A 72,089-nucleotide genomic window follows, 5' to 3' on the forward strand; every position below is an offset into this window, starting at 1 on the left:
CGTTATGGAACAGTGAGGTACACTTAGCTGATGCGTACCTGCTCCTGCCCACATCAGGCCTAAAAAAATGAAAAATGCCCCTTCCTTGCAGGGCTGGCAAAAATATTAGCTCCATAACAATAAAAATATTCCCCAGCTTTGACTATGTGTGACAACTTCTCATTCATGCAGTGATACAGCAGTGCAGTGATTTTACCAGTCTAGTAGTCGATCCACTAGCTCTCAGATACATTCTGTTAGCTACAAAATGCATGGAATTATGATACTTAGTGCAGTTCTTCCTCCTGCTGTAACTACCCCATGGTAGTATATACCTCAGTGGTATATCTATACCAACAGCTTTATTACTGACTGATTTGCAATCCTTCTAGCTGAAAATCCTAGCACAATTGTAATATTAATGGAGCAGTAATTCTCATCCAGTGGGAAGTTTTATGGAATACAGTTTCCAAGTTCCATGCATGCACAATGGCAACATTGTAGAAGAGGAGACCACACAGATGCAGAGATTGACAAGCATTGCCATAGCCAATTGGTCTCGCCTATGCAAGAGCTATTGGCCAAGCCAATATGTTTTAGCCATTTTGTACAACAGCATGGCTGCTGTTCAGGATGACTAAAAGTAAGTGGGGTAATGGAGAGTAGTGTGGATTGTTGTAAAGTCAAGTAAAGTGGAGTGTTGTAGAGTTGAGTGGACTGCCATGGACTGTCATGGAGTGGCGTGGTGTAGAGTGTTGTAGGGTGTTGTGGAGGGAGTAGAGTGTCACTGAGTAAAAGGGCCTAGAGTTGAGTAGAGTGTTAGAGTGAAGTGGCACATAGTGGAGTGGCATAGAGGGTGTTGTGTAGAATGTTGTAGAGTATAGTTGTATAGAGCGGAGTACATTGTGCTATTCCACTCTCTACACTACTCCACTCTATGCCACTCCATGACAGAGTGGAGAAAAGTGTTGTGGTGTTGAGTGGTCTGGAGTGGCATAGAGTGACATTGAGTGGAGTAGTATACATGGGAGCGGCATTGAGTGGCATAAAAGGAGTTTTGTAGAGTGTTGTAGAGTGGAGTAGTGTTGCGGAGTAGAATGTTGTACAGTGGAGTGGCATAGCGTTGGAGCAGAGTATCAGAGTGGAGCAGAGATTAATGGTGTTGAGCTTCATATCGTTGAGTATATTAGAGTGTAGTGTTTTAGAGAAGACTAGTGAGAAGTGGTGTAAAGTACAGCAATGCAACATAGATTGGCATAGAGTGCATTGGTTTTGAGTAAAGTGGCGTAGAGTGCATTGGCGTAGAGTTCAGTGGCATAGACTAGAGTGCAGTGGCGTAGAGTGCAGTGGCGAAGAGTTCATTGTAGTTGAGTACTCTAGACCCCATCAACTCAGTACACTTCTGGGCCTGAGGATACTTTGCCAGGAGGAAGAACTGCTGTGCTGCTGAAGGACTCCTACTCTTCTGGACTCCTGCTCTGCTGACCTGCGGCCTGCTGCCTTCCTTACCTGGGTATGAATGACTGGAGCTATACCACTTGAACCCAGAGTGACTCCAAGGGCTTGTCACTTCCTTCTTGTTCTGAAGTCTTGAGAACATCAAAGACTTCCACCAACCCTGCTACAGCACCTGTACTCTGCCACCTGTGAGTCCTGCCCTGCCAAGTGGTGCCAATCCAGTCCTGGGCCCCTAGAAGCAGGTAGAAAGTGCTGATCCAGCAGAAGTCCATGCCTCTACACTGTTACACCGCTCGGAACTGGCATATCTCCATCAACACTGATGCATTGCCACTTTTGCAAGGACCGAAGACATCACATCGCTGACTGTGCGGCACATTGCCTCCAGTCCTTGACACATCCTAGACTTGTGGTGCTCGACGACGACGCATCCCCTACATCTTGGGGTTTGATGGCTACACATCTCTAACTTGCCTGCATTGCAACCGACCCATCGCCTAGATTCGAAGAGATTGACTGACGCATTGCCTCCTCTGCTACTTGGATTTCCTCTTTGACAAAACCGTGAAGCAAGTTCTGTTTCAGTGGGCTAAGGCTGGTCCCTGTATCTGACCTATGTTCCATCGCAGTCAGCCTGGACTTCTGAATTTGACCTGGTCTAACACGACCAGATGGCCCCAGTTGGGGCTTTATGCTTTTAAGCACTGTATTTCAAGATGTTCTTTAAACATTCATATCTTCAGTTATACATATTGTATCTTTTATTTTTGTCTTGTTTTTTTGAATAAATTAAGCTCTATTTTGTAAGCAGATGTAAGGGTGTGTGAGTTCAAGGATATTTTAGAAAAACACTTTGGCAACTAAAGTGATTTTGGTGTCTTAATTCCATTATAGACATGCCCAGGGTCTGATAGGTATAGTGTGTGAATATAGTGGGTTTTTAGGCACTGACAATGTCAATGTCATGTTTGACATGACGTAAAATGTTGATCGTTCTTTCAAAATTGTTTAACTAAGAATAGTGTAATAACATGGAAAAACACTAAATTTTTAGGAAGTGTGGACCTTTCTGGATGAGCACAGTTTAAATCAGTTATTGCAACATTTGAAGTGGGACCATTAGATCAATGGGATAATCGCAGTCTCACAACTATGGTGACTTGAGTACCAATATTATCACATAACATGACATCACATCTGGCTGTCTCATGTGTATATATAAAGTGCTCAAACACCCTTGGAGATATATTTATGCTGAATTACAGAAATGTATTGTTATCCAAGTAAATGGTACTCATTGCATCAGCCATGGAAGGATGAAAGGCTGAGTGAAAGAACCAGGATTCATATGTGAGTGGGAGGTCAAACACATACCCCTCAAGTGGATACATTAGTTTATTAAGCCACCAGACTAATACAATCTGTTTGAGGAGACACTGTGTAGACTTGAATATGATTATAATCACACACTATCACTGTGGGGACTTGAACATCACTGTAAACACACAGTATCTCTATGGGCACCTGGGCATCATTTTCATCACACACTACCTCTGTAAGGACTTGGGCATAAATATAACCAACCTCACTATCTTACAGGAAATTGAACATGATTATCAGCATACACTACCTCTTTGGAGACAGCGGTAATTCTAAATTCACACACCATCTCTGTGAGGACCTGGACATACCTATAATCACACATCATCTCTGTGGGGAGCAGGGCAATGATATAATCAATCACACATTATCTTTGCATAGAATTGAACATGAGTAGCCTCATACACTTTCTATGTGTGGGACCTGGGCATGTCTATAATCACACACTATCTCTATCAGGCCTTGGGCATGTCAATAATCACATATTATCTCTGTGAGGACCTGGGCATGCCTATAATCACACACTATCTCTGTGGGGATCTGGGCATGTCTATAATTAAACACTTTCTCTGTGGGGACACAGGCATGCCTATAATCACACACTATCTCTGTGGGGATCTGGGCATGTCTATAATTAAACACTTTCTCTGTGGGGACACAGGCATCTCTATAATCACACACTATCTCTGTGGGGACCTGGCCATTCCTATAATCACACACTATCTCTGTGGGGACCTGGACATCAATATAACCAATCACACACCACCTTTGTGGGTTTTTAACATGAGTATCATCACACGCTATCTCCTTTGGGACCCAGCCATGCCGATAATCACACGCTATCTCTGTGGGGATCTGGGTATGTCTATAATAAAGTATTATCTCTGTGGGACCTGGCCATCAGTATAATCAATCACACACTACCTTTGGGGGGTATTAAACATGATTATTTTCACACACTATCTCTGTGGGGACCTGGACATTCCTATAATCACAAACTATCTCTGTGGGGACCTAGGCATTTCTATAATCACACACTATATCTGTGGGGGTCTGGGCATTAATATAATCAATCACACACTACCTTTGCTGGAAATTGAACATGATTATAAGCATACACTACCTCTTTGGGGACAGTGGTAATACGATAATCACACACCATCTTGGTGAGGACCTGGACATACCTATAATCACACATTATCTCTGTGGGGACCTGGGCAACAATATAATCAATTACACACTACCTTTGCCAGGTATTGAACATGAGTATTATCACACACTATCTATGTGGGGACCTGAGTATGTCTATAATCAAACCCTATCTCTGTGGGGATCTGGGCATGCTTATCATCAGACCTGGACATCAATATAATCAGTCACACACTACCTTTGGTGGGTATTGGACATGAGTATCATCACACACTATCTCTGTGGGAGACCTGGCCACTCCTATAATCACACACTATCTCTGTGGGGACCTGGACATCAATATAACCAATCACACACCACCTTTGTTGGGGTTTGAACATGAGAATCATCACACACTATCTCCGTGGAGAGTATGTGAAATGCAGATGTAGGGCCCTTTCCTGTAGATTAGTGTATGAAAGTGAATACAGGTAGGGTAGTGCATGTTTAAGTAGTCTTCTAAACTAAATGTTTTAATGGGTGAGTCTATTTTAGTCTAATTGTCTGGTTAATAATGTGGTGGCTATCACCAGACGCAATGATCTAAGATAGCTTATAAAAAGGTCAACATGTTTCTTGCCATGGGTTAGTCATAGATGATCATTTGGCAATTCACCAGGACCAAAGTTATCCTAATCTACACAATGGTTGAAATCTTAGGTTACTGAGTATTGGATACCAATTGACATACTAAGTATAGTATAGCTACGTTAACTTTGTTTCATTTGAAAGGAAAATCCAACCCAATTAGGGCAATAATTCTGTCTACTCGACGACCTACTCAAACACTGCTATAGAAGCTGGTATTCCTTTCAAATGAAACAAGGTTAAGGTCATTGATGAAGTAGCAGGCTCATGCAAGTAATGCACTCAGGTAAATCATTTTAGGCTGGTAACCACAGATATGTCTGGCATTGTGAAGCCATCTGCACCAACAGTGCTTTAGTAATATGCACATCACTTGCCATTGGATGGTTATTCTGGCACACATATTCCCTAAATCAAAACTCTATGGAGTTGGTTTGAGGAATGGCAGGCAGTTGTGGCAGAGTCTTGAGACATGTGAGGCAGGACACAAAAATTAGTATGATGCAGCTTAGTGTAGAGAATAAGTGCATGAGCTGATGAAATATCTCAGAATTTGGACATTTGTGTGTGGTGCCTGGTTCCTTATATAAGCAGCAATTACTCTCTGCAGAACGTATACCCCACCCTCCAAATCTTGTGCAAATATTTGCCCGCTGCACACACATATTGTTCATTAATATCTGTTTTTGAAATTCTTAGAGCTGCTTCAAAGTTCCTCACACCAAGATTCCTACACACAGGTGTCAGCACAGCTCTCCTAACGCCAACATAAACTGGCAAATAAAACATGAAATGAGCTACTGTTTCCCAGGGGAAAGCATAAGCTGGACAAATGAATAATACTTGTGTGAGGGAACACCTGCAACTGCAGAGTTTGTTGACAGGAAGAATATCATATAAAAATGTCAAATATAAAGCTCTTGCTTCAGACGGCTCAATCTTACCAAGAAACTGGTCAAAAAGTGGTAAGCAGTTTACATCAAGAAATGTTACTGTCAAACTATCCTCACAGGACTCCATGTAACACTTTTCGCTGATATACGCTCAGCACCTGGTCTTCAGTTGTTAATTCGTCCACTTGCTACTTGAAAGTGGATTGTCCCACAAACTATGCTTACATATGTTTGAACCAGGGAAATTTACAACCTGCATCAAAGTCTTTTAATTCGGTGAGGCCTTCTTAGAATTATGTACTTCTTTACTGGACCATAACCTTATCCAGTACAAAAGGCTTTGAGATGTGCAATATATTGCAATGTGTTCTGTGCAACATCTAATCGTAGTGAAGTCAAGGGTACATTTTGTGGGAGACTCATGCAAGATCGAATATGTCTATTTTTTTTTTTTTACAAATGGGATAAATTACCAAGGGCCTAAACCTTTAGAGCCACAAAGTATTGCGCTAACCACTTTAGCTTGATAAATCTCCAAGGCAGATGACAGTGGACAATAATACAAAGATTTTAAAGCCCTCAATACAATGCCAGCTCTGTGGTGAAAGAGTTCCTTGCTTTTCATAATCTGCGCTGACCAAGTGATGTATCAAATACAGTTTAGTTGGGATGTCTCTAGTCACCTGTATAACAAAATTACATAGCTTCTCAACTATAATAAAGTATTACAGTTGAGTTGTAATGTCACTATGTCTGTTACAAGAGTCGGCAATCAAGGTGAAAGGAGGGTCACAGAGCATAGTTACACTTGTAGTTTTTACAACAAAAACTGGCTTTTCATGTTTTAAATGCAAAGGATATTTTTTTCTGGCAACATGGATATTTGTTGCACTCTTACAGGGAAAGATAGAATCTCTCTGTATGTTTCTTCAGATTCTGAGCCACAGAATTTTATTTTATTTGTATACATTAAACTGATACTAATATCTCTATTGCAAAAAATGACTAAATGCCTTTTTGTGTGTTTAGTTTCACTCTAGAGACTCTGCTTACTATCTCTTTCACACGAAGGAGCAAGACTCCAAGGATTTAAGAACATTTTGGGAATGGTGGTGTGGTGTGACTAGAGGTGGGTGAGCCAGAGAGAACCTAGGGAGAGCCGAGCCAGAGCTGAGCCAAGGGTGGGCTCTGGCTCTTAGAGCCAATGCACAAGCCAAACCTTGAAAATAGCTGGCATGTAAATCATGCAGACCCTCCAGGATATCGCGATTTCGCGATTTCGCAGCAATCCGCGAAATCGGCACTTTTGCAAAAATGCAGCGATTTTTACTACAGTGCCCGCGAAATCGGCACTTTTGTAAAAAAAATGCACGATTTTTACAAAAGTGCCCTCCAAATCCAATTTGCGATATCTCACTCTACCCCGAGATTGCCTTGACCCACCCCCGACATCTCCAGACCCCCTTCTATTGGCGGGGGGGCTCTCGCCACGGGTCCAACCAATAGAAGGAGGGTCCTCACAGCAGAGCAGGCGAGGGGGTGTATATTTACATTCCTCACCTGCCCTGCTGGCCCTGCTGTGCTGTTCCCGTCATAAGGACTGCAGCTGCTGCTCACCTCACCGTCAGCCCAGGTAAGGATGCTGTGTTGTGGGGGCCCTGCCGCCTGTTCAGCGAGCAGGTGGCCCAGAGGGCATAATGTTTTTGGGGCCCGCCGCGCACTGGTCACGCGGCGGGCCCTTCCTGGCATTTTTTTTTTTTTTTAAAATGGTTGTGGGCACCAAAAACATTAGGCCTCTGGGGCCCGCCGCACACTGGGCACGCGGCGGGCCCCTCCTGGCATTTTTTTTTTTTGGGTTGTTGGCCCGCCGCGGGCCCAGTGTGCGGTGGGCCGAGAGGCATAATGTTTTGGGGCCCGCCGCACACTGGGCGCGCGGCAGGCCCCTATTGGCATTTTTTTTTCTTAAAATGGTTGTGGACCCGCCGCGTGCCCGGTGTGCGGCGGGCCCAGGGGGGGCATTCTTTTTGGGCCCGCCGCACACGGGGCATGCGGCGGGCCCTGAGGAGCATATTTTTTTTTTTAAACAAATGTTGGGCCCGCAACATGCCCGGTGTGCGGCGGGCCCAGGTGGCATTCTTTTTGGGCCCGCCACACACGGGGCACGTGGCGGGGCCTCAGGGGCGTAATTTTGTTTTTAAACACATATATGTAGCCTTTAAACCAAACAAAGTGTCTACATTGTAAATACACCAAATATACATAGCTTTAGCTTGTTAAATACTTTAAAAAACGAAGATATCTGTGTTTGTTGTAGGAAAAACTGCAAACTAAAATGCCGCAAAATTGCCGCTAAATTTCCCTATTTGTGCCGCTAAATTTCCATATTTGTGCCGCTAAATTTGCTAATCCATGCCGCTATATCCTGGGGGGTCTCATGCCACAAACATGATGTTAGAATATGATAAAGTGTCTTCCAAACTGCCGATAGCGTAAACATGCACTGAGAAATATACCTGACCTGGTGATAACGCTGTTTTTGAACTAAGAGGTAAGTCAGTTGTCAAATACCTTATTTGTGAACTTGATTTTTATTATAGCTGGAGCAACATTGTAGGCTTTTAAATGAAACACCTGAGGGTTTTTTGTACAGCACACACCTTGAACTCTCATATTTGAAGGTGCTCACCTATGTGATAATGACCAAAAATTTGTTTTAGTGAAATGAAGTATTTGTCTGAGATTGCACAATTTGGTCAAACAGAGAAGCTGTGATTGAGCCCACATTTTACAGTTTAATCGACCACTAGATTGGAATCCCTTCATGAAGTCAAACTTCAATGCTTTTCATTCGTGGAGTGTGAGAGTAGAGCGTGGGTTACAAGCAAAATACACATTTTCAAACATTCATAATTCTTAGAATGGGAATCAACGTCGGTCTGACACCTTTTGAATTAACTACCTGTATGTTCAAATAGTGTAAGAAGGGGAAATAGTCCTCACCTATGTAATGTGCTGTACTTCAGAGTAGTCAGTGTAAATCAGTGGTCCAAGTCAATTTATAATGCATTGTTAAAGTGAAGGGTAGACAATACTGATCCTGCAAGAGAGCAGCTGAAAAATGTCTATCACTGCCTACTTTTCAGATAAAAATGAAGTGCTATGACTACAGATAAAACTGCAAGAGAGGTACGTTGAAACTGTAGAATGCTTAGACATGGCTTTCACACCCTGAGACTAATATACGCTGTAAGTAATGCAAATCATCTTGAAGGTCACCCTCTCTTTTATAGACAGCTATTGTAAGGTATGAAGAGCAGGAGTGATGGGGACAGGGGATAGTCCACCTATCCTTTAGAATTGTGTTTTTTATGTCATTGAGGCAACTTTGCTTCCCCTTATCGAATCCCGAACATAGGTGAGGTATGGAGACCTAATTTTTTTTTTTTTACACTTCTTGTTTGCACACTACAAATCGATTGTCTCTGGATGAAAGGATCCATTAGACAACTAAATAGTATAAGGCATCATGTAAGTGCCTTAGAAACAAAATACTGAAAGCATGCATTTGCCTGGGAGACACACACAACCCACACTCTCAAATCAGGATTTAATTCAACACCAACATATAATTAGAAATAATATCCTGACCATCAGGACCATAACCTGACCTATTGCTAATGCATGTAGTCTCCTATCACATTCTCTGAAGCACACGTACAAAAAAGAATAAACCTCTAAGAATTGTTTTGGTGCACAAAGGTATCCCTTTCTGCACAAAAATAATTCTTCCTACATTGCACCATGGCATAAGGTTGCCTGCATTGGTGCTAAGCAGCCACAAGTGTACCAGCGCAAAGAGACAGCCCAACAGTGCTATATTTTTGTACATGTGATGCAGTTCAGCTCTCTCCCCTTCACGCAACGCAGTGCAGCAACTTGACTTGCTGTATTCTGTTGAATAAAATAATTGTAAATCTGGGCCTTTGTCTTCATAATTTGGTGAGCATTCATTCATCTTTTTTTAAGTTCTTTTTATAAAATGTTGCCTCAAGAGATTTCTATATTATTTGGAAATGTAAATGGGATTGTAACATGTCTGTTAACTTGTAACTCTTTTGACCAATCTGCATCCATAATGTGACAAGCGCCTAACTATTTTCTCTGATTTCCCCTACACCACCACCAATTTGTTGCTGATCACGCTACTTTCACATTTTCTCCTACTCGTCAAAGAAGTAAAAATACACTCAATTTGGGTTGGGAAGTTGCCAGCAAACATTTAGCGGCTTATTTATGAGAGGCTTACCCTGCCAGAGCGTCACTTTTTTGACGTGGCGGCAGTGCAAGCTTCTCAATCATATCTATGAGGAGACGCAAAGCCACCCTGTGTGGCTTTGCATGGCCTCATAGATATGGAGTAAAACAAAGCAATTCGCTGCATTGCCTTACTCTTCATCAAGGAAATGATCCATGGAAGTTGCAGTGGGTGTTCCCATGGAACACCCATGCTTTTTGACGCTGCCCCAGATTTACTTAATCACGTTAACCTGGGGCAGCACCAACACCTTACACCTCCCCAGAGCAGGCGTAACGAGGAGGAATATGTTTTCCTCTTTCCATGTGTGCAACATTCTGAAAATTTAAAATGCCTCTTGGGTGACCCTTCCTGTACATAAACAATCCTGCCTGCAATGGAGGCACTCTTGCCCCATGGTGCAAGGGTGCCTACGTTGGCGCTAGGCAGCAAATTGTGCACCTGCACAGGGGGAAAGCATAGGAATGCACCGTATTTCATAAATACTGTGCATTCCTGCCCTTTCACATTGGGGGTAGGGAAATGCAGCAAGAAGACTTGCGGTGCTGCCCTACGCCAATTCCCCGTAAATGAGGGTTTTTGTTAATAACCACACACCTAGGCAATAGTACACCCTGTGAGTAACTTTAATCACAAATCAACAAGTGCTGTCTCTCGTGAGAGGTGCGTCCCCAAGTTGCACTCAAAATGATAAGTTCATTAATTTTCATACGAACGCGTAATTTGATGTGTTTCAAACATCCAGTTTATTTGAATTTTTTCTTTTAAATTCTTTTCTTCATGATACACAATTCTTCAATTCATTTTTTCAACAAAACGTAATTTCTTCTGCTCAATGCATTTCGGGATTAACCCTTCATCAGGGGACAAGTTTATAGCTCGGAGAACTTTTGAGCTGTTTGGTGCTTATGTCGGCGTAAATATATTCAAGGTGCAAAATTGTCTCTGGATTATCGCGTCTTAAAACGATTCAAAAGTGGTGTAACCTAAAGTGTACGAACGCGGGTTCTCATGTCCGTCTCTGCTAGCGTGAACAGCTGTTTTCCAGCACTACATCCAGTCTCAATTAGGCAGTACTAACTCTTTTTAAGTTACTGAACTCTCCAGTCTCTGCATCTATTGCACAACTAAATATTTTATTGTGTACTGACACATTTAGCAAGATAATAAAAACAAGTGCTGCATAAGGTATAAGGGGAATGCCACTCTTCTAGGTGCATCAACTTAAACAGTTGGGAAATAAAGTGTTTAATATAAGAATATTAAATAAAGCTGAGTTTAAGAGCCTGCTGTAAGCAAGGGAAAACAATGTTAAGTATGCTTTTAAAAGTAGAAAAATATATAGTTGATCCACGTCTGCATAATTAGGGATGTGCAGGCTAAAACGCAGATAGACTACCTATCAGACTTTGTGGGCAATACCATTGACAGGGCTTCTGAAAAACATTCTTCACTATTGACATTCAGGATGGTCCCACTCAAATGTGGATTGTTGGGCTCCTTTCTGGCTGTGGCAGTCTGTGTCTGGGGGTGGGTTAGGGTTCCTTGATATATCAGCTGCACTCTAGCCAAAGGTGTGTGTCACTAGCGAGAAAGATGGAAACAAATGATAACGATTTTTACATATTAACATGCTGATTGCTTAGTTACAAGCTGCAGCTTCTAACGTTTTGAGATGTTAAATCTGCACCCCCTTCTCTGTGCGCTGAGAGCAGGCTTTTCTTTTCTTATTTAGTAACTCCTTTGAAGTTCAAGGGCACTCAAAGCCAATAGGTTTTTGATATGATAGGGAAAACATGGGTCTACAATAGTATTTCAAGGCCTTCCTATTGTTGCAGGACAAAAATAAAAAAGAGTTTAAATGCAGTACGACCCAGCTCTCCTGTATTTTTATACTTTTAACCGCAGATATATGAAATATGCTCAGATCTGTATATTAGTTCTCCAGATTACCCTCGTTTGCAGGACATCCTGAATTTCTGTGCTTTTAACTTCAATTTTTATTCTTACAAATGCATTTAGTTAAACATTGACAGACGCATTTCTTTATTTTTAAAGAGTGGCGTTGGCGAGGTCCGGAGTAGAGGTAGTAATTTAACAGAAGCACATGAGTTCTACTCACCTATTTAAGGAACAACGTTTAATAAGCTATAACCATAATCAAATATCAAAAAATGTGCTCTGCCAAAAAAGTGAAAGTCCGAGCTGGCCTGTTATGGATTCAAAACTATGATCTGCAGGGTAGACACATATTTCACAAGTAATATGTTACTGTTACTGTGACTGGAACTTCCTGTCTGCGGGATAAATATAGGTACCAAACCACTAGGGGTATATTTACTAACATTTTGCGCTGGTTTTAAGTCACAAAAGTGGTGCAAATCAATGTAAAACATTTAGTTGAAATATAATTTCCAGTGCAAAAGTTACCAGAAATTAACGCAGAGCTGCACCTAGCTCTGTCGGTTCTTTACTTAGTATCAAGGAGGCATTCTTTGGGTGGTATATGGTTTTTCCCATGAAAGAATCAATTTTTATGCAAAACCTTACCTACTACAAAAAGTGCACAGGGTTTTGCATAAATAAATAACACTGTTTTGACATTAGCATTATCAAGGACAAATGCTTTATTTGCTCCAATCTATCCAGCTTTTCATGTGTGCTCCATTGTGTAGGACACATACAAATTAAAACTTCTTTAAAAGTCGCCTAAGCATTGTATTTGGTCATGGAAGGGTACCTTTCCAGTACAAATTGTATGCAAGACCTTGTGCATACACCCTTGGACTAAGGTGCAAAGGTATGTGCGTGGTACTGGTCTGAGGACTGCCAAACACATGGTGGTGCAGCGGTGGCAGTCTGGCCACTGCTGCACCAGCAGTCCAACCGCTGGATTACGTCTTGGGCGGTCGGACCACTATTGCACTCCTACAACCACCAGGGAACAGAGATCCATGTTGTTGGCAGAGCGGTCTGAGAGCAGCAATATGCTTGGTGGTGCCCCGTGGCACCGCTAAGTATATTACAACTTTCCTCAGCACCAGCGGGCTCTCATGGCTGTTCTTATTCCATGAAACTGCTGGTGATGCATGCAGAGGGGCACATGTTGCATGCATGCACTCCAGTTCAAGGGCACCGCCATGGGACTGCAATCTAGCAGTTAGATCGATGCCCTCGATTTTTGTGCTATTTTATCATTCAAGTAGCGTCCTATGGACCTATTTTCTTATTTGCATTAGGGCCCATGTCACATTGGCTACATTACTGCCGGCATCATAACACATGGCAAGAGATAAGGCATTTTGTGTAAAATATGCACTGTGAAAGTGAATGACTCTAACCACTTTTATCAATTGGAAGTTGTTGAATGGAATCAAAGCAGTCACAATGAATGCCCTAAGGCTTGAGGGGATGGAGAACTTGGGGTGTTACACTACAAACATTGCACATAAAAACTGTTCTGAAAGGACACAGTGACATCAGGTTGTCTCTCATTCACTTCTAGGATTTCTACTGAGATAGACAGGTGTTCCAGTGTGGGGTGGTTCTTAATAAGGGTGCTGGGACGAGAAGGCCCCTTGAATCATGCACAGCTGATATCCCCTGCCCTGATTGCGAATTTCCAGAAGAAACTGGCATCCTGACTTGTCTTCTTTTCCTGGTGTCACGGCAGAGGCTTAGGCCTGTCCCTGATAATGTGAGGAACATAATCTGCCCTCTGAAGAGGCTCACCAAGCATGGTCTCAAACAGCGGACTACTGTCCCTGTCATGGGTGCATCACATATAAAGCAGTGGTGGTACATGCCATATTTTTTGACTATAGAGTAACCAGACCTTTTTTTGTTTCAGAGAGAGCTCCGTTTACTCATCCCTATCATGTAAAGTTCCACTGTAAAGTCCAGTACATGGTACTGGTGTTGAGTATGCATGCGGTTTTCAGTCAACAATAGGACTTTTTGAGTGAATGAGTCTGAATAAGGTGACTGACAAGACTGAGTAGGTTGGTGCATGACTTCTAGAAATTTGAAGGTGGTGCATAAGTATAAATGTGAGTTATAACTGTGACTTATAGTAATTTGAAAGTGGTGCGCAAATTATAAATTGAAGTTATAACTCTAACTTAAGCATTTCTAATGTTTGTGTATTTTATGTTTGGTTTGTGTACAAAGAAGAAATACAGTTTTCCTAACTATATCTTATCCTTAACCTTAGTTTTTTTTCGTGGGAGTTCAATTGGTTTTAAAATTGTAATAAAATGTTTTTTTTTAAAATGCAGTTTACTGTTGTCAAGTGGAGTATCATTAAATGGAGTGTGGTAAAAAACAGTGGAGGATAGTGTTGTAATATATACTGTCATACAGTATAGTGTCATAGATTGGTGTTGAGTAGAGTGGAATGAGGTACACTTGAGTGGCATAGAGCGGAGGGGCGTAGAGCGGAGGGGCGTAGAGCGGAGGGGCATAGAGCAGAGGGGCTTAGAGAAGAGTGGCAAACAGTGAAGTGGGATAGAGTAGAGTGGCATACAGCAGAGTGGCATACAGTGGAGTGATGTACAAAGGAACAGCGTATAGTAGAGTGGCATACAGTGGAGTGGCGTACGGTGGAGTGGTATGGGGTGGGATATCATACAGTGGAGAATGGTACAGTGGAGTTGCATACAGTGGAATAGTGCAGAGTGGGTTTGCGTACAGTGTAGTGGCATACAGTGGGGTGCCATAGATTGGAGTGCTGTACAGTGTAGTGGCATACATTGGAATAACGTAAACTGGAATACCATACAGTGCAGTAGCTTGCAGTGAAGTATGGTTGAGTAGACCGGCATGCAGTGCAGTGGCGTAGACTGGAATAGCATAGAGTAGAGTGGCATAGAGTGGCAAGGCGTATAGTGGAGTAGTGTAGAGTGAACTTGCATAGAGTGGGGTGAGGTATGGTGTAGTGGCATAAAGTCGAGTGGCGAGCAGAGGAATAGCATACACTATAGTTGAGTACAGTGGAGTAGCATAGAGTGGAGTGCCGTACAGTGAAGTAGTGTTGAGTTTAGTGGCATTAAGTCCAGTGATGTACAGAGGAGTGGCTTATAGTGGATAAGCATAGAGTACAGGGTCATACAGTGGAATAGCTTAGACTGTAGAAGCGTAGAGTGTAGTGACATCAGGGCTCGAGTCGGGGTACCACGCGGGTGGACGGCGTCCCCCACTTATTTTACCGGGAGCTCGATAACTGGAGCAAATGGAGCCACACATTCACTTTTTGGCCTCTCTGGGGCGAGATCGGAGCTCATTCAGAACGCTGCTCACGCGCTGGCTTTTCGATGCAATCGCGTTTAAGGGGTGAGCGAAGGGAGGCAATGAGTCTGATGGTGCAAGCCACCTTTCGTGACGTCACTTCCTGTTGTGGCGTCAGCATCCCCCCAGCTCTTTTTTTAGGACTTGTGCCCTGAGTGACATACAGTGATGTGGCGTACAATGTAGTGTTGTAAAGTGTAGTAGCATACAGTGGATTGTGGCAGAGTGAAGTGGGGTATACTGATGTTGAGTATAGTAGAGTGCCGTTGAGTGGAGTGGCATCTAGTGGAATAGTGTAGAGTGTAGTGATGTACCATGAAGTAGCACAGAGTGTGATGGCATAGAGTAGCATAGAGTGTTATGTCAGAGTGGAGTAGCATACAGGGGAATAGTGTACTGTGGGGAGTTGTACAGTGGAGGGGCATACAGTAAAGTGACATGGAGTGGAGTATAAATAGAATAGAGTGGTGTATAGTATAATTTCATAAAGTAGAGCAGTGTAGCATAGAGTGGCCTAGAGTGGAGTGAGGTGGAGTACAGAGGAGTGGAATATAGTGGATTAGCATCCAGTGCAGTGGTGTATAATGGACTGCCGTAAAGTGGAATGGTGGAGAGTGGAATAGCGTGGAGTGATGTAAAGTGAGATGTCAGAGTGGAGTGTGTTAATTGAAACAGACGTAGCGTGAAAGTGTGTGAATGAATATAAATGTCTTTTGACAGGAATATACATTATGATGTGTAAATGTTCATTTTTGGTTGTGGCCTAGAGAGGAGTGAGGTGGAGTACAGTGGAGTGGCGTAGAGTGGATTAGCGTACAGTGTAGTGGTGTAAAATGGACTGACGTAAAATGGAATAGTGTAGTATCTTTAAATAGTGTAAGTAGTGCTAAACTTATAACTTTAAAAAAATGTACTTATACATTGTGCCTCGTTGTACCGTGGTATGTTCATGGTATACAACAGTACATGGGGCTTTGAAGTGAATATGTGATTTGCTAATTGCTCTGCTTACTAAAGGTAAAAGGCAGTCATGTAGCTTTTTTCATAGTTTTGCTGGTTTCTGTAGTCTGTGTTTCACAGCATTTTGGTTTAGGATGTTACTTATAGGTTAGTATCAGGTTTTATTGTTGTTCATTATCTATTACCACTTTATTTAAGTGGCAATAGGTGGAGATTTTTACAAAATTTCTATATATTTTATAGGGGTTTATGGTGAACTGCACTTTTTTTTAAATAACACAATAATTTGCATCTAAATTAATAATATTAACATTGATGAAAATAATTGAAGAAAATATATATTAAAAACATATAACACAATTGGGTGAATAAATACAAATAATATAAAAATATACATTTTATAATAAAAATAGATTTTTTTAAACAATAATAAACATAAAAAGATATATAATTTAAAACATATAACAGCAAGTAAAAGAAACAGCAAAAATAAACGAGCAAACTCTAATTACATGAAAAGTATGAAAAGCGTTACACTTCAAAGGTGTTACATTTTCTATTCCTACTCAACATAAACAAACTCATTGAACATATTGGACTTCGGACTCCGATCGAAGCAACAGTACAGAACGGTTTGGATTTTGGAGAGGTTAGATTTACTATTCCCACTCTTATTTAAGCAACCCAGGAAAATATTTTGGACTTCAGAGAGGCTACATTTACTATTCCACTCCAATCTAAGCAAAAGTACAGAAAGTATATGACTTCAGAGGGGTTGGAATTACTATTCCCACTCTGATCTAAGCAACAGTATGGAAGGTTTTGGGTTTAGGAGGGATTAGAGTTACCATTTCCACTCCAGTCTAAGCAACAGTAACTAAAGTGTTGGACTATCGACAGGTTACATTTGCTACTCTCACTCCAATCTAAGTAACAGTAGGGAAAGTGCTGGGCTTCGGAGGAGTTTAATTTCTATTTCCACTCCAGTCTAAGCAACAGTAGGGAAGGTGTTGAACTTCTGAGCTGTCAAATATACTGTTCCTTTTCTACCCTAAGCAAAAGCATGAAATCTGCTTTATTTTAAAGAGGTTAGATTTGCTATTCCCACTGCAATGTACGCTAAGCTTGGAAAGTATTGGACTTCAGAGGGATTAGATTTACTATTTTCACCCCAATATATGCAACAGTGGGGAAAGCTTTGGACTTTGAAAGGGTTAGATTTACTATCCCCACTCCAATTAAGCAACAATAAGGAATGCATTGGATTTGGATGAGCTAGATTTACTAGTCCCACTCCAATCTAAGCAACATTGGGGGGGGGGGGGGGGTGTTGGACTACAGAAAGGTTCCATATACCATTCTTACACAGCAATTCAAATATTTAAATATCTAAGAAGATAACATGATTAACCATATTTAAACTAAAAACTATATCTTATATGAATTTAAATAGGATGCAAATTGTATTATAAGTATAGAAAATAAATGTATAAACAAATGAAATATTGAAATAAACATACATAGAATTGATTTCACTCGGTACTACTGCACAAAAAACACAAACACCATAAAGATAAATTGAAATATAAATAAAACAAGAATAAAATTAAAATAAAGGAAACATAAAAATAATAAATGGTAATATAATTTGCACTTGTTTAGAAATATTATCAATTATTTTATTTCTTTCACAGTCTAGGTAAAACGATTGTACATATTAAATAATCAAGGAAATAATTATACAATTATTTATAAATTAAATATTTAAATAGCTTACAACAAAGAAAACTATTTTAATTCAAATATCTTACCCTAGTCCCCTACAAACCGTACAACATGACACTAAATTATAGATGACTAATTATACTATACAAAATATAAATTGAAAATGCAAAATGAAACCTAAATAAATGAAAGAACAATTAACACATTTACATAAGAATACATGTAATATTTAATTTACCATATATCACTTAATATTAAAAAACTACTATTTAAAATGTATTTAACTTACCACCATATTCCCCTACAAACAAAATGACCGCTACTAAATTATAAATTACTAATTACATTTTAAAAATTAATTTACTCAATGAAAATTACAAACTATATTTAAAAAAAGACAATTATACTAATATTATTAATATAGATATATTTAATTACAATCAATGTTTATTACAACTATATTAAAGTACAGAATATTGACAACAATTTTCTTGATATAGATATTGTTTAATCGTATAATAAAACCTATATTCTTACTTTTGATAATCTGTTACACAATATTTTTGCGTAGGTAATATTTTTGACAACATGCTTATGTCACATGATATTTTGGAATCAATATGTGTTTCATTGCCCATATTTAACAAGTGCCCAGTTTGAAAATGTCCCTTTTCACATGAAGTGTAGTTACACAACTATAAGTGAATTTCTCTACTCCGGCACAAAGGTACCACAAACCTAATTGAAAAATTAGTGTTTACTCTATGTACAAAAGGTCCACTGCTGAAAACATGTATTTCAACTTTGACATGGGCACATTTTAAGGATTCTTTTTGCACATAAACAGCTAGTGCATGACTATCAAATGATGTTTCTCTATTCCTGAACAAAGGATTCACCAGCCCCTTTTAGGAAGTGTAGTTGTCTACCCCACACACACCGATCTACAACAATTAGCCTCACGCCTCAAAAATGTTTTTGTTAACATTGGAAAAGTCTCCTATATTTACAGTGGGAACAGTCGGAGATTTTTATTCCCATGAAAAAGACAGCTGTACATCAGCCAAAGTACCTTTCTCTACTTTTACACAATGAGCATGCCAGTTCAGTTCAGGAATACAAATGGTAAGACTCTTGTATATGATTTGGCCTTCAAATAAGACCTTACACACTGAGAAAGTCTCTTGTAGTTGACATTGGCACTTCTGAGAAGGTACCTTTTTCCATGAAGAAGGCTGTTGCACCACGTGGCCAAACTACCTTTTTCTACTCTTGTACAAAAAAAACACAAGCCTGGCTTAAGAATTTCTATCCTATACTTCAAACATAAAATGTTGGTTCTCAAGGCACATTTTGAGAATGTGTCTTATCCCATAAAAAGGATGTAACACTGCCAACTTGACTTTTTCTACTTTTGCACAAAGGACAGCTAGCCCCATTCCGGAAACCCACTTACAGAATTTGTGCTTCCAAACACAAGAAATGTTTTAAGTTTGTTAAACAAGGTTTACGTACATATATACATATTTATTGAGTGTGAGCCTGGGTGGCTAGAAAGAGCCCCAGGTAGAAGAAATACTTTGAAAAAAATAAGTGCTTTATGAGGCGAAGACAATTACATTCTCGAATTATAAGAGACAAAAATTATAATGATGTGCCAGTTCCTAAGTCTATTTCTCTATTGTAAGAATCCTAAAGGGTCAGGAAAAATCAGCATGGGGAGTTTGTTGAAATTAGAAATACAGTTTTATCTTCCTGATGGAGACTAGATTTCATAAGACGGCGGCTAGAAGAGAGAATGAGAACTCAGATACTTTTAAGGAAGTGTGGAACTTCCTGGAGGGACACAGTTTAAACCAGTTAATGCTGCATTTGGAGTGAGATTATTAGATATGGCATAATTCTAGTCTATCTCTGGTGGTGGATTAAGTACCACTATTATCATATCACATCACATCATCTCATGTGTGTATATAAAGTACACATTCACACCTAGGGGTGTCTTGGTGCTGACTTCCATATTTTTATTGTTATCCAAGTAAATGGTACTTATTGTATTGACTGTATTGATCTCGAAAGGCTGAGTGGAAACACGAGGATTCAACATGTGAGAGAAAGGTGAAACACATATCCCTCAAGTGGATTAATTTCTTTAATAACCACCAGACTAATATGATCCGTATGGGCTCTTCAACATCCCTATAATCACACACATCGCTCTGGAGACTTGAGCATAACTATAATCGCACACATATCTCTGTGCAACCTCCCTGTGCATACCTATAATCGCACACTATCTGTGGGGACCTGGGGATATCTATAATAACACACTATCTCTATGGGGACATTGGCATGTCTATAATTGCACACTAGCTCTGTGAGGGATTGTACATCCCTATAATCACACACTATCTCTGTGGGAACCTGGGCATGTGTATAATCACACACTATCTCTGTGGGAATCTGGGCATTGCTATAATCACACACTATCTCTGTGGGGACCTATAATCACACACTATCTCTGTGAGGACCTGGGCATATCTTTAATCACACACTATCTATGTGGAGACCTGGGCATGTGAATAATCACACACTATCTCTGTGGGGACCAGGGCATGTCCATAATCACACACTATCTCTGTGGGGAACTATAATCACACACTGTCTCTGTGAGGACCTGGGCTTATCTTTAATCACACACTATCTATGTGGAAACCTTGGCATGTGTATCATCACACACTATCTCCGTGGGGACCAGAGCATGTCTATAATCACACACTATCTCAGTGGGGACCTGGACATCCCTATTATCACACACTATCTCTGTGAGGACCTGAGTATGTATTTAATCACATACTATCTCCGTGGGGACTTGGGCATGTCTTTTTTCACACACAATCTCTCCGAGAACCTGGGCATGCCTATAATCACACACATTCTCTTTGACAACCATGGGAATACTATAGTCACACACCATCTCTGTGGGGACCTGGGCATGTGTATAATCACACACTGTCTCTCCTGGAACTTGGGCATGTCTATAATCACACACATTCTCTTTGATGACCATGGTAATACTATAGTCACTGTCACACACCATCTCTGTGGGGACCTGGGCATGTGTATAATCACACACTATCTCTGTGGGGACCTGGGGTTATCTATAATCACACACTATCTCTGTGGGGACCTGGAAATCCCTATAATCACACACTATCTCTGTGAGGACCTGGGCATATCTTTAGTCATACACAATCTCCATGGGGACATGAGCATCTCTATAATCATACACATTCTCTTTGGTGACCATGGTAAAAATATAGTCACACCATCAGCATGGGGAACTGGACATCTCTATATTCACACATTATCTGTGTGGGGACTTGGGCATGTCTATTATCACACAGTATAGTATCTCTGTGGGGACCTGAGCATGTCTATAATCACATACTATCTCTTTAGGGATAGTGGTAATGCTATAATCACACACTATCTCTGTGGGGACCGGGACATCAATATAATCCATCGCACACTATGTTTGTGGGAAATTAAACATGAGTGCTATCACACACTATCTCTGTGGGGACCTGTGGTTCACACACTACCTGTGACTCCACCTCAGCATCACTATAATTGCAGATCATTTTTGCAGTTATCTGAACATGACTAATATAATACACAATTTCTCCAGGAACCTGAATTTTTCTATCATAATCCTCTTTATATAGCGAGTTGAACATGACTATCATAACACTTTTTATAGGGGGACTTGAATATGATTGTGACCACACACTCTCTCTGTGAGGACTTGAACATAACTACAATTTTACACCATCACTGAGGGGAACTTGATTATGAAGAAAATTACACTCTTTCACTATGGGGACTTGAGACTGATTATAATTAAATGCTATATCTGTGGGGACCAGGGCACAATTGAAATGACATACTATTTATGCATGAACGTCAGCATAAGTATCATCGTACACAATGGAGGGACTTGAACATGACTATCATAACATTCTCTATGTGGGGACTTGAACATGACTGTAATCACACACTGTCTCTGTAGAGACCTGGTAATTACTGTAGTGACACCTTGTTTCTGCATGAACAGCAGCATGACAATCATTGTACACTATCTCTAGGGGTACTTGAATATGACTATGACCAAACACTATATCTCTAGGGACCTGGGCATGACTATAATAATCAGACACTATCTTTTTGATGATTTGAGCATGACTATGATGACATGCTACCTGTGTGGCAACTTGGGCATCCCTCTAATGATACACTATCTCATGTGGCTTCAACAGAACTGTCACCACACACCAGCTCTACAGAGAATTGAGTATTATTATTATCACTCACCATCTCTGCAGGGGCTTTAACATAAATATAATCACACTCTAATTATAGTCACTCTGAAGTCCCCATAGACAAACACTATGGTGCCGATCACGATCCGGTAAAAAATTCCCCCGTGCGACTCGTATCGGGTCTTTTTACCGTACGAATCGTACAAGTGCCGTACGAACTGGCAATCACGATTCGCATGGTAAAAAGTCCATACGAACCGCACTGGGAATCATTCCCCACACGTCCTCGGGTCGGAAAATGTGTCCGACACGTCCTCGGACGATTTACCTTACAAACGTGAAAATCCAAGTCCGACCGAGGAATCACGATCCATCCCGTGCGTCTGAGGTTACAACCGTATGGAAAAAACACCGTCCGCACCGAACTCCTACAGCAACCATGGAGACATGTGCCCGCATACGCGCCCAACACTCCCCCCAGCCCCCGTACGTCCGACACGTACCCCCCGTATATGTATACCCCCACCCGTCTAGGTACACCCCAGTACGTTCCAGTCGAACCCCCACCCCAGTACGTGTCATAGCCCCGTCTACCTACACCCCAGTACGTTCCGGTCGTACCCCCACCCCAGTACGTGTCGTACCCCCACCCCAGTACGTGTCGTACCCCCGTGTACCTACACCCCAGTACGTTCGAGCCACACCCCCACCCCAGTACGTGTCATAGCCCCGTCTACCCACACCCCAGTACGTTCCAGTCGTACCCCCACCCCTGGACGTGTCGTACCACCGTGAACCTACACCCCAGTACGTTCGAGTCGTACCCCCACCCCAGTACGTGTCGTACCACCGTCAATGTACACCCCAGTACGTTCCAGTCGTACCCCCACCCCAGTACGTGTCGTACCACCGTCAATGTACACCCCCCCACCCCAGTACGTGTCGTACCACCGTCCATGTACACCCCAGTACGTTCCAGTCGTACCCCCACCCCAGTACGTGTCGTACCACCGTGAACCTACACCCCAGTACGTTCGAGCCCCACCCCCACACGTGTCATAGCCCCGTCTACCCACACCCCAGTACGTTCCAGTCGTACCCCCACCCCAGTACGTGTCGTACCACCGTCAATGTACACCCCCCCACCCCTGTACGTGTCGTACCACCGTCTATGTACACCCCAGTACGTTCCAGTCGTACCCCCACCCCAGTACGTGTCGTACCACCGTGAACCTACACCCCAGTACGTTCGAGCCCCACCCCCACCCCAGTACGTGTCATACCCCCCATGTACCTACACCCCAGTACGTTCGAGCCACACCCCCACCCCAGTACGTGTCATAGCCCCGTCTACCCACACCCCAGTACGTTCCAGTCGTACCCCCACCCCTGGACGTGTCGTACCACCGTGAACCTACACCCCAGTACGTTCGAGTCGTACCCCCACCCCAGTACGTGTCGTACCACCATCAATGTACACCCCCCCACCCCAGTACGTGTCGTACCACCGTCAATGTACACTCCCCACCCCTGTACGTGTCGTACCACCGTCCATGTACACCCCAGTACGTTCCAGTCGTACCCCCACCCCAGTACGTGTCGTACCACCGTCAATGTACACCCCCCCACCCCTGTACGTGTCGTACCACCGTCTATGTACACCCCAGTACGTTCCGGTCGTACCCCCACCCCAGTACGTGTCGTACCACCGTGAACCTACACCCCAGTACGTTCGAGCCCCACCCCCACCCCAGTACGTGTCATAGCCCCGTCTACCCACACCCCAGTACGTTCCAGTCGTACCCCCACCCCTGGACGTGTCGTACCACCGTGAACCTACACCCCAGTACGTTCGAGTCCTACCCCCACCCCAGTACGTGTCATACCCCCCGTGTACCTACACCCCAGTACGTTCGAGTCCTACCCCCACCCCTGGACGTGTCGTACCACCGTGAACCTACACCCCAGTACGTTCGAGCCCCACCCCCACCCCAGTACGTGTCATAGCCCCGTCTACCCACACCCCAGTACGTTCCAGTCGTACCCCCACCCCTGGACGTGTCGTACCACCGTGAACCTACACCCCAGTACGTTCGAGCCCCACCCCAGTACGTGTCATAGCCCCGTCTACTCACACCCCAGTACGTTCCAGTCGTACCCCCACCCCTGGACGTGTCGTACCACCGTGAACCTACACCCCAGTACGTTCGAGCCCCACCCCCACCCCAGTACGTGTCATACCCCCCGTGTACCTACACCCCAGTACGTTCGAGCCACACCCCCACCCCAGTACGTGTCATAGCCCCGTCTACCCACACCCCAGTACGTTCCAGTCGTACCCCCTCCCCTGGACGTGTCGTACCACCGTGAACCTACACCCCAGTACGTTCGAGTCCTACCCCCACCCCAGTACGTGTCATACCCCCCGTGTACCTACACCCCAGTACGTTCGAGTCCTACCCCCACCCCAGTACGTGTCATACCCCCGTGTACCTACACCCCAGTACGTTCGAGCCACACCCCCACCCCAGTACGTGTCATAGCCCCGTCTACCCACACCCCAGTACGTTCCAGTCGTACCCCCACCCCTGGACGTGTCGTACCACCGTGAACCTACACCCCAGTACGTTCGAGTCGTACCCCCACCCCAGTACGTGTCGTACCACCGTCAATGTACACCCCCCCACCCCAGTACGTGTCGTACCACCGTCAATGTACACCCCCCACCCCTGTACGTGTCGTACCACCGTCCATGTACACCCCAGTACGTTCCAGTCGTACCCCCACCCCAGTACATGTCGTACCACCGTCAATGTACACCCCCCCACCCCTGTACGTGTCGTACCACCGTCTATGTACACCCCAGTACGTTCCAGTCGTACGCCCACCCCAGTACGTGTCGTACCACCGTGAACCTACACCCCAGTACGTTCGAGCCCCACCCCCACCCCAGTACGTGTCATAGCCCCGTCTACCCACACCCCAGTACGTTCCAGTCGTACCCCCACCCCTGGACGTGTCGTACCACCGTGAACCTACACCCCAGTACGTTCGAGTCCTACCCCCACCCCAGTATGTGTCATACCCCCCGTGTACCTACACCCCAGTACGTTCGAGTCCTACCCCCACCCCTGGACGTGTCGTACCACCGTGAACCTACACCCCAGTACGTTCGAGCCCCACCCCCACCCCAGTACGTGTCATAGCCCCGTCTACCCACACCCCAGTACGTTCCAGTCGTACCCCCACCCCTGGACGTGTCGTACCACCGTGAACCTACACCCCAGTACGTTCGAGCCCCACCCCCACCCCAGTACGTGTCATAGCCCCGTCTACCCACACCCCAGTACGTTCCAGTCGTACCCCCACCCCTGGACGTGTCGTACCACCGTGAACCTACACCCCAGTACGTTCGAGCCCCACCCCCACCCCAGTACGTGTCATACCCCCCGTGTACCTACACCCCAGTACGTTCGAGCCACACCCCCACCCCAGTACGTGTCATAGCCCCGTCTACCCACACCCCAGTACGTTCCAGTCGTACCCCCACCCCTGGACGTGTCGTACCACCGTGAACCTACAGCCCAGTACGTTCGAGTCCTACCCCCACCCCAGTACGTGTCATACCCCCCGTGTACCTACACCCCAGTACGTTCGAGTCCTACCCCCACCCCAGTACGTGTCATACCCCCTGTGTACCTACACCCCAGTACGTTCGAGCCACACCCCCACCCCAGTACGTGTCATAGCCCCGTCTACCCACACCCCAGTACGTTCCAGTCGTACCCCCACCCCTGGACGTGTCGTACCACCGTGAACCTACACCCCAGTACGTTCGAGTCGTACCCCCACCCCAGTACGTGTCGTACCACCGTCAATGTACACCCCCCCACCCCAGTACGTGTCGTACCACCGTCAATGTACACCCCCCACCCCTGTACGTGTCGTACCACCGTCCATGTACACCCCAGTACGTTCCAGTCGTACCCCCACCCCAGTACGTGTCGTACCACCGTCAATGTACACCCCCCCACCCCTGTACGTGTCGTACCACCGTCCATGTACACCCCAGTACGTTCCAGTCGTACCCCCACCCCAGTACGTGTCGTACCACCGTGAACCTACACCCCAGTACGTTCGAGCCCCACCCCCACCCCAGTACGTGTCATAGCCCCGTCTACCCACACCCCAGTACGTTCCAGTCGTACCCCCACCCCAGTACGTGTCGTACCACCGTCAATGTACACCCCCCCACCCCTGTACGTGTCGTACCACCGTCTATGTACACCCCAGTACGTTCCAGTCGTACCCCCACCCCAGTACGTGTCGTACCACCGTGAACCTACACCCCAGTACGTTCGAGCCCCACCCCCACCCCAGTACGTGTCATAGCCCCGTCTACCCACACCCCAGTACGTTCCAGTCGTACCCCCACCCCTGGACGTGTCATACCCCCCGTGTACCTACACCCCAGTACGTTCCAGTCGTACCCCCACCCCAGTACGTGTCGTACCCCCCGTGTACCTACACCCCAGTACGTTCGAGCCACACCCCCACCCCAGTACGTGTCATACCCCCGTGTACCTACACCCCAGTACGTTCCTGGCGCACCCCCAACACAACCTCCTAAGTACGGAGCGCACCCCATGCCCCAACATCACAACCGCATGTACGAGTCATACAAAGCCACACACAAGGACATAATCGTACAACCAAATGGCCCATGTACACACCGTACACACGCTCAAAACGCACGTACACAACAAGGACAAAACAAAACAACACAAGAATACACCATTCGAAAGGCACACAGCCACTAAACATGGCCAACAACCACTAAAATAACACAATCACTGACCTGCAACTGTCAAAAACAAACAGAGGCCCAATACACCACCACTCCTTATAACACACCCACCCAAAATTCAAACACTGCCACACCCACCCATGGACCAATGAAAAGGGCCCACACACACAAACCATGAGCCTTTGCAACAGACTCACTGCTGCCAGACACCACAGAACCAGACTACAAGCTACACCACATCTTACACTTGCACACCTTCACACGACCACCCTCACAAACACCCTCTCATCACATTCACACACACACACAACCATCCACACCCCCCCCCCAACATCCACACACCCCCCACACCCACACCATCCCCACCCACACCCCTCACCATGCCCACTACCAAGAATCCAAAGTTCAGTCACCGAGAGTTGGAGGTCCTTGTTGATCAAATCCTCAGAGTCGAGCCACAGATCTTTGGAACATTGGTCAGAAGCACCAGCCAGGCAGCCAAAACAGCCATGTGGCAGACCATCGTCGATGCTGTGAATGCTGTTGCGGACACCAGGAGGACCAAGCAGGATTGCCAGAACAGGTGGTACGATCTGCGGAGGAGGGTCAGAGCCAAGAGGCAGGAGGAACACGACCAGGCCAACGCCACCGGAGGAGGGCCCTCCCGCAGAGCCGTACAGTACCATCCCTGGGAGGAGAGGGTGATGGCCATACTGCCGGTGGAGGCAGTTGAAGGAGTAGAAGGACTCCGAGACCCGGGTGAGTACACAAACAACGCACCTCACATGGGGGGAACTGCAACCACAACCAAAATTAATAACAGGCACGCAACCACCACAAGCCATCGCATGACTCAACCACACTCCATGAGCAGGCACATGCCACTGCTGCCACCATGCCCCATGCACCCAGCTGGACAATGTCAAGTCACAGGCCACAGAAGACAACAACACATGACACGGTAACCCGGATGGCGGGAGGCTGGGCACCAAGAATCACATAGTGCGACTCCAAAGCAGACAACAATGCCCTCTGCCCATATGGCCTAGGTCACAGCCAGACAAACACTGTGTCCCAACACAGGAATGACTTGCCAGCAAATGGCGGACGCCTTGCATCAACACATGGGGGTGAAGGCACTGTTTTGCACATGCCAGCAGCTAATGAACAGCCAACATTGTGAAAGAGTGGCAGCACACACCACCACAGCAGCAGCGCACAGACACACAGCAGACAAAATGGGTGCCTGGAGATCAGAAACAAACTCACATCAACAGGCCAAGGGCCACTCAAAGATCTGCTAACAGTGTGTGCCCAGGAAGCTGGGCCAAGGTGACAGAGGGTGACACACGGAGGGAGGGAGAGGGGGACACAGAGGGAGGGAGAGGGGGACTGAGAGGGAGGGAGACGGACAGAGGGAGGAGGCTGACACACAGAGGGAGGGAGAGGGGGACAGAGAGGGAGGGAGAGGGGGACAGAGAGGGAGGGAGACACAGGAAGATGGACAGAGGGAGGAGGCTGACACACAGAGGGAGGGAGAGGGGGACAGAGAGGGAGGGAGAGGGGGACAGAGAAGGAGGGAGACACAGGGAGAGCAAATCAGTCCTTTGGTGTGTGGGAATGTCTGCTCGTCAGCAGGTGGACTGCGTGCATGTAGACAAGGGTGGCCAGTTCCAGAACCCCCCCTCTTCATCATGGCAAAACGCAGGGCCATGTCACAACCTGTACACGAGCACAAGGACAGCCACCTGCATCATATAAGTGTGTGGATCCACTCCATGTGCACATGTACAGTGCTACAAGGAAGGCGCAAATGCATGGCTCGCCACACATGCACACTCCACTGCTGACTGCAGTCACACTTGACGCAGCAAGTAAGACTGTGCCACACATAGTTAAAGGGGCCAAATTGGTGCCCAAGGGACACACCCATGCACAAGTGCACTGTGAGTGGAATGCAAGACAGATCCTAATTCCAAGAGGAAATGTGCCAACTTTGTAACGGATGAAACATGGATGTTGCATGGATCAAAATTAACATTTTCTCTCTCACACACAGGTCAACGTCGTGCTGCACCCCCCAACACTGGGGGGGAACACTCACAGGACCCGGATCTGCAGGAGACCGATCCCACCGGCAGCGACCACTCTCACCACTCTGCGGACGACCCCGACTGACCTGGCCCCTCTGGTGTCCAACCACCTGCAGCACCTGCGTCAGGTACAACCGTGCCAACCACCACCCCCACTCCTGCCACATCCCAGGAGACACCCAGGATCCCTGCCCCAACACCACAATGCAGCCAGGCTCGCCAGGAGGGACACGGTGTCCCGGGCACCCAGGAGGAGGCAGGCGACAACGCCAATGCCACCCCTCAGGGGTCCCGGAGACCCGATGTTCCCACAAGTGCAGGCCAGACGCAAGTGGGCAGGGGTGGTGGGAGTGGAGGACGGCGGAGGCGCGAGCCTGACCAGTTGGCTGGGGATCCGGTATTTTCCCATGTCCGTAACATCCTGGACTCATACCGGCAGGACACCACGGGCATGGCCCAGGTTGTGTCCGTCCTCGAGGGGATCAAGGTCCAGCAGGCCCAGCAACATGCGGAGCTAATAGTCTGTCTACAGGTACACCAACGGAGGATGGAGGACAGACAGGCTGAGCAAGTGACGGCGTCCCAGGGGATTCACGCTGAACTCCGTCGGATGGCCGACACCATGGCCGACCCTCCCTGTGCCAGAAGGCGGAGAACATCACCACCCACAGGGAGGGATCATGAGGAGGAGGAGGAAACATCCGACGGAGTATCCCAGACGTCGTCACGGCCTGCTGCTGAAGTTCCCCGCAGGAAGCCGGGTCGTCCACGGAAAGGACCGTGAGGGTGGCTGCTACATCACCATCTCCCAGGACACCTGGCCTGGCACCTGGCCCACTGGAGCAACAGCATCACAGCATCAAGAGACATTCTCTGCCACATGGCCCTGCTGGTCCAATGTTGACAAAGACTGTGGCATGGACTCTGAGGATTTCCAATGGCAAGGACACCAACTCCCCTACTGAACTTTGGATTCCCTAATCCCGGACAGCCCCTCACTTTGTCCCCCCCCCCCAATAATAAATCACACTATTAAGAGTAGATGCCTGCTGGTAGCATTATTACCTAACATGTGTCTTGTACAGTCTAAACATGCCTGAGTCATCTGTTCACTTCAACCATCCACACCCTGGGGCCTGAGTCTGGCACAGGACACATGGGTCACAGTTTATTAGGCAAGACAGACATGGAGCACCATACACACCCGTGATGGTCAGAACCAGCTGAGGGGGTGGCCGAACAACCGTGCTGACAGACACATTGAGTACAGCAACAGTCATGCGCAGAGGTCAGGGATCCTGGCCCGTGTCCTGGGGGGCACCCAGGTATGTGTAGACAGGTGGCAGAACCATGTCCTGCAAGCTTGAGTCCGGTGGATGCAGAGAATGGGGTCATGGACAACGTTGGATGCATGGGGATGGCACATGTCACAATACCCACACAGTCATGGACATCATGCCCAATACACAGTCTCAGCACACACACACAGCTTGCATCTTGCCACTCGACACATTGACACATAGCCACAATCAAGGAATACCATGCCAGACATGCAGGATGCACCGTGCCAACACACCAGCATTGACTGAGAAGAGGCACCTTGGAGGCATAGGGACACCTTTATTAGTCATGTTTTTGGGATTGCAGAGGCAACTTGAAGTACACATGAACACATCATGTGGAGTAACATGTGGCTCCAACACTGGCACCCCCCTTCTGCAGCACAAATGCGTGATAGCCATGGAACTGGCACACAAGCGTCGGCTAACAGCTAAACACCCACAGCTGCTCACGGAGAGCCTGCCATACACCATACATCCGCTGATGTGGAAGTCCCACGCCATGTCAAGACAATGTTAACCGTATGTGTCCGAGGGCAGTGTCACACACATTGATGCCATCATCACAATCCACTATCCCATCACTGATGACTGACAACCAGGCAGCCCATCTATTCAGGTGTACCCAGCTGCATGTCGTGTCCCATGGGGATGCCACATGTCTGCAGAGGAACCAAACCCCGACCGGGGCAGTGTGCACACATCGTGAACAACTGCCACACCCAATACACCCCAGATGCATCCCTTACCCCATGGAGACTTCCAAACGTGTCCGTGCCTGTAACGCTGAGTCAGCCCACGATGTCATGTCCATGAGGAATAGCAGTGCCACAACAATGCAACCAGCAAACGGCATGCGCAGGTACCTGGGGAAGAGAGACACACAAGAAGTCAGCCACAAAAAGCACAGCCACTTGCATGTGCAGTTACTCGACACATGTATGGATGACAACATGCTAGGTCACAATTATGACTGGGGAAATACTACCATCACTGCCACCATCACTCCAGTGACACACCCACACACACACCTCTGACCCACGTGCCATACATGCAGGTGGAGACACACATCACAACGCATGCCACACGGGGACCAATGCGTGCACACTCAGACCCTGGTACTCACCACTAAGCAAAGAAGTCGCGTATGAGCCGAGTCCGGATGTCCTCTTGCGGCTCCACATCCTCCACATCACTAGCCCCATTGCCAAGCCCTTCGTCCTCCACGGGTGGATGGTCCTCGTCATGTTGATTCAGGATGAGTGGCACAGCTCTTTCAACTGCCATGTTGTGCAGCATGCAGCAGACCATGAAGATCTTGCAGACCTTCGCCGGGGCATAAGGGAGTGCACCGCCGGTCTTGTGGAGGCACCGGAATCGGCTCTTCAGCATGCCAAACGTCCTCTCTATCACTCGCCTTGTCCGGCCATGGGCGGTGTTATAGCGGAGCTGGGCCGGCGTGATGGGGTTGCGGAGAGGTGTCAGCAGCCAAGGCATGTTGGGATAGCCAGCGTCCCCTACATGGGAAGCACATGGACATCGTTAGAACTGGTGTAGCGGTCGTGCTGGTCGGCTATACAGAATACAGGACAGACAGACTGTACCCACCAACAACACATGCCCGTTCGTTGCGCAGCTGCATCATCATATCAGGCATCCCGCTACGCCTCATGATGTAGGCATCGTGTGCTGATCCTGGGAAACGAGCACAGACGTGAAATCACCATATTGGACAGACACACCACAAGGGCATTGATGGAGTGGTAGTGCTTCCGATTGCGGTACGACACCTCCCGTGCGTGTGGTGGTACCAAACCTACATGTGTCCCATCTATGGACCCAATGACATGGGGCATCCCTCCCAGGGCATAGAATCCACGCTTGACCTCAGTCATCTGTTCAGGGGTTGGGAACTTGATGAAGTCATCCAGGTGAATCAACATGGCCTCCAAGAAATCATGCAGCACACCGCTGAACATGCTCTGGGACATGCCACCAACATGAGCTATGGTATTTTGGAAGGTACCTGTGGCCAGAAAATGTAGGGCAGCCATTACCTTCAGCTGGGGTGTCAGTGCCGTAGGATACCTGTGCTGCGGTTGCAGGTGTGGTGCCAGTCTCGCCGTCAGCTCCAGAATCAACGGTTGGGTGAAGCGGTAGAGCCGGATCCTGTCATTCTCCTGCATGGTAGCCAAGTCTGGAATTCTTCGGGCAACAGGAGGCGCTCTGCAGTAATTTGGAAGTGACAAGGAAGAGTGAGTGCACTACGAGAACAACTCATGTCTACTGAGCACATGTAAATCTGGCAATACACACATACCACATAGGGAGTCAGGCATGTGCTACATGCCCAGGACACGTATGGATGCAAGGTGACACTCCTTCCAAGACCCAGCTACACACGGTGATTGAGAACCTCCCCATGCCACGCCATGGAAATAGCTGTGTCCCAGTGCAAGTGCACTGCCCGACGCAAGACAGGAGTGACATACATCCACACATCAGCAGAAGTGTGATGCCGATTGCAGAGACTGGTAGCGGGACACTGGAGCCACAGGTCACATGACATTACACTAGTCCAGCCCACACACCTTGCCATGAAGGTGCACATGTCATGACTCACCACACATTCCTTGTGAGTTTGCTGACATGGCCTTGTCACGCTACTCCGTGTCCCATGCATACATGTGCACCTCACATCCGATAACACATGTGGCATGGTGTTGGGAACAGTGTGCAATGACAATCTACACACAGCCACATGTTGGTTGCTGCAACGGCTGCAGCTTTTGAGGGTGCTACAACATCAACCTGATGTAAATCCCGGACACATATATGACATAGTCACATTGTGCACTGTGGGTAGTGACAAGTCATGTGTCATGACCCCTGTACCGGGCATCATGGGACACTTCCGTGTGTTGGTGTCCGTGCCATGCCAGTGACGCTCACCCCAAGTGCGCAGTCCCACATGCACACATGTCAAAGGAGTCAAGGGCATGCCTGGCACACATTGCACCCTCACACAGTACACATGTACACATCTCATCATACATCTGGTGCCTTCTCCACTCAGGAGGCATGTTCCACATCACAGCCTGTGACACCTGTGCCCCACACATGTAGTAATGCACAGACGATGCCTTGATGTCCATTCCTGGACAAGTATGTCCATCCATGGACAAGTATGTCCGCCCTATTCCTACATGTGTGTCGCCTATCACCACAGTGATGTGTAAAAACCGCCGTACTGCTGCTGAGAGGGCCTGTGCATGTTCCCAAATCACTGTGGGAGTGCTGCCGTATGTGTACCCATCGTGATGGCGAGCGTACAGGCATTTGTACGGTCCGTAGCACTACGGGTACGCATACGCGTGCAGACCCATAGTGATAGTGAGCGTAGATGCGTGTGTACGGCCCTATCACTATGGGTCTGCACGCGTATGCGTACCCGTAGTGGTACGGACCGTACACTCGCATCTACGCTCACTATCACTATGGGTCTGCACGCGTATGCGTACCCGTAGTGGTACGGACCGTACACTCGCATCTACGCTCACTATCACTATGGGTCTGCACGCGTATGCGTACCCGTAGTGGTACGGACCGTACACTCGCATCTACGCTCACTATCACTATGGGTCTGCACGCGTATGCGTACCCGTAGTGGTACGGACCGTACACTCGCATCTACGCTCACTATCACTATGGGTCTGCACGCGTATGCGTATCCGTAGTGTTACGGACCGTACACACGCATGTACGCTCACTATCACTATGGGTCTGCACGCGTATGCGTACCCGTAGTGGTACGGACCGTACACTCGCATGTACGCTCACTATCACTAGGAGTACGCATACGCGTGCAGACCCATAGTGATATAGAGCGTACATGCGTGTGTACGGTCCGTAACACTACGGGTACGCATACGCGTGCAGACCCATAGTGATAGAGAGCGTACATGCGTGTGTACGGTCCGTAACACTACGGGTACGCATACGCGTGCAGACCCATAGTGATGGAGAGCGTAGGCATGCATGTACGGGCCGTTGCCATGCATTTGGGGTGCCCTAGGGCCCCGAAACGCACCGTACCTGTGTGTGATGCTCCAAATTACATAGGGGACAAGTATTAAGGCCTACATGCATGCTGGTTGTCATGGAGACCAAGTTCAAAATTCGAAATTGTTCTGGAAGGTGCACAGCAGAAGTCAGTTGGAATTCTTCTACTTTGTTGCAATGTGTTTGTGGGGCTGACATCATGCAGGAGAGTGAAACCGATAGAGAACCCACAGACTGCTAGGTTTGAAGGGATTGGTGGAAACATAGGATGCAAATGTGAGTGACCAATCACTCTGTACTCCTGTGCATGAGACTGGGCAGAAGGGCACATATAAGGCAGCCAGGTCCCATGAGGGAGCACTTGCCTGCACATCTTTGCATTCGTCGACCCAGCTGCTGCTACTGATTCCCTGGAACCATGTCAAGGGCTGTGGAGAGGACACAGCCATTCACCCTGGAGGAGAACATGGCTCTGCTGGATGTGATCCTCCCACAGTACTCCATGCTGTATGGGCGACCAGGGTATCAGGTGAGTGCATAGGCCACTGCCACAGACTGTCCCTATGTTGTGACTGTGACTTCTGCCATTGCGTCCAGGTGTAACACACATGCCATGTACTGTCGGGGGGTCCCGGGGGGGGGTGCCTGATGTCTCCCAGCAGTGCCCTGAGACAGGAGGGGTGGGGGCCTATCACTCCCAGCAGTGCCCTGAGACAGGAGGGGTGGGGGCCTATCACTCCCAGCAGTGCCCTGAGACAGGAGGGGTGGGGGCCTATCACTCACAGCAGTGCCCTGAGACAGGAGGGGTGGGGGCCTATCACTCCCAGCAGTGCCCTGAGACAGGAGGGGTGGGGGCCTATCACTCCCAGCAGTGCCCTGAGACAGGAGGGGTGGGTGTGATGCACAGTGTGAGCCTTGATCATTGATTGTGACATTGCCATCATTCCACCTGTGTACCCACTGTGGCACGTACTGCTTTTTCCCTCACCAGGGGATGATGTCCCTATGACAAAGGTGCAATGCGTTGGCTGCATGACATGCCTTGTTGTAACCAGCTAATTTGTACCCATATGTCTCTCTGTGACATGTGGCTGGTGTATTGATGTGGTGTCACTTGTTCCTCCTCACAGGTAGGCGCCACTGCCAAGGAGCAGATCTGGCTGACCGCCGTCAGTGCCGTGAGGGGTGTGGATGGTCGGAGGCGGAGCCTGCCCCAGGTGAGAAAACGCTGGCAGGATATCCGGTGCTGGACGCGGAGGATTGCACGGCTCCTGCTGGGGGACTCACCTGAGAGCCACAAGAACCGCGGCCGCCGCCGTCTGAGCCACCTCCACAGGCGTGTGCTGCCGGTGGTCTTTCCAGACCTGGAGAGGCGCTTACAGGCGATGCAGCCGCCGGAAGGGGGTAGGTACATGTGTGTTCGTTGTGTGTCACCGGCATTTGTAAGGGCACAGTAGCATGAATTAACTGGCAGAGTTTAAAGGTGCTGTGCAGATCCTGTTTGCCCCAGTATAGCGCTGTGCCCCTGCCACCCTTCCCCTCCTTGCAATGTGTTCCCTGGTCTGTGTGTAGTCACTCCTTCACAAGGTGATGTAGGCTGGCGCTTTGTCCACGAGAACAATGACTGTAGCATCATGTGTGGGGGTGGTGTGTAACAGGTTGTGGGACCTTGCCTGTGCACTGTCAAGTTCACTGCATGTGGGTTCCATGTCAGTTGGCACTGATGCTGACTCCAGACATGGGAGTTGGTCTCTCATGTGTCATGCCTTACAGCGCGCATGTCCTATGTAGTGGCCTGTGACATGATGTGCATGAGTGTGCGATACACATAGTGCAGGGATGGTGACGTGTGTTGCAGTCATTACCATTCAGTAGCATGTAGTTGCGTGCCCACTACTGTCCCCTGGGGCACCTTTTCCTCAGTGGTGTATGTGTCATCATAAACGTGGACAATCTCAGTGTCTACAGCGTAGGTTGTGCTCTGTGCCATTGTCCCCTGTCACCATGTATATAGACGTGCTATTTTGTACAGGTGTCCACTGTGCAGCCTGACCTGATTGTCCTTCTACATACTCACAGTTGCCAGTGCCTGTGTGTCTTGTTATACTCATCTGAGGATGGGCACTGGTACCTCATTATTTGTACAGGCGCACCTTGGCTGTTTGGCGTACACTCTTGCTTTTTGCCTGCCCCTGTGTGTATCAGCCAGACTATGAGATGTTGGTGCCACCTGTGTCTCAACAATATGCCTCGTGTAGGGTCTTGTTGGTGCGGGCAATGCCTATGTGTCAAATCCTGATTTCTACTTGCTGGGTCTGGGCAGTGTGTGATGTGTCTGGACACACACGCAATGTGCAGTGACCGAGTCATGTTGGGCATGTTTTCAGCATTACCTATGCAGCATGTGTCTCAAGTTCATGGATATGGTCCCTGGTCATCGGTATTTTCGCCAACGCTGTGTGGTGCAGATGCAGTGCAGGATTGTCCCCAGGGCCTGGGTGCTATGTCAGACTCCGTTTCCTGTGTTTAGCTATTGTCTCATGCTCTCCATGGTATTTCAGTGGCATGGTGGCTCAACCAACTGTGTGTTTCATGCCCTACATCGGTACCTTGTTTAGTAGATGTTAGGGATCTTCCTTTTCAGGCTATGCAGTGTTACCTATGTCGATTGTACTCATGTGACTGATGTGTACAGCTGTCTGATTAATTTCTGTCTCTCCACCCTGCCCACAGCATCGTCGGGGGACACAGAGGGAGACATGGACACAGGCAAGGCGGAGGGCCCGAGCACCAGTGCCAGCCGTGACATCGGGGCTGGCACATCGAGTGGGACAGAGGTGGAGGATAGTGCGGCCAAGGACCTGTCGACTGGCACGTCAGAATACGAAGCTGACAGGTCCGAGGAGGATGTCTCCGAGTGGGCGGTGGCTGCACCAGCAGCTGACAGCGGAACAACACCTCGCACCGCCCCCTCAGTTCCCACCAGCCGCCTCCCACTTGCTCGTGTCCCTTCCCAGCGTGCCCGGTCACAGCATGTCTCCTTCCTGCCAGGCACCGCACCCCCTGCCCCTGTCTCCACTGCTGCCGCCAATGCAGAGTCTGTGGACATCCAGCGGCAACTGCAGGTTGGTCAGGCTGCGATCCTTAATGTCCTCCATGCTCACGGCAAAACCCTCACCAACATCGAGGCTTTCTTGGAGGGCATTCATTCATCGCAGGCTGACCAACGCAACTTGCTGAGGTCCATCGACTCCACACTGACTGCAGCAGTGGGTCTCCTGCAGCGCGACCTCCCCCCACCTACCCCTGCCCCATCCACACTTCCCACTCCCATGCCTGTCCCACGTACACCCAGACGTCGGCATGCACCCACATCAACGGACACGGGCACCACACCAGCAGGGAAGGTCCACCGCACTCCTCCTGACACGCACACACAGGGTGAGGTAGGCACACCCACTGGGTCGGGGGGCAAACGTGTGACACGCAGCCATAGTGGGAGTCCGCATTCCACCCAGTCCACTCCCTCCAAATCCCCTCCCCTCAGCTCTCCTGGCCACATCTCCCCCAAGGACTCCTTCATGGCCGCTCTGTCCCTGAGCCCCACAGTTACACCACCACGCAAGCGGTCAAGGAGGTCCCCGGTCAGGGTGGTTGAGTCTCCCCCCCTGTCTCCACCCTCCCCCGGTGGCGCTGCGACCCATCCCTCTGACCCCCCCCCCTCCTTGGGGCCTGAGGTCCCTTCGGGTGCAGGGGACTCCCTGGAGGACCTTGCAAAGGTGTGTAGTGCCATCCTGGCCTCCGCCTTTGGCACTGACCCACCCCCTGTGGTGGAGTCCTCCATCCCTGCACCCACAACGCCGCCCCTTTGCCCTGATGTCCCTGCGGTGCCTGTTGCTTCCCCCCCCCCTGATGCCCTCACCAGTGTGGAAGACAATGCCATTTGACTGTGTAGGCAAGGTAGGGGACACGCATCCCACTGTGTCCCCCATCCAGCTGAGAATCATTGACTGCCCTATGGGCTTTGTGAAGATTGAACTGCCTGCGATCCACGGACATTGTGCTCATGCTGAATAAAGCTTAATTTTGTTTTCATTATCACACTACTGCTATGCTGGTATTGGTGTTGGTGGGGCTGCTACATGGTTTTTGGTGGTGTGTAAGGGTTTGGGTGTGTGGGATATGTAGTAGTGTACTGCTCATTGGTGGGACTCTGGGATCTGTGTGCCATCACAAGGTGTTGGCTAACTTTCTTTGTTCATGTAAGCAGTTACTGCATGGTGCACTTGTCCCAGGGTGTATTCCTTCCTCTGTGTACCCAGCTTTCTTCCCTGCAGGGTGTTCCCAATGTTTAGCGCAGAGCTGTCTCTACATGAGCTGTGTGTGTGACGGAGCCCTTCTACTTTGGCCATGCATGCAGGGCCATGTCTCCACCTGCAACAATCGTGGCATCCTTGATGATCACTGTACTTGTGTGTGGAGTCTGTTGACATGAGTTCATGGGGACATGTTCCCTTGTAGCCAGTATGCATGTGGATAATTCTGGCCTCACACACATGTGTTACACCCCTCCTGTCTCAGGGCACTGGTGGGAGGACTCCACACCCACCCCACCTGTCTCAGGGCACTGCTGGGAGTGATAGGCACCCACCCCTCCTGTCTCAGGGCACTGCTGGGAGGACTCTGCACACACCCCTCCTGTCTCAGGGCACTGCTGGGAGTGATAGGCACCCACCCCTCCTGTCTCAGGGCACTGCTGGGAGGACTCTGCACACACCCCTCCTGTCTCAGGGCACTGCTGGGAGTGATAGGCACCCACCCCTCCTGTCTCAGGGCACTGCTGGGAGGACTCTGCACACACCCCTCCTGTCTCAGGGCACTGCTGGGAGTGATAGGCACCCACCCCTCCTGTCTCAGGGCACTGCTGGGAGGACTCTGCACACACCCCTCCTGTCTCAGGGCACTGCTGGGAGGACTCCACACCCACGCCTCCTGTCTCTGGGCACAGCTGGGAGGACTCCACACCCACCCCTCCTGTCTCAGGGCACTGCTGGGAGTGATAGGCACCCACCCCTCCTGTCTCAGGGCACTGCTGGGAGTGATAGGCAACCACCCCTCCTGTCTCAGGGCACTGCTGGGTGGACTCTGCACACACACCTCCGATTTCAGGATATGTACGCTTGGCACATACACGGTGGGGGTACGCTCAATGCATTCGAGGTGAGGGTAAGAGTCTACTTACACTGGTGTGGTGGGGGTACGCTCCATGCATACGCGGGTGAGGGTACGGGTCGAACTTACACTGTTGGGGTGGGGGTACGCTCCGTACGTCCGCGGGTGGGGGTATGGGTCGTACTTACACTGTTGGCATGGGGGGTACGCTCCTTGCATACGCGGGTGGGGGTACGGGTCGTACTTACACTGTTGGGCTGGGGGGTACGCTCCTTGCATTCGCGGGTGGGGGTACGGGTCGTACTTACACTGTTGGGCTGGGGGGTACGCTCCTTGCATTCGCGGGTGGGGGTACGGGTCGTACTTACACTGTTGGGCTGGGGGGTACGCTCCTTGCATTCGCGGGTGGGGGTACGGGTCGTACTTACGCTGTTGGGCTGGGGGGTACGCTCCTTGCATTCGCGGGTGGGGGTACGGGTCGTACTTACGCTGTTGGGCTGGGGGTACGCTCCTTGCATTCGCGGGTGGGGGTACGGGTCGTACTTACACTGTTGGGCTGGGGGGTACGCTCCTTGCATTTGCGGGTGGGGGTACGGGTCGTACTTACGCTGTTGGGCTGGGGGGTACGCTCCTTGCATTCGCGGGTGGGGGTACGGGTCGTACTTACACTGTTGGGCTGGGGGGTACGCTCCTTGCATTCGCGGGTGAGGGTACGGGTTGAACTTACGCTGTTGGGCTGGGGGGTACGCTCCTTGCATTCGCGGGTGGGGGTACGGGTCGTACTTACACTGTTGGGCTGGGGGGTACGCTCCTTGCATTCGCGGGTGAGGGTACGGGTTGAACTTACGCTGTTGGGCTGGGGGGTACGCTCCTTGCATTCGCGGGTGGGGGTACGGGTCGTACTTACACTGTTGGGCTGGGGGGTACGCTCCTTGCATTTGCGGGTGGGGGTACGGGTCGTACTTACGCTGTTGGGCTGGGGGGTACGCTCCTTGCATTCGCGGGTGGGGGTACGGGTCGTACTTACACTGTTGGGCTGGGGGGTACGCTCCTTGCATTCGCGGGTGAGGGTACGGGTTGAACTTACGCTGTTGGGCTGGGGGGTACGCTCCTTGCATTCGCGGGTGGGGGTACGGGTCGTACTTACACTGTTGGGCTGGGGGGTACGCTCCTTGCATTCGCGGGTGGGGGTACGGGTTGTACTTACACTGTTGGGGTGGGGGTACGGTCCGTGAGTCCGCGGGTGGGGGTTCGAGTCATACTTACACTGTTGGCATGGGGGTACGCTCCATGCATACGCGGGTGAGGGTACGGGTCGAACTTACATTGTTGGGGTGGGGGTACGGTCCGTGAGTCCGCGGGTGGGGGTTCGAGTCGTACTTACACTGTTGGCATGGGGGGTACGCTCCATGCATACGCGGGTGAGGGTACGGGTCTAACTTACACTGTTGGGGTGGGGGTACGCTCCGTACGTCCGCGGGTGGGAGTACGGGTCGTACTAACACTGTTGGCATGGGGGGTACGCTCCTTGCATACGCGGGTGGGGGTACGGGTCGTACTTACACTGTTGGGCTGGGGGGTACGCTCCTTGCATACGCGGGTGAGGGTTTGTGTCGTACTTGCACTGTTGGCATGGGGGGTACGCTCCATGCATACGCGGGTGGGGGTACGGGTCGTACTTGCACTGTTGGGCTGGGGGGTACGCTCCTTGCATACGGGGTGGGGGTAGGGTCCGTACATATCCGTCCCCACGCTATGTGATGTTTGTGCGGCCCGTACCCAGGCCTTTGCCACGTGGGTGCGATCCGTCCTGCCATTGTTGGGGTGACGTGTGTGGGCGTGGTCCGACTCGTACCCACGCTCTTCAGGCGTGGGTACGGGACGTACCTGTCTGGTTGTGTTGCCGGTTCGCGTGGTGACGGACTTCCGTTGTGGCGGTCGCTGGCTTATCAGGACACGCCCCCACCCCCTCGTGGTGACCAGGGCATGGGAGTCAGGTATGTCCAGGCCATGTGTGGTGTGTGACTTATGTGGTTGTTTTGTGGCCTGCCCTGGTCGTGCCACCCCCACCCCACCCCACTTTCCCCCCTCCCTTAGTTATTCTGACCTTCTGCGGCGTCTGCGTCGTAACCTGTAGAGGAGGTGTACTGCTATGAGGGCAGGGATGACTCGTAGGTTCGGGTCCATGTCTGTCCGTCGCGTACTGGTACTCCTTGCTCGCGTCGTCCTGTCGCGTACGGGTCCTCCTTGATCGCGTCGTCCTGTCGCGTACGGGTCCTCCTTGGTGGCGTCGTCCTGTGTGTCCGTCACGTACTGGTCCTCCTTGTTCGCGTCGTCATCTGTCCGTCGCGTACTGGTGGTCCTTGTTCGCGTCGTCCTGATTTCCCGGCAGTTTTTGGCTGCCGCAAAATATTCACCGTGCGGGGTGACGTCGGTGCGAATCGTGATTCCTGGGTCGTGAATGGCTGGCTGCGAGCGTCCCGACGTCAGGTCGGCGCTTTCCCGGATCGCATTGGTAGGTGTTTTTTTGTTCGGTCGGGCTTTTTTACGATTCGTACGGTAATGGTGTACCCGTGCGAATCGTAATTCCTTGTTTGTGAAAATTGACGACCGGGTACGCGTCGGGCGGAGATTGTGCTCCGTCCGACGGTTCGTACCCGGTTTTTGCAGGATCGTGATCGGCACCTAGATCTTTGGGAACCAGGGCATCAATGTAATCATGCACTATCTCTGTGGGGGCTTGAAAATGACTATCACAGCACACTACCTCTGATAGCTCTAGAACATTTCATATGCCATATCGTGGGGACTATTATTGTACAGCCATGCCAAGACAATGGTGGAGTTGATGCAAAAAAAGGTAATCTCAACTTGGCTTTCCCATCTGACCACAATACATACTCTTTGTCATTTAAAGGGATTTAACTGTTCACTATTTCCTTATCCCTTAATGTTTGTAAGAAGTCAGCAATACACCAAATATCTGAAAATGCCTTTCCGTGGACTGTATATAGTATATTTTTCTACTGAGAACTGCATTCTCAAAATCCATCTGGTGGATGCTCCTAAGACACAAAGAGATATTCATATATCTCTAAACTATCATGTAATATAGGTAAAGCAGAGAAAAACAACAGTTAGCCAATTGTTTGTGAATGTATTCAATCAGAAATGATAATTATTGAGTAAGTCCCCGCAAGGATAGTAAGACATGTTCAAGTCCCCACAAAGATGGTTCTGTGCGCGCGATTAAATAACAATTAAATATATTTGCTGATTTGAAGCAGGATCCTATATAATGAATTTTTTCTTAACCTTTTTCTGTTATTGGTATGTTTTTAAAACATTGGGAAAGGTTAGTCCCCACAAGGCAGGTGTTCACACATAGTCCCCACAAGGATGGTAACACGTGTATGCGTGTTTTAGTGTTTGTGTGTTAGTGTGTTAGTGTTAGAGTGTTACAGTGTTTTAGTGTTAGAGTGTGTTTTAGTGCTTTAGAGTGTTTTAGAGTGTTCTAGAGTGTTTTAGTTTATTATTATTTTGGTGTTTTATTGTTTTATTGTTTTAGTGTTTTATTGTTTTAGTGTTTTAGTGTTTTAGTGTTTTATTGTTTTAGTGTTTTAGTGTTTTAGTGTGTTAGTGTTTTATTGTTTTAGTGTTTCATTGTTTTAGTGTTTTATTGTTTGTGCTTTAGTGTTTCAGTGTTTTATTGTTTTAGTGTGTTATTGTTTTATTGTTTTATTGTTTTAGAGTGGGTTTTAGTGCTTTAGAGTGTTTTAGAGTGTTTCAGTGTTTCAGTGTTTTAGTGTGTTTTAGTGTTTTAGTGTGTTAGTGTTAGTGTTTTATTGTTTTAGTGTTTTAGAGTGTTAGAGCGTGTTTTAGTGTGTTAGTTTTAGAGTGGTTTAGTGTTAGAGTGTTTTAGTGTGTTTCAGTGTTTTATTGGTTTGTTTTATTGTTTTAGTGTTTTATTGTTTTATTGTTTTAGAGTGTTAGTGTGTTTTAGTGTGTTAGTGTGTTAGAGTGTGTTTTAGTGTTAGAGTGTTTTAGAGTGTTTCCGTGTTTTAGAGTGTTTCAGTGTTTCAGTGTTTTAGTGTTTTATTGTTTTATTGTTTTACTGGTTTATTTTTTTTAGTGTGTTTGTGTTTTAGTGTGTTAGTGTGTTAGTGTTTTAGTGTGTTAGTGTTTTAGTATTTTATTGTTTTAGTGTTTTATTGTTTTAGAGTGTTAGTGTGTTTTAGTGTTTTAGTGTGTTAGTGTGTTTTAGTGTTTTAGTGTGTTAGTGTGTTAGTGTAAGAGTGTTAGTGTTTTAGTGTTAGTGTGTTTTAGTGTTTTAGTGTGTTAGAGTGTTTTAGTGTGTTTTAGTGTTTTAGTGTGTTAGTGTTAGTGTTTTATTGTTTTAGTGTTTTAGAGTGTTAGAGTGTGTTTTAGTGTGTTAGTTTGAGAGTGGTTTAGTGTTAGTGTTTTAGTGTTAGAGTGTTTTAGAGTGTTTCAGTGTTTTAGTGTTTCAGTGTTTTAGTGTTTTATTGTTTTAGTGTTTTATTGTTTTAGTGTTTTAGTGTGTTAGTGTTTTAGTGTGTTAGTGTTTTAGTGTGTTATTGTTTTAGTGTGTTATTGTTTTAGTGTGTTAGAGTGTTTTAGTGTTTTAGTGTGTTAGTGTTAGTGTTTTATTGTTTGTGTGTTAGAGTGTGTTTTAGTGTGTTAGTTTTAGAGTGGTTTAGTGTTAGTGTTTTAGTGTTAGAGTGTTTTAGAGTGTTTCAGTGTTTTAGTGTTTCAGTGTTTTAGTGTTTTATTGTTTTAGTGTTTTATTGTTTTAGTGTTTTAGTGTGTTAGTGTTTTAGTGTGTTAGTGTTTTAGTGTGTTAGTGTTTTAGTGTGTTATTGTTTTAGAGTGTTAGTGTGTTTTAGTGTTTTAGTGTGTTAGTCTGTTAGTGTGTTTTAGTGTTTTAGTGTGTTAGTGTGTTAGTGTAAGAGTGTTACGGTGTTTTAGTGTTAGAGTGTGTTTTAGTGCTTTAGAGTGTTTTAGAGTGTTTTAGAGTGTTTTAGAGTGTTTCAGTGTTTGTGTTTTAGTGTTAGAGTGTTTTAGTGTGTTTTAGTGTGTTTCAGTGTTTTATTGGTTTGTTTTATTGTTTTAGTGTTTTATTGTTTTATTGTTTGAGTGTTAGTGTGTTTTAGTGTGTTAGTGTGTTAGAGTGTGTTTTAGTGTTAGAGTGTTTTAGAGTGTTTCCGTGTTTAAGAGTGTTTCAGTGTTTTAGTGGTTTATTGTTTTAGTGTGTTAGTGTTTTAGTGTGTTAGTGTGTTTTAGTGTGTTAGTGTGTTAGTGTGTTAGTGTAAGAGTGTTAGTGTTTTAGTGTTAGTGTGTTTTAGTGTGTTAGTGTGTTTTAGTGTGTTAGTGTTTTAGTGTGTTAGTGTTTTAGTATTTTATTGTTTTAGTGTTTTAGTGTGTTAGTCTGTTAGTGTGTTTTAGTGTTTTAGTGTGTTAGTGTGTTAGTGTAAGAGTGTTACGGTGTTTTAGTGTTAGAGTGTGTTTTAGTGCTTTAGAGTGTTTTAGAGTGTTTTAGAGTGTTTCAGTGTTTCAGTGTTTCAGTGTTTCAGTGTTTTAGTGTTAGTGTGTTTTAGTGTTAGTGTTTTAGTGTTAGAGTGTTTTAGTGTGTTTTAGTGTGTTTCAGTGTTTTATTGGTTTGTTTTATTGTTTTAGTGTTTTATTGTTTTATTGTTTTAGAGTGTTAGTGTGTTTTAGTGTGTTAGTGTGTTAGTGTGTTAGAGTGTGTTTTAGTGTTAGAGTGTTTTAGAGTGTTTCCGTGTTTTAGAGTGTTTCAGTGTTTTAGTGTTTTATTGTTTTATTGTTTTAGTGGTTTATTGTTTTAGTGTGTTAGTGTTTTAGTGTGTTAGTGTGTTAGTGTTTTATTGTTTTAGTGGTTTATTTTTTTAGTGTGTTAGTGTTTTAGTGTGTTAGTGTGTTTTAGTGTGTTAGTGTGTTAGTGTGTTAGTGTGTTAGTGTGTTAGTGTAAGAGTGTTAGTGTTTTAGTGTTAGTGTGTTTTAGTGTGTTAGTGTGTTTTAGTGTGTTAGTGTTTTAGTGTGTTAGTGTTTTAGTATTTTATTGTTTTAGTGTTTTATTGTTTTAGAGTGTTAGTGTGTTTTAGTGTTTTAGTGTGTTAGTGTGTTTTAGTGTTTTAGTGTGTTAGTGTAAGAGTGTTAGTGTTTTAGTGTTAGTGTGTTTTAGTGTTTTAGTGTGTTTTAGTGTTTTAGTGTGTTAGTGTGTTTTAGTGTTTTAGTGTTTTAGTGTGTTAGTGTGTTAGTGTAAGAGTGTTACGGTGTTTTAGTGTTAGAGTGTGTTTTAGTGCTTTAGAGTGTTTTAGAGTGTTTTAGTGTGTTTTAGTGTGTTTCAGTGTTTTATTGGTTTGTTTTATTGTTTTAGTGTTTTATTGTTTTATTGTTTTAGAGTGTTAGTGTGTGTTAGTGTGTTAGTGTGTTAGTGTGTTTTAGTGTTAGAGTGTTTTAGAGTGTTTCCGTGTTTTAGAGTGTTTCAGTTTTTCAGTGTTTTAGTGTTTTATTGTTTTTTTGTTTTAGTGGTTTATTGTTTTAGTGTGTTAGTGTTTTAGTGTGTTAGTGTTTTATTGTTTTATTGTTTGTGTTTTATTGTTTTAGAGTGTTAGTGTGTTTTAGTGTTTTAGTGTTTTAGTGTGTTAGTGTGTTTTAGTGTTTTAGTGTGTTAGTGTGTTAGAGTGTGTTTTAGTGTGTTAGTTTTAGAGTGTTTCAGTGTTTTATTGTTTTATTGTTTTAGTGTTTTATTGTTTTATTGTTTTATTGTTTTAGAGTGGGTTTTAGTGCTTTAGAGTGTTTTAGAGTGTTTCAGTGTTTCAGTGTTTTATTGTTTTAGTGTTTTATTGGTTTAGTGTTTTATTGTTTTAGTGTATTAGTGTTTTATTGTTTTAGTGTTTTATTGTTTTAGAGTGTTAGTGTGATTTAGTGGTTTAGTGTGTTAGTGTTTTATTGTTTTAAAGTGTTAGTGTGTTTTAGTGTTTTAGTGTGTTAGTGTGTTTTAGGGTTTTAGTGTGTTAGTGTTAGTGTTTTATTGTTTTAGTGTTTTAGAGTGTTAGAGTGTGTTTTAGTGTGTTAGTTTTAGAGTGGTTTAGTGTTAGTGTTAGACGGCGACCTCAGAGGAGCCCGGAAAGGGGGTCCTGACTATCCTGAGACCCACCCTCAAAGTATCGTAGCCGGGTACTGGCGGGAGACTCCTCAGGGGGAGGAATCTCTCGTGTCTAGAATCGTACTTCTGGCACCACACGACACAGAAACACCACACCGTGCATTCTTAGGAATCAATCTTTTATCAATCAGGTTAGTACTACAAATATGTACAAGGAGAGCGCGGGCTCAATGAGTCTCGGAAGGGATAGGGGGTAGCGGGACAGTCTCTGGTAAAGGTTCAAGGCAGGGATGTATCCGGCGCACAGCTCACAATCCTCGAGCTGGGGGATAGGGTTGTAGTAGATGGGGTCCAGCGGGACCGTGGCAGTCTGTGAAGGCCGCGAGTCACTCAGCGGGCTCAAGTACAAGTTCGGAGGTCTTACGATCTTCGGGGAGCCGTGAGTCACTCAGCGGGGCTCAGGTACAAGTTCGGAGGTCTTACGATCTTCAGGGAGCCGCGAGTCACTCAGCAGGGCTCAGGTACAAGTTCGGAGGTCTTACGATCTTCAGGGAGCCGCGAGTCACTCAGCAGGGCTCAGGTACAAGTTCGGAGGTCTTACGATCTTCAGGGAGCCGCGAGTCACTCAGCAGGGCTCAGGTACAAGTTCGGAGGTCTTACGATCTTCAGGGAGCCGCGAGTCACTCAGCAGGGCTCAGGTGGTTCTAAGTTCCAGGAGCCGCGACCGCGTCAGCAGGCTCTCGTCGTTCCAGCGTCGAATCTGCCGGACAGTCCCAGAGCACCCCTTGTTATAGGTCGACCCCTCTTTGATGTCCGGAGTCTGTCCAGGCAGGGGTCTTGTCGCCTGGGGGTTGCTTGTCGAGGTTTCCTGCCATTGTCTTTTGATCCTTTCAGTGCCGGGTCGGGAGGAGTCCCAGACACCCAGCAGGTATGGAGCCAGCCCTCAGGGAGGCCGGAGGGCCGATCGAAACTCATCGTCCCAGGGGAGCTCAGAGGTGCGATAGAAACTGCTCCTCCCTCTCTCATCCCCTGGAAAGCGTGATGTCCTCCAGCCGGAGTGGCGCCGCTAGGCCCGGGTCGCGCTGGGGCTGGGCGGCCATCTTGGTGCCTGAAGTGGGCACGCGGGCCTGGGGTGGCCGAAAGGAGAGAGGCCAGGAACGAGGATGCCCGGGTCGGGTGCGTGCATTCTGGGAGGAAAGATCGTCTAGGCCGTGTGCTTGGGGCTGTAGGTACCAAGTTATGTGGTGCGGGGCAAGTAGGGCCACGCTTACGAGGACGGGTCCAACACGCGTCCCCCCCCAGCTGAAAGCCGGAGAGAACTGCCCATCATCTTGGGGGGTTCTCTTCGCTGAGGCGGAAGAACCGGGAGAGGCCGTCAGCGTTGGCGTGGTCCGTGCCAGGGCGATGTTCTACGGTGAAATCCATCCCCTGGAGGGAGATTGACCACCGCAGTAGCTTGGGGTTTTCTCCTCGCATCTGCATGAGCCATCGCAAGGGCCGATGGTCGGTTTGAACTTTGAAATGGGTGCCGAACAGGTAGGGGCGTAGTTTCTTGAGTGCCCAGACCACGGAAAAGGCTTCGCGCTCAATGGTGCTCCATCTCTGTTCTCTGGGCAACAGCCGCCGGCTGAGGAAGGCGATGGGCTGGTCTAGGCCTTGGTCATTCACCTGGGACAGGACGGCCCCAATGCCATGCTCGGAGGCGTCGGTTTGGACTACAAACTCTTTGGAGTAGTCGGGAGTCTGGAGGACGGGGGCCGTACACATGGCCTTCTTTAGGGCATCGAACGCCTCCTGGCAGGCAGTCGTCCACTGCACCTTCTTCGGCTGTTTTTTGGATGTGAGTTCTGTGAGGGGACCGGCGAGGCTACCATACCCCCGGATGAATCTTCGGTAGTAGCCAGTGAGGCCCAGAAAGGCTCGGACCTCTGTTTGGGTGGTGGGTGGTTCCCAGGCCAAGATGGCGTCGATCTTCGGCTGTAGAGGGGCGACCTGGCCGCTCCCGACCTTGTGCCCTAGGTAGACTACTGATCCTTGCCCAATCTGGCACTTGCTGGCTTTTACTGTGAGGCCTGCCTGGCGCAGGGCGGTTAGCACCTTCCGGAGGTGCTGGAGGTGCTCACTCCATTCGGAACTGAAAACGGCGATGTCGTCTAGATAGGCCGCGCTGAACTGTTCCAGCCCGGCCAGGACTCTGTTCACCAGTCGCTGGAAGGTGGCCGGGGCATTTTTCATTCCGAAGGGCATTACGCGGAAGCGGTAGTGCCCATCTGGGGTGGAGAAGGCGGACCGCTCCTTGGCTCCCTCGGTGAGCGCAATCTGCCAGTATCCGCAGGTGAGGTCGAAAGTGCTGAGGAACCGGGCGGCCCCGAGTCTGTCAATGAGCTCGTCGGCCCGTGGGATGGGGTGGGCATCGGCTCGGGTGACGTCATTGAGCCCCCGGTAGTCCACGCAGAGTCGGAGCTCGGGGGCGACCCCGGGGGCCGCTGCCTTCGGGACCAGGACCACGGGGCTGGCCCAGGGGCTGTCAGATGGCTCGATCACCCCCATGGTCAACATTTTTGAGACTTCAGCTTGAATGCAGGACCAGACCCGGTCAGGGACCCGGTATGCTCGGTGCCTCACCGGCGGGCTGTCCCCGGTGTCCACGTCATGGACACACCAGTCGGTGACTCGGGGGATAAGGGAGAAGAGGTCCGAAAATTGTCCTAGGAGCTGGCGGCAGTCCTCTTGTTGCTGGGCAGTGAGGGTTTGTGAGAGGTTCACTCCTTCCACGGAGCCATCCTGCTCCTTGACACACAGGAGGTCCGGGAGGGGATAGGACTCATCTTCGGCCCCGTCATCGATGGTCAGCAGGAGGCTCAGTTCTGTCCGCACGAAGTGAGGCTTTAGGCGGTTCACGTGAAGGACCCGAAGGGGATCCCGAGGCGACTGGACGTCCACCAAGTATGTGACTTGACTCTTCCGCTCAATCACCTTGTAGGGCCCGGTCCACCTGTCCTGGAGGGCGCCTGGCTTCACGGGGGCCATGACCCATACTTGCTGGCCCGGCTGGAACTCGACCAGAGTGGCATTCTGGTCGTACCAGCGCTTCATCTCTTCTTGGCTTGCCTCTAGGTTGGCCTCGGCCAGTGCTCGGAACTTCCTGGTCTGGTTCCGGAGGGTCAGAACATATTGGAACACATCTCGGGGGGTGGTCTGGGGTGCCGCCTCCCACCCTTCCTTAACCAAACTGAGGGGACCTCGGACGGGGTGTCCATAGAGCAACTCAAACGGGCTGAACCCTAGGGACTTCTGGGGGACCTCTCGGTAAGCGAACAAGAGGCAGGGGAGTAGGACGTCCCACTTACGCCGGAGGGGCTCTTCTAGGCCGGTGATCATCCCCTTCAGAGTCCTGTTAAACCTCTCTACTAGGCCGTTCCCTTGGGGATGGTACGGGGTGGTGAACTTATAGGACACTCCACATTGTTGCCACAGGGACGTCATGTACTTCGAGATGAAATTAGTGCCGCGATCGCTCACGACCTCGCGGGGAAAACCCACCCGGGAAAAGATGCCCATCAGGGCCCGGCCCACCACGGGGGCCGTGACGGTGCGTAGGGGGATAGCCTCCGGATAGCGGGTGGCGTGATCCACTAGGACCAGGATAAACCGGTGACCTTGGGAGGTGGGGGGGTCCAGGGGCCCCACGATGTCGATCCCAACTCGTTCGAAGGGGGTACTGACGACCGGGAAGGGTTGGAGGGGAGCCTTGTGCTTCCCCCCACTCTTCCCACTAGCTTGGCACGTGGGACAGGACTTGCAGTGGGCTTCTACGGCTGCTCTCATTCTAGGCCAGTAAAAATGGGTCACGAGACGGCTGTAGGTCTTGTCTTGACCCAGGTGGCCGGCGAGGGGGACGTCGTGGGCTAAGCCCAGGAGGAAGTCTCGGAAGCGGAGGGGTACCACCAGCACCCGTCCGGATCCCAGCTCCACTGACTTCTGCTCACTGTACAAAATGTTATTCTCCCAATAGACTCGGTGTGTCCCGGTTTGATCGCCTGCGGCTTGGCCCTCGGCCTGGCGCCGCAGTCCGACCAGGGAAGGACAAGTGGCTTGCTCCCGGCAAAACTCCTCCCGGGTGGGCCCGCCCTCGTGGCGCCATTGGGCCAATTCGGGTAGATCGCCCAACTCGGGGACCGGGGTGGTGTCGGACGGTGAGGGTTCGTCGCTGGCGACCGACCCTTCCGATGGGGGGACGGGAGAACCCTCGGCGGCTACTGTTCTGCCTTCTTCGGTCGGGGCGTTGTCGACTTCTCCCCGGGGGGGGAGTCGAGCTGACATGGATCGGGTGGTGGCGCACACCCACTCGGGGAGTCCCATCATTCCTAGGTGGGCCTTGCGCTCGACGTGCTTCCAGGGAGAACTCTCCAGGTCGTTCCCTAAGAGGCAGTCGACCGGCTGGGAGGTTCTTACGGCCACCCTTAGTTTACCTGTCACCCCACCCCACTCAAACGGCACCAGGGCTACCTGGCACAAACTCTCTCTATTATCTGCGGAAATCACCGGGCAAAAGACGTTGGGGAGGATCTGCTCTTCGGGGACCAAGTGCCTGAGGACACCGGTGATGCTGGCCCCGGTGTCCCGCAGGGCCTCTATTTGGTGGCCATTGATCTTGACGAGCTGCCCGTATTTCTTCGTGTTGGAGGGCAGGAGGCTACCAGGGACCATCTCTCTATCTCCCAGGGATACTAGGGCCATAGCTGCGGGTTCCCACTCTCCGGTTTCCTCAACCTCCTCCCCCAGAGCTATGTTGGATATCTGTCTCGCAGGGGTGATTTGGGTGGCCAAGGGGCACTCTGGGTCATTGGCGTAGTGCCCAGGCTTCTGGCAATGAAAACAAGTGACGGTTATCCGGTGTCCCCGTCTCCCGGGGGGTCCGGTTACTGGTGGGGGGGAGAATGGGAAAGGTGGAGGTTGGGTCTTTGGGGGGCTCGGCTGGGACTCTCGCTGCCCTCCCTGATTCCCTCCTCTCTGACGGGGTGGTCCCTGACTGGCTCGGGGGTATTCTCCTACCATACCCCGGGGGACCCGGGTGTTGGTCCAGCGGTCTGCTTCCACCGCCAGCTTCCTGGGATCGGTGAGTTTGCTGTCAAGCAGATGCTGGCGTAGTTCCACAAAGCAGTTCGCAGCCAGGTGTTCCCATAACATGAGGTCGGTGAGTTCCTCAAGGGTGGTGACTTTGCTGCCCTTGATCCACCCATCGAAGGCTCGACTGAAAAAGTTTACATACTCCACCCAGGTAGTGCCCGGGATCTTCCGGCAGTCCCGGAATCGCTGACGGTACATCTCGGGGGTGAGGCCGTACCTGGTGAGTAGAGCCTCTTTCATGTGGCTGTAGGAGGTCTGCAGAGAGATGGGTAGATCGAGCAGGGTGTCTCTTCCTTCGCTCAGAAACCGTCCCCACAACCCAGCCCCCCAGTCCTTCTGCGGGATCCGATGGGAGGTCATGGCGACCTCGTAGGCCCTGAACCATTGCTGAATGTCATCGTTTTTATAATATTCTTTGACCACGTCCTTGGGGATGTGGACCTTCTGCTCCGCTGGGGAGGCCGCCTCTCGGTTCCCCGGGGGCCTCCCTTCCTCGCTTTTGGCCTTGAGCTAGAGTTCCTTCAAGCTGCGTTCATGCTCTAGTTGGAGCTTCTTCCCTTCGTGTTCCCGTTGGAGCTTCTTCTCTTCTAGCTCGCCTTGCACGCGCATTTGCTCTACTGCTAGCTTTTTTTCCGCTAACTTTAATTCGCCTTCGATTTTGAGTTTAGCTAACTCGAGTTTGTGATTGCGGCTTCTCTATCTGTCCGCGGGTTCTTCCGGGGATAGGCCCCCGTCTGGTACGATCCCTCGCACCCGATTGCTGCTGCTTTCGTCTTGGGGGGGTTCGGCTTCATCGGGGCGCTCCCCTGTGCCTTCTGGGCGGGAGGCCCCGGCATCCACCCAGGCTTTCAGTGTTTTCTGCAAATCTTCTTTGGTGTTGAGACCGGTGGTAGCGATTTTAAGTTCTTTGCAGAATTGCTTTAGCTCTTTGTGCGTGTATTCTTCTAGTTGTTCTACCTGGAACACCCTGTTGGCATTGGTTTCTGCGGAGCTCATGGCCCTTCCTTCTGCCATCTTTGTCGGTAGTGCGTCCGTCGTTCACAGTACGATCTCTAGGTGATGGGCCCGAATCCCGTCGCTTGCCACCAATGTTAGACGGCGACCTCAGAGGAGCCCGGAAAGGGGGTCCTGACTACCCTGAGACCCACCCTCAAAGTATCGTAGCCGGGCACTGGCGGGAGACTCCTCAGGGGGAGTAATCTCGTGTCTAGAATCGTACTTCTGGCACCACACGACACAGAAACACCACACCGTGCGTTCTTAGGAATCAATCTTTTATCAATCAGGTTAGTACTGCAAATATGTACAAGGAGAGCGCGGGCTCAATGAGTCTCGGAAGGGATAGGGGGTAGCGGGACAGTCTCTGGTAAAGGTTCAAGGCAGGGACGTATCCGGCGCACAGCTCACAATCCTCGAGCTGGGGGATAGGGTTGTTGTAGATGGGGTCCAGCGGGACCGTGGCAGTCTGTGGAGGCCGCGAGTCACTCAGCGGGCTCAAGTACAAGTTCGGATGTCTTACGATCTTCGGGGAGCCGCGAGTCACTCAGCAGGGCTCAGGTACAAGTTCGGAGGTCTTACGATCTTCAGGGAGCCGCGAGTCACTCAGCAGGGCTCAGGTACAAGTTCGGAGGTCTTACGATCTTCAGGGAGCCGCGAGTCACTCAGCAGGGCTCAGGTACAAGTTCGGAGGTCTTACGATCTTCAGGGAGCCGCGAGTCACTCAGCAGGGCTCAGGTGGTTCTAAGTTCCAGGAGCCGCGACCGCGTCAGCAGGCTCTCGTCGTTCCAGCGTTGAATCTGCCGGACAGTCCCAGAGCACCCCTTGTTATAGGTCGACCCCTCTTTGATGTCCGGAGTCTGTCCAGGCAGGGGTCTTGTCGCCTGGGGGTTGCTTGTCGAGGTTTCCTGCCATTGTCTTTTGATCCTTTCAGTGCCGGGTCGGGAGGAGTCCCAGACACCCAGCAGGTATGGAGCCAGCCCTCAGGGAGGCCGGAGGGCCGATCGAAACTCATCGTCCCAGGGGAGCTCAGAGGTGCGATAGAAACTGCTCCTCCCTCTCTCATCCCCTGGAAAGCGTGATGTCCTCCAGCCGGAGTGGCGCCACTAGGCCCGGGTCGCGCTGGGGCCGGGCGGCCATCTTGGTGCCTGAAGTGGGCACGCGGGCCTGGGGTGGCCGAAAGGAGAGAGGCCAGGGACGAGGATACCCGGGTCGGGTGCGTGCATTCTGGGAGGAAAGATCGGCTAGGCCGTGTGCTTGGGGCTGTAGGTACCAAGTTATGTGGTGCGGGGGCAAGTAGGGCCACGCTTACGAGGCCGGGTCCAACAGTTAGTGTTTCAGTGTTTCAGTGTTTTAGTGTTTTAGTGTGTTAGTGTGTTAGTGTGTTAGTGTGTTAGTGTGTTTTAGTGTTTTAGTGTGTTAGTGTGTTAGTGTAAGAGTGTTACAGTGTTTTAGTGTTAGTGTGTTTTAGTGCTTTAGAGTGTTTTAGAGTGTTTTAGAGTGTTTTAGAGTTTCAGTGTTTCAGTGTTTTAGATTTAGAGTGTTTTAGTGTTAGTGTTTTAGTGTTAGTGTTTTAGTGTTAGTGTTTTAGTGTGTTTTAGTGTTTTAGTGTGTTAGTGTTTTATTGTTTTAGTGTTTTATTGTTTTACTGTTTTAGTGTTTTAGTGTTTTATTGTTTTAGCGGTTTAGTGTTTTATCGTTTTATTGTTCTAGTGTTTTATTGTTCTAGTGTTTTATTGTTTTATTGTTTTAGTGTTTTATTGTTTTAGTGTTTTAGTGTTTTAGTGTTTTATTGTTTTAGCGGTTTAGTGTTTTAGTGTTTTAGTGTTTTAGTGTTTTATTGTTTTAGAGTGTTAGTGTGTTTTAGTGTTTTAGTGTGTTAGTGTGTTTTAGTGTTTTAGTGTGTTAGTGTGTTAGTGTAAGAGTGTTACAGTGTAAGAGTGTTAGTGTGTTTTAGTGCTTTAGAGTGTTTTAGAGTGTTTCAGTGTTTTAGTGTTTTATTGTTTTAGTGTTTTATTGTTTTAGTGTTAGTGTGTTTTAGTGTTTTAGTGTGTTAGTGTTTTAGTGTGTTAGTGTTTTAGTGTGTTAGTGTGTTAGTGTGTTAGAGTGTGTTTTAGTGTTTTAGTGTGTTAGTGTGTTAGTGTAAGAGTGTTACAGTGTTTTGGTGTTAGAGTGTGTTTTAGTGCTTTAGAGTGTTTTAGAGTGTTTTAGAGTGTTTCAGTGTTTTATTGTTTTATTGTTCTAGTATTTTATTGTTCTAGTGGTTTACTGTTTTATTGTTTTATTGTTTTATTGTTTTATTGTTTTAGTGTTTTATTGTTTTATTGGTTTAGTGTTTTATTGTTTTAGTGTTTTATTGTTTTAGTGTGTTAGTGTTTTAGTGTTTTATTGTTTTAGTGTTTTATTGTTTTAGTGTGTTAGTGTGTTTTAGTGTTTTAGTGTGTTAGTGTGTTAGTGTGTTTTAGGGTTTTAGTGTGTTAGAGTGTGTTTTAGTGCTTTAGAGTGTTTTAGAGTGTTTTAGAGTGTTTTAGAGTGTTTTAGAGTGTTTTAGAGTGTTTTAGAGTGTTTCAGTGTTTCAGTGTTTCAGTGTTAGTGTTTTAGTGTTAGTGTTTTAGTGTTAGTGTTTTAGTGTGTTTTATTGTTTTAGTGTTTTAGTGTTTTAGTGTTTTAGTGTTTTAATTTTCTCAGTTTGCGTCAGCCAATCACGGCATTGCTTTTGGCACGTGGATTCGTGAATCCTCTGCAGTAGATCCGCCTCTCTAGATAAACGTAAATCTTTTTTCTTTAATAATTTCAAAACTACTGAACAGATTTATACCAAATTAAAAAAAGTGCTCTTTTTGGACTAGGATCTAGCTGTCATTCCAAATTTGGTGTAATTCTGTTTGGCGGTTCGGGCTGTAGTTGTGTCTAATATCCCTATGGGAAATTGCATGGGGAAAACATGTTTTGGAACCCCATTCCCCTTTTCTCTACCCCCTCTTGACGAATAACTCCAAAGCTTTCCAGACAGTGCCTGAAGAGATTGGCACACTAATTTTGGAAGTTTTGTCAAGATTTGCCAAACAGACCCATAGTTATTAACAGAAAATGCTTTTCTTATGGAAACTAGGTCCTAACTATAACCACCTACTGGTAACTACCAGTGGGTAATATATATAATTCTATCAATAGGTCTGTGTACAACATATAAAATGATTGCTCTGGGTTTTGTTTTGTTTTTATTTCTCTATTTCCAGTATATATTATGCAATTTTTTAAAAGTTTTTACTTCCTACCTTGTCCTTGATGAGTTCTTGCTGTGAATGTTAAATGTGAATATTTATATTTTGAATACATTTAACAGAACAATATTGCCACTAAGTTAGACATTACAGCATTAGACTGTGCTCAAATTAAAGCACCCCACCTCTCCAAACCAACTACCTAAAAACATTTTTAGCACCAAAAGATACTGTGCATCCACTGGTTCTAACTGCACAGATGAGCAATAACCCTGTTTGTTTTTTTAAATAAAGTGCTATTTTGCTGCTTATGCAAGCGGATCATTTTTTCATCTGAGACAAGCATGCCTGCCCAGGACAAGCTTGCCTAACAGCACAAGTGCCTCCGTCGGAAGTACCTATTTATTTTAGATCATTTCTTTGTAAGTTTTTCTCAATTTTGTATTTAAGGAGATGCTGTTTGTGTTTAACACCTCAATTTTATGTTTTTCTCCTACCCTTTGTAAAAAATAAATATATATCCCAAAAAAATTAAAAATGTTTGAAACTGTTAACAAAAATGGCTCTATTCAGAGCTATTCTATAGTTTCATACTCTATGTTGTTTATACTATGTTTCCCTTTTTTTCCCCTTCTCTGAAGCTCTTGCGAAACTCTCATGAGAGCAAGGCAGGCAATCCCTCAAGTGTTGCCAGAGGGGGCAGGGCTTCCTGGTTTGTTCTTGCGAGACTCTAGCGAGATCATACTTTTGTAATGAACTTTGCATTCACACTGAATATATCTTGTCGTAGTATTATTTATAATTTATATACAAAAATAGTAACAGTGTGCTTATTTTAACCCCTTCGCTGCTGCGGACATTCCGCTGCAGCGCTGGGGGGGGCAGGGGGGCAGCGCGGTGGGCCTGTGCTCATGACGGAGCCGCTCCGTCATGAGCCACAGTTGAGCTGTGCTCATGACAGAACGGTTCCGTCATGACTCCGCCCATTTGCGTTGTCGCCCCGCACAGGCGGGGAAACAGCGCCGCGCAGGCGGAGCGGCCGCCAACAGGATTGTCATGACGGAACCGTTCCGTCATGAGCACACGCCAACCGTGGCTCATGACGGAACGGTTCCGTCATGAGCGGGGAAGGGGTTAAAAAAAAGCAATCCATTATATAATTATGGAGAAAAATAAATCACTTGGATTTATGGAAAAACCTCAATTGTTTTATCTGCTTGAGATGAACATTGGTACATACCACACATTGATACTCATTTATTTACTTTAAGTCCATTCATTATAATTGGAAAAAGTTCAATCAATACTCTATATACGATCTCGCAAAAGTCTTGTGAGATCGAAAACATTTGTTTTTTAGAAGATTTTTCACTTTGTTTTATTATAGTACTTATGCCATATAGTACCCATTAGTAGGGTGTGGGAAGAAAGCAGACAATAAAATGATAACTTTTCACAGTATGACAATGGTGCACAGTATGATGTAAGGAAACACTTGTATCTCACTGACACCGCTCCACAGCCTAACAACTGAGTATACTAGACTATGGGGAGAGTTTGGCCTATTCAGTGAGACCTTGCATGAAGGTAACCAGTGTGTAGAATAGGGTGCTAAGAGACACTGCCTCTCCACTCACACCTTTCCCCAGGCTCCGTAGTAGGGTAGGGAAGGTACACACCTCACATGTAAGACCTTACTATTCCATAGTAAGCATTACAAGTACTGGACTCTCCACGGAGGCCTTCCCCCAAAGAAATAACCATATATATTAGGGTGCTAGAATGGATTTCACTGTCCAGTCGCAGCTCTCCCCAGGATGACAGACATATACAGTAGTGTGTAGGGAAACATTCTCCTCTCCACTAACACCGATCTCCAAGACATCAGGGAAGTGGCCTCTCTGCCAACAGCCCTCTCTTGGATAACACCTATGCAGAGAAGGGTATGAGGAGGTACTGGCTTCTCTGCACAGATGTCTCTCTAGGAAGATCGATGTCTCTGCTAACAAAAAACACAAACTGCTCTCTTCAGTAATGTCTCTCTCTCTCCACGGAGACCTCTGTCTCTGATGCACAGGTGTGCATAGTATGCTGTGGGGAGGAAAGCTGGCCTGTTTACTAAGAAGTCTGTCTCAGAAGACACAACTGAGGGTAGAAGGGTGTAGTATAGTGTCTTCTGGGCTTTGCCTCGCCACTGAGGTCTCTGTCTTAATTGATAGATAGCATACTTTGGTATGGAGATAGAGTGGCATCTCCGTTCAGACCCCTCTCTCAGATGATGGGTGTCCATAGTAGGATGTAGAGAGGAACTGGCCTATCCACTGGCACCTGTTTCTCACATCAGAGGTGTGCATTGTAGGGTGTGAGGGAGAGACCAGCATCACCCCTGAGACATCTTTCTGTAATGATGGGTGTGCATAGTAGGGCTGGGTGGTAAACTCTGCTCCGCTGGCAGAGTTCACAAAGTTTTTTCGACTCTGCGCTCAATGGCGTGGCAGAGTTTACCGGCGCTCAGCTCCACTGCTTTAGAAATTAGGAGCTGGACTCTGAGTCCCTACCCTCACAGGCTTGTAGCGGACCAATCACAACTGCAACTGGCCACATCTCCGGCCAATCACAATTGACCTTGTCCCAGGGTTATAAGATGGCGGCAGTGGGGTGCCAGACTTTTGTTTTGCTGTGGCGGATGTTGTCTCAGAACTCCCCAGAGGAGAGCGGGCTCAAAAGGACGAGATCCGGCAGTAGGGAAGTCAGCAGAGAGACACAGAATGTTGTTGGGGTGCCAGTGTGACACCAATACAAGCAGCCTCTGTATAGCATCAGCATGGCTAAGTCAGGGAAGTTAGTTTAAGGTCAGGCCAAGGGTTTAGTCAGAGCAGACTTTCTGTCCATGTAAACAAATCAAATTATACTTTCTAGTGAATATTTATTGAAACTGACTCTGGCGTGTGGGTGCATGCCCCGGCTGGGAGCTCGAGAGCATGTGTAGTGTACCCGCCTAGAGCCTGAGAGACACGTACACTATCAGAGGGACAGAGCAGCATTTACAGCAAAGGCTGCACTAGAGCAGTAGGGAGAGTAAGCGTGAGGAAAACTCTTCAGCAGCACCGCCGACAACAACACTGGGGAGCCACTCAAGTCCTTCTGACAGCAGGAGAAGCACGTTCTCCTGCCCCGCAGCCCAGGCTCTGTGCCGCACCTGCTGTCTGCAGCCACAGTTTGGCCAGACTATGCCCACCGAAGTGACCAGGGAAGACGCCACTAATTACGGCTTCTTCCACTGCCCCAGCAGCCAGCATCGAAGATATGGTTAGAGAGGCGAGATTCCCAGGTGAGCTATGGCACTAATTTACCTACTCTGCTCAGGCCTCAGTGTTTGCTTGGTAGTGTAGTAAAACATGCTGTCAATCACTTCCTTGTAAGAGTAGTGAGCAGCTGTACTACTGCTGTTTATGGAAAGTGGACAGACTGCCACTTAATCTACTGCACTGTGTTGATGAGTGGTTGTTGGCGGAGTTGTGTGTGAGTCCCAGTAACGTAAAAGCAGTGAATGTCACAGGTCAGTATCCACGCTCATTGGCAGGCCTTGTACAGATACTGCATGTAATTTTAGCCACAAAAATAACAAACTGAGCTCCTAATCGTAGCTGATTATTGTTCTGCCTCTTTTTCATTGGACGTCCATTCTTGTAAACTGTGGACCGCGATGGGGTGAGCTGGAGTGCCGGAGATCATCTGGAGCTAAGCCAGGGCTGGCAGGGGATGTCTCTGGGACACTGTGTTAAGCATGTTACATTTATCCCTGGAGCTCTCTGTGGCAGGGGCATCCCCTTTCCCTGCTCCTGCATGGGAAAGGCCTAACAGGACCTCACAAGCAATAGACTTGGACTGGAGCCGGTAACTCCACCTTCTCATGGAAATCCATGGAATTTGGTGGAGTGTTTTGGTAACTCCACGGTATTCCGTGGAGTGAAACACTACAAGCTCTGCCCAGGCCTGCATAGTAGGGTGTGGAGAGGGACTGGCTTCAACTTTTAAACCTCTCTGTTAGATGACTGGTTTGCATAGTAGGGTGTAGGGAGAGACTAGCCTCTCCTTTCAGACCTCTCTTTCAGATGACAGGTGTGAGTAGTAGTTTGTAGGGACCAACTGGCCTATCCTGTCATACATCTCTCTCAGATGATAAGTGTGCATAGTATATTGCAAGGACGGACTAGCTTCTCCTTTTAGACCTCTCTCTCAGATTACAGGTGTTTGTAGTTTTGTGTGGGGAGGGACTGCCCTCTCCTATCAGACCTTTCCCTTAGATGAAGGGTGTGTGTAGTAGCTTGAGTGAATGGACTGGCCTCTCCTTTCAGACCCCTCTTTCAAATAATGGATGGATGTAGTAGGGTGTCGGGAGGGACTGACTTCTCCTGTGTGACGTCTCTTTCCAATGATGGGTGTGCATAGTACGGTGTATGAGGAGTGATTAGTCTCTCCACTGAGAAATCTGTCTCAGATGATGGGTGTGTGGGGAGAGACTGCCCTCTCTTATCAGACCTCCCCCTTAGATGAAGGGTGTGTGTAGTAGGTTGAGTGGATGGACTTGCCTTTCCGACCCCTCTTTCAAATTACAGATGGAGGGTGTGGGAAGAGCCTTAACTCTACTCACAACTCTTCTCAAACCAATAACCCTAAATAGTAGACTTTGATATACACTATCTTTTCCTTAAAGTAACAAGTGTGAATAGCAGAATGTATTCAATCATCATCTACTCTTTCTTACTTTTCACGATCCTGTGAGAGTCTTGCGAGATCATAACAGTTAAAAAAAAGAATTAACCTTCTAATCATGACATTACTTATCTCTTACACACTTCATCTCCAATACAAGGACCACAATAGGCGTTCCTACTAATAGATTGTATTGAGAACTCATCTACTCCTCTTTACTATTCACGATCCTGCAAGAGTCCAGCGCTATCATAAAAATTGGGTAAAAACAATATACATTGATTTTCTTCACATTAGTTATCCCTTAGACACCTCCTCCTAAATCTACGGGGATATAATATGCCTTTCTTCTGCCCCCTTAAATAGCTTTTTACTAAATTTCCACAACACCTCAATTTTCATAGTAAACCGTAACAGTGGCCATTTCATTTCCAACATTCCAATAGCCAGCCAGTTAAAGCACTAGCTCTCATGGGACTCATGAGAGTCTCTTGCTTCCATGAGAGCATGAAGGCTCATAGGAAAAACAGGCTTGTCGACCAATCACAAGCCTCCATTTTTGATTTTGCACTCTCAGGGGACACCTGCGGTACACCCGTGAGCCAACTGCCAAAATATACAATTATTATTCATCTTAATTTCCCCAAAACTACTGAATAGATTTACACCAAATCACAAAGAGCACAAGCTGCAGACCAAGATCTAGCTTCCAGCCAAATTTGGTGTAATTCCATTCAGCAGATCAGGTAGGATTCAGTGTTGAAAGCCGCCAAGAGGTCAAGGAGAGTGAGGGTTTCCATATTGCCTAGGTCCATGATGGTCTGGACATCATCGTTTGTGGCAAGGAGGATGGTTTTGATGCTTTTATTTAGTCTTAAACCTGATTGGGATGTGTCCATGAGGTGGCAGTCATCTAGGTGGTTTGCCAGTGGGTTGTTGACGAGTTTCTCCTAGACTTTCGCATATTGTAGCTGTGAGAGGAGTCTGTAGTTGGCTGGTGAGAATGGGTCTTCAGTGGGTTTCTTCAGCAGTGGCAAGATGGTGGCGTGTTTCCAGGGATTTGTGATGGTAAGGTCAGGGTATTCATGCTGTTTTCATCTCAGCTGAGGGCTGCTGGAGTAGAAGGGTTGGCCCTTTCTACTCCAGGGTGGACCATGTGCTACAGCTACTTCATGCAAATAGTTTGACTGTTTTTCCCTGACTGTTTTGACCAGATGTACTGGGACAACATCCTAATCGGAGAAAGCAACCTTTTCTCTTGGCTCCAATGCATATTTGTTTGCCTGCTGCAGAAAAAAATACTATTAAGCTGTGGTCAGTATGTCTGCCAACCCTGATTTCATAATTCAAGCAAATGTTTTTTTAACTTTACCTCAAGCATGATACAGTAATTCAATAATTCCTGAAAGAACAAGCCTTTGTCATTCAGCATATGGCTCTCATAGGCACACACTAGAGTTTGTTGAAGGCATAAGCCAACAGATCTACATAAAACTAGTTTGGAAAAATAAAAAAGAATGATGATTTTTTCAGCTTCCTTTGCCCTTGTGCAGTGAAAAATCGAAGTTAAACTAGTAGATCATGTGTTTCACTGTTGGTAATTGCTCTGATGCTAGCCTGCCACAGATGGATGTTCATAAGGAAGGAGTGGTGAATCTCTAGATCCAAACACCACAACCTCTGATTTGGCTGCATGTCAGTCCTGCATTCTGTGTCTCATCTACTAAGGGTTTTATCAATCTATGGCAAAGCATCAAATGTTAACATATAAGGATGCGAGACAAGTGGTTTGCAGATCAGCTTCAGGGTCGTTTTTCAAATAGCTCAGTTTGGAGAGTGGTAAACTTCTGTGGCGAGGACAAATTTAAAGAAAATGGAGTACATTGGGAACACTACGACTGCACAGAACACATGACTCTCAAAATTATTTCTGGTGTTCTGAATGCTGAAGTAGGTCCAGAAGAGCAGGAGGTGCAACTATCATAGCCCCTTTCATTAATACCATGGAAGAAAGAGATCTTCCCTCCAGAGTGAGTTGTTACTCAGACATATTGTCCAAGCCAGTGTTCTGCAATGGTACCATGGATTCACTGCTACAGTCCATCTTCACACCACTTGAAGACAGAAAGTGATACAAAAACACATTCATATCTCAAATAGTTGAAAGTTACTTCATCCATCCTGGGTGTTGATGAATGCCGACAAAGACCAGAGACTGTATTACAAATATGGCGTTCAGTCCCTGTTTGCGCTGTGGCGCACCATTATATTGCTGTACTGGGAACAAACAGGGACAGTATGCCCTATTACTAATTCTGATTTCCTCTATGATCAGCCACAAACTCATGGCCCTTAGGGGCAGCGCATTAGTGAAAGACCGCTCAGCTGAATGAAGAAGTGGCCGTTTTGTCTTTACCTGCATAGGTGGCACCGCCCTGTACTTAACAGGTGAAACAAATCCCCCTACAGGTGGGTGCAGTGAACAGCTGCACCCTCCTACAAATCATGTCTGGGGGGACCCACTTCTCCCCTCCAGACGGCTTCCCACAGAGGGTACACTGATTGTGTGCGTTCTGACGGCCTCTTTGCCCTCATCTACAATGTGTCACATGCACAGAGGCAAAACATTTCCTATATTTGCATGGGGCCATATCGCAAACGAGGAAACCCCCCCTCAAGATAGTGCTGTATATGTTCCGGCGCTACTTGTTTTACAGAAAAGGATGCACAACAGTCTGCAGGCGCTTCTTAAATACTACAGTGCCCTGGGTGTGCAGAAAGTGGGTGCCCACGACTGTTGCACCACTGAGGTACTGTATGTAACGTATGTATGCAATACAGCCTTAGATGTTGAAAATAATCATAGAAAGTTGGAGATGTGACAGTGTCCTAGAGACACTACAATAATAGTCCACGATCTACAGGTAATAAGTGAGGATATTCAGATAGTGACCCCTTGTACACAATATTCCTTCACCCTGTATGAGACTCTTGTTAGACAACGCAGACTGTGTACGTCTAAGATAATGTGTCCTCTGTAGGAGAGTAGGATCTGCTTCTTATAGTTACCCCCACTTTTTGCTGATGTTTCACTGTTTTTCGACTTTAGTCTGGCTGGGGCCCTGCTAACCAGGACCCCAGCCTAGCTGCTTCCTCTCTAAATTGATTACCAGTACTTTAGGTACACTCCAGATTGGATTCTGGGGTACCCTTATAAGTCCCTAGTATATGGTATACTGTGTACCCAGGGCATAGGTACCCAAGAGGCCTACCAGGGGCTGCAGCATGTATTATGCCACCCCTGGGAAGCCTTCCAAAATGACACCCCAGGACTGCTACTGCAGCCTGGGTAAGGTGGTGCATGCACCCCTTACTGAGATATAGGTTAACTATATCTCTCAATATCACTGCACATATAAACCTATCAGTCACCCCTATGGCAGGCCTTACTAATCCTGAAGGCAGGGTGCTGGGTTTTATGCATGAGCAGAGCCCCTCCGCAGCCTTCGGAACCTTTATTCTGGGGTTGTTTGTGATGCAGCCAAACCATATACTCTTAAGTGCATTATAACCAAACGGTAAATGCTAACTTTGGGATGACTGCACGGAAACATCTCGTGTTTGGTGTGAAACACCTTGGAATCATACCCCCACACCAGTAACTGGTATGGGAGTGTGATCCCACCCTTCTAGAGGGAGAGACATGGCAGCACCGGTATTCCCGGTACCAGCTAACAGTGCCCTGGCATCACAAAATGGATGCTGCCAGCCACAGACACGAGACTGCCCTCCTGCTGCTGGACGAAACTCTGGCAGGGGAGGCCTGGACAATAGGTTTCCTGTCACAGGGAGGTGTCACCACCTCCCAGACAGGCTTTAGTGTATTGGGGGCACATTTGGTGTCCCTGTGCATAGTCCAGCTCAAACCGGTTGCAGGGGCTACCAGCCCCTGCTCTGGCGTGAAACTGGACAAAGGAAATGGGTGTAGCCACCCCTCTTTCCTAACCCTCCCATAGGTGGGTCCCTAGAGTTTGTTCAACCCCTTCCTTGGGTAAAGGTTGGAACCCCTGGCAACAGGACTTTAGATTACACCTGGACGAAACTCTGATACTGAATCCTGGAACTTCGACGATCTACATTGAACTAGATGACTGAAGAATCTCCCTTGGAGTAAAGGAGTTACTCCCCTGCAAGGCAGGCACAAAAGATGCATCTGTCCATTTTGCATCTCCGAAGCTCCCGCCGGACTACGAAGAATTTTGCAACACAGGAGGTGGGTTTCCATGGTCTCTGAGGTCAATCTGTGCACTCAGCAACTTGAGGCCTGTATCCCTCGTGGAAGACTGTTGGAAGGTGGGCCTCGGGGGAGTCGGAGAGACCACCCAGAGGGGCCCCCACACTGCACAAAGTAGCCGAGCGCTGCTGAGAAGCCTCCAGGAGAGGTCCTTATCCTATGACGTACTAGCACAGTAACACCACCACACAGGACTCGAGGAGATTTAGCAAGATGAGCAATTCTTTATCAGCACTTAGGTCGTTACGGGTATCAATATTTACAAGGGAAGGATCGAGGGATCCACAAGAGTCTCAGAGTCTTTGGTAGGGACGGGGTAGCGGGACAGTCTTTAGCAGTAGCTTGGTACGAGGGTACCTGGGGCCCAGTTCTTATCCTCAAGCTGGAGGGACTCCGGTTTTCGGAGTGGTCGAGCCGCGACGGCGTCAGCAGGGCTCTGGCGATCAGTTCATAGAGTTCGAGCCGCGACCAGGTCCGCAGGGCTCTCAAGGTGGTTCAGATCAGCGCGAGCCGCGATGACGTCAGCAGGGCTCCGAGGAAGGCTTCAGCGAGGTTGGGCCGCGACAGCGTCAGCAGGGCCCCGATGTTCCGGGAGGTTTCGGGATCTCAACAAGATGGAGCCGCGACGCAGTCAGCAGGGCTTGTGGTAGAGTCTCAAGCAAGAGTTCTTTTCCGTAGGGTCGGCCGCGATTCAATCAGCAGGGCTCTTGACTCCGGGATACAACTGCTGCCTTGTTGCGGGGTCGCCCCAGATATAGGTCTGGAGCCCTTTGATGTCCGGACCCTTGCGCCCGGGGGGGCGGACAGGCCGGGTTGGGAGCGGCCAGACGCCCAGCAGGAGAGGCGCCAGGCCCAGGAGAGCTGGAGGGCGATCGCACCTAGGTGTGGGAGGACGGTTGGGGGTCCCATCGATACTGCCCTCCGCCGGGAGCGGTGAAGTGTTCACGTGGTACCCCCTGGCCAGTTCTTGGTGCCTCGATGTCGGGGCTTCGCTGGGGCCAAGGCCGGGTTGAGCGGGGTCACGTTGGCTGGTGTGCAGAGTCACGTGGAAGTCACAAAATGGTGGAGCCCCGAGGTGTATGCGACCTCGTGCGGCTCGAAAGGGTGGCCCGTGGAGGCCGGGGCGGGGAACGGGCACAATCCAAGGGGGTCAGGACCACGCCACGAGGCCGGGTCCAACAAAGACCGTGCAATTCGAACCCCTGGACACTGCGACCATTTGCAGAAGGATCAGCTTTCCAACAACTCCTACAGCTGAGCTTTGGGTTACTTGTAGCCCTGAACCCGAGCAGCATTTGCACCGAAGATTGCCCACCTACACTCCACGAGTGTTCCGTGAGCTGGCCCTTTGTGTTTTCTCTCGAGGTGCCTTCGCGATCCCTAGTCCGTCGACTGGTGGGTCTCTGTGATGGCAACTTTACTTCTAATTAGGCTTACCTGGTTGCCCCAGACGTGTCCTGACTCTCTGTTGCTTGGGGAGTCCCCAGGACCTTGCTGGTCCGCACCGAACCATCTTTTCTCTTCCTGCGTGGGTTTCTGTTGCCAAGGCTTGTTGGGTCCAATCCGGGCACAGACACCGCAGCACTCGACATCCTTTGTGGGACAGCTCGTATCCAGCTCCTAGTAGTTGTCGACACCGCCTGGTCCTCGTGGCTGTAGAGTCAAGCTTCACCTCTTTGCACCTGAAACACCCGAAATCGGTGGGAATTCGCCTGTCGTGCCCCTGGTCACTGGCAAGTGACCCAGACGCTGTCCCCTCTGCTTTCAGGTTCTTCTGATTTTCGATCCAGGCTTGGATCACACCAGACACTTTTCTCCTTCCTGGCAGCAGCACTTTGCAGCACATCGCCATTGAAATCAACGACGATTTCCAACACCATTTGACACCTATGCACCCGGCTTCCCTGGGCGAGGTAACACAAGTACTGCAGTGCTCCCGTGGGTACTGGCCCTAGAACCCCCTAAGTCTCAAGCGGTTTGCTCAAAGTCCTCTCCTAAGTGTCCTTTTAACTTCTAAAATTCCAACCGTGACTTTCCCATAGAATAGTATGGGGCTCGCGGCTGTGTTCTCACACTGTACACGTCCCCCGTGGGTCTCCTGTGTCACTACCTTGGGTGGTTCCTTGGGGTCCCAGCGATGCTACGTGTTCTAGGCACTGTGTCTAGTCAAGTTGTGGTTCTTGTACCACTTTCCTAATATATGGTTTGGTCTGCCCCTAGTGCCCATTGTATATTGTGCTATTTACTGTCGTTTTAGAACTGTATTATTGTAAGCCTTGCTCTCTAACTTCATAAACAAGTTAGTAGAGAGTGTTTAGAAATAAATACATATATTTTATATATATACCTTGTGTGGTTCTCCTTTCATTTAGTAATTCAAGAGGTTATAATCTGGTAAACCAAGCTGCTTTACACTCCTTCAAGACTTAGTCTGAAGGCTGCTCTCCATAGCTACCACTAGGATAGCTTTCCATAAAGGTTGTCTTTAAACCTATCATCAATAAGGGTTGTTTGGACTGGTGCAAGGTGCCCACTATAACTAGTGGACAGCATATGCCAGGCTAACTTCTCACAACCTCCATGCACAATACTGGATGAATCATGGAACTAGGATAAACATATACAGTCCATTGTTTCGATTCTCACTGCACAACAAAGAAATGATACCTATAAACCTACCTGAAAATTTGAAAAGACGTTTGTACTATTTAACTTTTCAGCAGAGGAGGTGAATGGAGTTCACAAATCTTCATAGATAGTCTGGCAAATGATGGTCCAGGGATCAGAAACAGGAGCTATTAACTAAGAAGGGGACATTTCTCTCAATGGATCTCTTATTGCTCACGCATATTCTCTGGAAGAGAGCCATGTTTGACAACCAGAAACGTATCCAAACATGAAAAAGCCAGCGACCAGCTTAAAGGTTGGTGGCAGAAATAACAATAAACACTCAATATAAATGCTAAAAGCAGCAAAAGTCCCCCCCCCCATCTTCAAAGAAATGTGTTTTTTAAACAGTTCCATAAGCTTGTTAATCCTCATCTTGTAAAACATATGATCTTATTATGCAATTTAGATACCACATACCATTTTGTTAATTGACGCCCCTACAGTCCCATTAATTATGATGTAACAAACTTGCTTCTGAAGAATCTCTAGGATTGACTGTAAGAAGTGCTCAGAAAATACCACCCTGCTAGAGATGGTTCCAGCCAGTTCTCAACACATTTGGCCAAACATGAACTCCTATTTTTCTGTCGCCTTTGACAACACTTTAGCTTTCCACGAAATTTATTAGCTACAATTTCTGGTAGAATCCCAAATTAGAACAGTAAATTTAAGCGCAGAAGTATAATTTTCACGTAAAGTAAACAAATAATGCATTCATGTATTTAGTTTACCCTTATTTTAGCCCTATTTATATTTTATATCTAACTTTCAGCAAGAGTCAAATTAGGATGTTCAGATATTAGGGTTGAAGAACAACCCCTTCATGTTTTATGAATTCGATTTTGCTGCCAGTTCATGCAGCTAATGTGTTCCAACAGATCTTGATGAGAGGGGAAAATACAGTACATAAAATACCAATCCGTAATGAAGTCAAAACAAAGATGATAGCTTAGGGCTATGAAATACGACTGAAACAAACACAAAGTAAGCTTAGTGGGTATCCAAAGGAAAAAGCTATTTAGTTTGTTTACTATTGCTTAACTTTCTGTTCACCTATGGCTTTAAAATGACTTATTAAGATGAAATGTGAGAAGCCGGTGAGAAGCCCCTGGGGTGGCTAAATTAATTTAAGCAGGGACCATATTCATTTAAAATCCAGAAATCACTATGCACCAAGGTAATCACCAATCGTGAAATGGGGAGGAAATCAGGGATATGCAATATCTGCATGCATTATCTGCCTGGGATTTGCGGTATCGGCAAGCACCATTGGCTTGAGTAATTGGTGCTTTTGGAGGAAACTGATGAACATTCCTCAACCAGTGCAGAGATGTCTCATAGAGACAGACCAGGCTCATTTTGTTGAAAAATCTTTATGAAAATTTCTCTGTGCTGTGCTGCCATACATGGTTGTGCCCCTTGTATTCATTTGATGCACGTAGTGCAGAATTTATAGACTATGAACAGCAGTGTGTTTCAAAAGAGGTTCCCGAAGGAGGAGTCCGTCAGACTTCACATGCAAAAGGTCTTATTCCTTGTTCATGACAATGGTAAAAATATCTAATAGGTGCACGACCTACTGAACGATTGCAGTGGAATCATGCAGGGTGGTGTTTTGAAGCCAAGACTACGTAGCATTGAAGGAAGGGGTTTCTCTATCTTGCATGTCAGTCTCTGCCATGGGTAGATCCAATCTTGGGGGAGTCTTTGGTGGAAAACCTACTAATGCCTTTGTAATATGGTACAATTTCAGACAATGTGGATGCTGTACATATAAACCTAAATTGGGGACATACTCTCATTACCAACATATCTTCCTGACCTACTGCGTAAAAGATGATTCACATAAAATTAGATAGACTATAATTACATGATTGTCTGCATCATTGAATGGAGTTTCCTCCTATCAAACTTGGTGAATGATGTGTCATGGCACTTGGGGTGGCTAAACTGCCGCTGTGTTTGCAGAAGTGACAACTGTACCTTGTTTGACACAGCGGCAGAGTTAGAGGTGTCTTTGACGGTGAGATTTTCACCACCGTGTAATGACCTCGGAAATGAGCACCCATCTTACCTGAGTGGCAGATGTAGAATCTAACATCTTTTGGCAGTTTATCTACTCTCAAACTCCTATAGTGTAGGCTTCAACAGTATATACTGTCTTTTCCACAGAAAATTCTCTCGTTCACTTTTTCAGTTATCGATTTTACTCACTTTACTAATAGTAATTTTTACTTACTTCTATCTGCTCCCATTTGCTTCATCCTCTCGCAGTGCTCCACCTCTTCTCCAGTTGAAAACAGATATTTTGATACACATTTAATGAGCACAGGGGGGGTAGGTTGGTGAAATGCAAAAGTAAAATATAATATCAGAAACTCATTTCCTAAACTTTAAAGGTCTGTATTAAAAACAGACTCTATTTTTCATTGGAGCGGACGCCAAACTATCAAAACATGACAAATCTGAAGGACAGACAATCAAGAAGAAATTCAGAAGAATTAACGTTTTATTTTATTATTACCTTACCAAACTGTCTAGGTCCTCAGAGAGCTAAAGTTTTCCTCAGCCTGCCGTAAAAGTGCATGACGGTGTTGATGAGCCCAGATTAATTAATTCTGGGGAGTCAAATTGGAGGAAATTTCTCAAAGTAAGTCATCAGACAATAATCATTACCATGAAGGAGAGGCTTGAAACACAAATCTCATTGAAATATTTATTCAATAGCCAACGTAATAATTACAGAACAAAATTGTGTTAATTAAGGGATCTGAAAGAAACACGTTAGTTATAGATTCCTTACCAATAGAAATACCCCCAGGCGTCAGACTGGATCCGGAAAGTTTTTTCGTCAGCAGTACCTCTGCGCGTTGGAAGGTGGTATCGGTCGGCTCCGCGTCCATCCTTGGCGTCGTGTTCGCCGGAATGACCTCGCGGTTGCTACTTAGAAGCCGCCCTCGCGCGCTGACATCAGTTCTTTATTTGTCCACGCCAGCCAGCTCAGACCTGGAGAGAGAGCGGTACCTCTAGTCACTTTTTGACTGACTTTTTCTCTACTTTTTGTCGACGTCTTTTTTGAGTCTATGACTCCTGGTGCACGAGGGATGCCCAGTTCCAAGGCCTGAGGCTCCTGTCCACGACTGATGTTGGTTACGGATCCGCACCGCGTGTGCCTATTTTGCCTGGAGCGTGACCACGACCCCATGTCGTGCTCCGACTTCCGGTTGATAGCGCCGAAGGCTTTGCGGGAGCAGTCCCAAAAGCTGCTTGAGCGCCGGCGGTCGCCTCCCCGCCATTGGAGGTCCCGGTCACGAAGGAGGTCAAGGGACCGGTCGCGGTGCCATCACCACTCGTCCAAGTCATCGAAGTCTTCGCACTCGGGGTCGGGTAAGTCTAAGCACAAAAAGAAGTTGCAGAAGCATCGTCGCTCTTCGACTTCTCCCCATCGGTCGGCTGACATGACTAGGGATGCGGGCGGTGCCCATCCCACGGCTCCGCGCGCGGAGCCCGGTGAGTCAACTCTGGTCTTCCCTCCCTTCCCGGGACATGGTAAGACTCCCGCCAATGTCGTACGTTCTACAAAGCAATGCATGCCATCTTTGGGGTGGCTCGAACCCGCCGGCACACCTTTGGGCCCTGCAGACTCGGTTAGGGGGCCTGGGCCTTCTCAGCTGTCTGCTCCGGCCATGGCACCGCAGGCCCCCCTTGGAACCAGGCCTGGATCTGGATTGGTGCCGGTTAACCTCATTACACCTCCACTGGAGCCGATTCCTCCAGCACCGCAACTGATGCCGTTCTTGTCCCCGGTCGGCGTCAATCCCGGCCTCCATCCCGAAGTGGACACGGAGCTGGACCGGGGTCATCCGACGCCGGATCTGGCGCCGAGAGGGGTTTTTGTGCCCCTGTTCACTCCTGGGGTCCCTTTTTGGCCAGCTTGGCAACCTGAGGATGAGGAGGAGGACTGGGAGGGGTCAGGTGACCCTTTAACTGATCAGATGTGATCTGAGCAGGACTGGAGAGAGGAACTGGGGGATGCCAGTGGTCTTGACACATCTCCTGACCTTGGCATGTTGTCTCCTCCTACCGTGGCTATGGAGGAGGGAGCATCGTACACAGTGGTGTTGCATAGGGTGGCTGAGGCTCTCAGCCTCGCGCTTCCTATGGTGGCCGTCACAACTAACCTCCTGACAGAGGTGCTTCAGCCGGCAGCGAGCTCTTCAGAGCCCCTGCTGCCGTTTAATGAGACCCTTACCGACGTCCTTTTGGGCACGTGGTCCAGGCCCAACACGGGGGCTCCCGTGGATAGGATGATCATCCGACACCACTGCCCGGCTCCGGGCGACC

This window comes from Triturus cristatus, chromosome 12 (genome assembly GCF_964204655.1).
Source record: "Triturus cristatus chromosome 12, aTriCri1.1, whole genome shotgun sequence".
NCBI classification, from domain to species: Eukaryota; Metazoa; Chordata; class Amphibia; order Caudata; family Salamandridae; genus Triturus; species Triturus cristatus.